Source organism: Tamandua tetradactyla, chromosome 19 (assembly GCF_023851605.1).
Source record: "Tamandua tetradactyla isolate mTamTet1 chromosome 19, mTamTet1.pri, whole genome shotgun sequence".
Taxonomy (NCBI): Eukaryota; Metazoa; Chordata; class Mammalia; order Pilosa; family Myrmecophagidae; genus Tamandua; species Tamandua tetradactyla.
Window position 1 is genome coordinate 381,985 of NC_135345.1, and position 55,765 is coordinate 437,749.

General features: G+C 53.8%; 1 protein-coding gene across 1 annotated transcript; it reads right to left on the reverse strand.

Moving 5' to 3' along the window:
• Positions 1–605: 605 nt before the first annotated feature.
• Positions 606–36,921, reverse strand: CPLX1 (complexin 1). The gene is made up of 4 exons (XM_077137103.1): positions 36,815–36,921; positions 35,133–35,240; positions 2,639–2,814; positions 606–978 (listed from the first exon to the last, which is right to left on the reverse strand). Exons 2-4 carry the CDS (start codon positions 35,161–35,163, stop codon positions 781–783), a joined length of 405 nt encoding a protein of 134 aa, XP_076993218.1. The 5' UTR covers positions 35,164–35,240; positions 36,815–36,921; the 3' UTR covers positions 606–780.
• Positions 36,922–55,765: the final 18,844 nt, after the last annotated feature.

The window sequence follows — 55,765 nt, forward strand, 5'->3', positions numbered from 1 at the left end:
CGACGGGGGTGTGGGTGGAGGGCGGAGAGGGGCGCATACAAGCGGGGAGAGGGTGGCTGGCGAGCTCCTCGGCGTGCCTGGCCCAGGCTGTCCAGGGAGGGGCGGGAGCCCGGGGGAGGCGTGGGTGATGGGGGGTGTGCGTCGGACGCTCCGCGCGCGCGGGACTCGGGGTGTGGTGTGCGGTGGGGAGGGTGTCTGTGCCAGGCCAGCGCACTCGGAGCCGGCGCTGAGGGTCCCCACCAGGCCCGTCTCTTTGTTTCCTCCCTCTTTGGAAGAAGGCAGGGCCTCGGCGCTGGTAAGGAGCAAAGTCTGCGGGAGGAGCAAGTGGGCAGGAGAGGAACAGAAGGGCAGAGAGGGCCGGCCAGACATACAGAAGGGGGGGGCTGCCGGCGGAGCGGGGTGGGGCGGGCGGCCCAGCAGTGGGAGCAGGGGCGGCCCCTCCCCTATGGCTGTGCGCGGGAGCCGGGCCGGAGCAGCGCCCACCCAGGCAGGAGGGTGCGGGGTGGTCGCCAGCGGGCCGGGCCCGGCGCAGCGGGGGCGTCCTGGCTCGCGGGAGAGGGTCTGACTCACCCCTCGGCCCGAGGCGCAGGTAGGCGGCCCTGGCCTGGTAGGGGTGGAGAAGGGGCGGTGGCTGGGGGGCTCCCGAGGCGCGAGCAGGGCACGGGCAGACCTAGGACTATGGCTTTTATCGGCGTTGGGGGATTGCGCTCTGCTCCCTTCAGGGGTCTCCGCGGAGGGGCGAGAACGGGGCGGGGAGGGGCGGGGGCTGCGGCGGCCGCGTCACTTCTTGAACATGTCCTGGAGCGGCCCGGGCAGGTACTTGATGACCGTGTCCAGGATGCTCTCCTCGTCCTCCTCGGGCTCGTCCCCGCAGCCCGGCGGGATGGCCTTCTTGGGCCGCGTCAGGCTGCCCTCTGAGTTGGCCTCCATGGCGGCCTGGGCCTCGGCCTCGCGTTCCTCCTTCTTCTTGATGCCATACTGCGGGGAGGGGGCGGTCAGGGGGGGGGGCCAGGCAGGAGCGCCGGCACCCCTGGCGGGACCCTGTGCCCCCCAAACTCCTGGATGCAGCGGGACACGTGGGGATGGGCCAAAGGGCCTCTGGGGCGCCTGAAGGGCGTGTGCAGCCCCATGCTGGACTGGCGAGTTTTCCAGAGGGCCATGTGGACCCAGGAAGAGAGTGTGTCAGGGGTTTCCTTAGAAGTGGCCCCACCCAAAAGGGTGCCTGGAAGGCTCATGACACCCCAGGGACGAGGTGGGGAAGGACGTGTGGAGCCAGGACGGCTGAAGGGGTAACTGCGCTGAGCAAAAAGGCTGGGGCTGGGAGGGGAAGCCCCCGCCCGACCGCCTGGCCCTCCTGCTGCAGCCCCGCCCCCAGGCAGTGCAGCCCCCCACCCCCACCCCGATGCAGCCCGGACTTTGAAGGAAGCTCAAGTTCTCAGGGCCCAGCCTGGCCTGAGTGTTACCCAGGGGGGCGGGAGAGGCGGGAGGGGCGGCTGGAAGTCCAGGCATTCTGGGGCTCCATGGCTGACCCATTCCCCACCCAGTCCAGCTCCCTGTCCAGGCTGGGGCCCATGTGGGAGTGTCCTAAGACCCTCCCCACCCAAGCGCGGCCCTTGGCCCAACCCATGCCGCAGCCCCTGCCCCTCCATCTCTGTCCTGACCTTGCCTCCAGCCCTTTCCTGAGTTGCCCCCTCCCCACCCCCCTCACTCATTAACACCCCCAGCGCCCCCCTGAGCCTGCCTTTGCTGCTCAGTTGGCTGAGAGCCCGGAGGACCCCCTGCTGCCCAGGGCGGGTGGGAACGGGGTGGCCTGGCCCCCGCCTGAGCCTGGGTGGTCAGTGGAGCTCAGCTGCCAGCACATGCTCGGCCCTAGCCCCGTGGGGAACGGCCCTGCACAGGGTCCCCCCCCTCTCGCTGACCCTGTCAGGACTGGGCACACAGGCACTCGGGCAGGGAGTGGGGAGGGCTAGACAACCTCACCCGGGAGGGACGCAGGGGGCTGGAGGGGGTCCCAGGGGCCATGCACAGAGCAGGGCCCAGACGGGACAGCAGGGTCGGCCATTGTGGGCCCGAACCCAGGTCAGCGGGCCCTGGGTGGGCGTGGTGGGCAGGGGCAGGGTCCCAGGAGCCTCGGGACCCACCAGCTCCTGCTGCAGCTCAGCGGGGGGCGGTGTGGTGGACGGCCCAGGGGGTGGCCCAGTGGGCGGCAGGCACGGACAACCCCAGCAACAGCTCCCAGGGAGACGCACAGCTCACGGGCCGGACAGCGGCCTGCGGAGCTTCCGGGGTCAGCACCCACCGCAGCAGCCCAGGGTCTCCGTGGCCTGGCAGGACCCACCCTACTCCCACCCACGGCCACGGTGTGGGTCACAGGAACGGACTCTGCTGCGCCCAATGGAGACTCCCAGGGATCCCACACCCGTCACCCTTCCTGTCGCCCCTTCCCATCGCCCCCACCCATCGCCCCTCCCCCATCACCCCCCACCCATCGCCCCACCCGTCGCCCCACCCATCGCCCCTCCCCCATCACCCCCACCCATCCGTCTCCCCTCCCCCATCGCCCCCACCCGTCGCCCCTCCCCATCACCCCCACCCGTCGTCCCCACCCGTCGCCCCCACCCATCGCCCGCTCACCCACCTTGTCGCGGATGCCCTGTCTCATGACCTCACGCTCTGCCTCCATCTTGGCGTACTTGGCCTTGCGCTCCTCCTCCTCCTGCCGCAGCGCCTCCTGGCGCTCCTCCTCCTTCTTGGCTGCGTCGGGGTCCTTCTCCTCATCGCCCCCCAGCATCTTCCCCATGTCCTTGGTGGCCCCTGGGGACAGGAAGGCAGCGACTCAGGGCAGCCCCCCCAGCTGGCCAGCACAGGCCACCCTGCCCTGCGGCAGGGACAGAAAGGCCCAGGTGCCGCGCCCTCTCCCCTCACCCTCCTATGCCTGCAGGGGGCTGGGCGTTTGTGCTCGTTGGGGACAGTGGGTGTGTGTGCACGGGATGGTTTGTAGGGAGTGTGGTTGCATGTGTGCAGCAGTGTGTGTCTGTGCGATTTGCGTGTGTGGCCGTGCGTGTGCAGTCTGTGTGTGTCTGGTCTGTGCGCATATGGTTGTATGTGTGCAGTTGGTATGTTTTGCATGTGTGTGGTTTGTGTGTGTGAGGTCTGTATGTGGTTGCATGTGTGTGGTTGTGTGTGAGGTTTGTGTGTATGAGGTTGTGTGTGTGCAGTTTTGTGTGTATGGTTTGCATATGTGTGGCTTTGTGCCATGTGGTGCATGTGTGTGGTTTGTATTGTGGTCTGTGTATGCATAGTTGCATGTGTGCAGTTTGTGTGTGTGGTTTGCATGTGTGTTGTGTGGGGGGGCAGTTTGTGTGGTTTGCATATGTGTGCGTGTGTGTTGTGTGTGTGCAGTGTGTGTGTGTGTGGTTTGCATGCATGTGGTTGCATGTGTGTGTTTACACGTGTGGTTGTGTGTGTGGTCACATGTGTGGCCGTGTGCATGAGCCCCCGGGGCAGAGGCTGCTGGGTGTCTCCTGTGGGCTTCTGCGAAGGTGGGCGGGAGGCAGGGGCAGGGCCTGGAGGCCCGATTGGGGCTGGCCCCAGGCCTCTCACTCCTCAGCCACATCAGCCCCTACCTTTCTCCCAAGCACCTGCTTCCCAGGTCCCGAGACGCCACCCAGTGCAGGACAGACGTGTAATTGCTGCCTCCAGGCAGGCCAGCGGGGGGGGGGGCGGGGCGCTGCCGGAGCTGAAGGGTTAGTTAGGCTGCTGGGGGTCATTTCTCTGGCCAGCAGGGTCTACCCCCGACCCCCCCCACAAGCACACTCACACACGGCCACCCCACTTCCTGGTTCACGCCTGTGGGATCCTCCTTGCGGACAGGGACAGCAACACCCCGTCCCTGTTCCTGCGTCCCCCCCGTTGAAGGCCTCGGGGGGCTCGGAGGGGGGGCTTCTTGAGGACAAATGCACACACAGCCCCCTTGGGAGTCTTCAGGCCAATGACTCAAGGGAAACTGGGTCATGAATCACTTACAGACTTCTTCTGACAGTTCCCCCAAATCTGGCAGGAATCTCTCAGCCCCCTGGTGCTGCCTCGGAGCAGGTGAGTGGGGCAGGCAGGGGCAGCACCAGGGGAGAGAGGTCCTAGCAATCCTGGGGAGTGGTGCCACCTCCCACAGAGCGCTTGACCCCCGGGAGAGCAGGCCAGTTCACATCCAAGTGAGCGTAGCCAGAGCTCTTTCTCCCTCCCGGAGTGCTCGCCTGTAAGGGAGGATGTGTGCAGGGGGCCGGTCTCCCCCTCCTGACACTGTCAGGTGAGGGGCTCTGGGGCAGGGGGAGGTTAATGTAGAAACCCAGCAACAGCCTGGGGGCACCAGAGAGACCCCCTGGCTGGCTACAAGCAGGGAAGGGGAGAGCTCCAGACAGCTGGAGGCCCCCCGGGGCAGTGCACCGGAGCCCCTCCCACCTCCAAGTCCTCCTGCCAGCCGCCCTCTAAAGGCCCCCACCCAAGCCCTGCAGAAGGGAGCGTGGTCAAGAAGACTGGACGTCTTGCCTGCAGCGGGCCTGGGAGGGCTGGGCGGTCAGCAGCTTCTGCCCTCTAAGCTCCGCCCTCTGCCCTCTGACCTCTGTGCTCTGCCCTCTGCCCTCTGTGCTGGCTGCCCCCGACCTGCAGCCCACTCACCTCCCAGACTGGGGCCCGCCTGCCCCACACCCCAATCTCCTGCCCTTGGACGGGCATCCCTGGCCCCTGAGCCACAGGAGTCTTGTAAAAATGCACTTAAAAGGAGACTTCATGTCACTAAATACAAACTATACCTCACTACAGATAATTTTTTTAAGCTTTTCATTTTGGAATAAGGTGAGATTTGCAGAAGAATTGCAAAGCCAGTGCAAATGCTCCCATGGATGCTTGACCCAGCTGCTGCGATGTGATTCTCACGGAGCCAGAGAAAACCCACAGTAGTGCCGCCTGATTGACCAAACCACAGTTTATGTCCATGTCACCACCTGACCCGCTAAGGCCTGATTTCTGTTCCAGGATCCAATCCAGGACGCCAGTGGCGTTTAAAGACAACTTTACACAGGTTAAAATAAAATCGTTTTAAAAACTTGAAATAAGTCTATGGGAAAACTTAGGAAACTTATTCCTGTAATGGCAAAGCTTGTAAATTCCGCCTAGGTCCCCTCAGGGAGCCTCTCTTGTTGCTCAGATGTGGCCACCAGGCCAACTCTGCAGGTGGGCTCGCTGCCCTCCCGCCCCTGCGTGGGGCAGGCCTCCCTGGGACTGTGGGGTGGAGAACACCTCGTCGACCTAAAGGGGGAAAAGAAATGGACCAAAGTAAAGTGTCAGTGGCTGAGAGATTTCAGATAGAGTCGAGAGGTTACCCTGGAGGTTATTCTTATGCAAGTTTCAGCCACGTGTTGCAAATGCCACAGTACACTGAGGCCCAGGCAGCCAGGCTCCTGGGGACCCTGGGGAGTGAGGCCCCATCTAAGTCTCTGTAGAAGTTTTTCTTAGTACGCTTATTTTTCCCTGAAGATTGAGAGAGAGGCCACATGAGAGGGAGGAGGTGTAACTGAGAAATGAGGATGTGACTCATTACAGAGATGATTTTTTTTAGTGTCTAGTGTTTCAGAATAGCCAAGAGGAAGTACCTGAAATTGCTGCACCATCATCCCGTGGCACTGGGCTTTGATAATGACTGTAGGATTATACAGCAAAAAGAGAAGTTGGTTGCCCGTATTTATGTGGAACTACTTTTGGCTGTTTTGTTCCATTTCACTGAATATATAAATATATATATTTCTAGAATACTGCACTGTCTTAGGTAACTTACCTCTACTGTAAGTCTTAAAATTGGGTAGAGTCCAATTCTGTGCTCAATAAGAGGGTGGGGAAAGGGGTATGGGATGTTTGGGGGGCTTCTTTTTCCTCATTTTTTTTCTGGAGTGATGCAATTGTGTTAAACATGACCACGGTGGTGAAGTCACATCTATTTGGTGACACTGTGAACCTCTGAATGCAGAGTTTGGGTGGCCTGTAGGGTGTGGCTCTGTCTCAACAAAATTACATTAAAAGGCATGCATGGGTGGCTAAGTGCTAGAACGCTCGCCTGCCATGCCGGAGACCCGGGTTCCATTCCCAACCATGCACCCGAAAAAAAAAAAAAAAAGAAAATGACATTTTTTAAAAAATTGGAAAAATTATAAAATTTATGAAAAACTAAAAAAACCTGAATAGATAACGACAACAGTCATATTCATGGATTGAGAGACTCAATGTAAAGATGTTGGTTCTCCCGAAACTGCATATACTCCAATCAAACTTCAGAAAGTCATAAGGAAAATGCTGTGAAATTTGACAAAGTAAGTTAAAAATGCGTATTGAAATGCAAGGAGCCTTTGAGGGAATGCTGAAGGAACAGGAGGGCAGGAGCCCCCAGGCACGATGGAGCGTCACGTAGCCTGGGATAAAATGCCTCATAATTAATTTACCAGGAGGGTGAAGATTGTACACTGAAAACTACAAAATGTTGCAGAAAGAAATTAAAGAAGACCTAAGTAGATGGAAAGACATCCTGTGTTCACAGACCAGAAGACGGCTAGTATGTCAGTCCAGCCTAAACGACCTACGTGTCCAGTGCTGTCTGCCTCAGCACTCCAGCAGCCTTCTGCAGGGCTGGGAGAGCTGACCCCAAGCCCCTCCGGAATTGCTGGGGTCCCGGACAGAAAACAACCTTGAGGAAGAAAATGCGGGAGGACTCACACGTCCGGATTTCAAAACTTCCCACAGAGCCACAGCAGTGGACACAGTGTGGTACTGGCTTAAGGATGGACACAGAGACCAAGGAAGGAGAACTGAGAGCCCAGAGTTAAAGCCACACACCTGTGGCCAGTTAATTTTCACAAGGGAGCCAAGTCCGTTCACTGTGAAAAGAACAGTCTCCTCGAGAAATGCTTCTGGGACAAACGGAGAACCACATGCCAAAGACCTGCCTCTCACCCTATTCAAAAATTAATTCAAAATGTATCAACGGCCTCAGTTAAAGAGCTAATACTACAAAGCTTTTACAAGAAAATATCTTCAGGACGTTGCAGTAGGCAATAGATTTTTCTATTTCACACCCAAAGCACAAGCAACAAAAGAAAAAATAAATAAAGTGGGCTTCATCAAAATTTAAAACTTTTGTGCATCAAAGAACATTAGCAACAAAATGAAAAGACAATGCACAGAATGGGAGAAAACATTTGGAAGGCAGGTCCTGTGAGGGTTTAATATACAGAATGTATGAAGAACCCTACAACGCAACAACCCAAGACAGGCAACCCAAGGATGTGACTAGACAGTTCTTCAAAGAAGATATTCAAATGACAACCAAGTATAGGAAAAGGTTCTCCACATCATTAGCCATTAGAGAAATGCAAATTAAAACTGCGAGATGCTCCTCCACACCCGCGAGGAGGTTTTCATTTTAAAAACCGAAAATACCAAGTGTTGGCAAAGGGTAGAAAAACAGGAACCTCCTAGATTTTTGGCGGGAATGTAAAATGGTGCAGACACTGTGGAAAGCAGCTTGACGGTTCTTCAGAACATTGAACACAGAATTGGCACGTAACCCAGCAATCCTCCTCCTGAGCATGTGCCCACAGGAACTGAAAGCAGAGAAACAGACAGTCACCTGCACACTGGAGCCCATCGCCACCACCCGCGTCCAGCACCGCAGTATTCACGGTGGCCAAAGTTGGAAGCAACCCCAACGTCTGCAGCAGTTAAGGGGTAAACAAAACGCTGCCCATGTGTGCAAGGGCGTGTCACACAGCTGCGGTGGAAGTGCACACGCTACCCAGGGGTGAACTTGCAGGGTCATGTGGAGTGAAACAAGCCAGACCCAAAAGGACCAATATTGTATGATTTATATAAAGTATTTAGAATAAGCAAATTCATAGGAGCATAACAGTAGTTTCGGGGCAGGGGCAATGGGGAGTCTTTGCTAAATGAGTGTGAGTTTTGGTTTGGGATGATGAAAACAGTCTGGGAATAGTAGTGAATTTCAGTACACGGAATGTCAAAGCATTGTCCATACAAAATGTTAAAATGATATGCATGTTTACTAAAATTAAAAATAAATGATTAATTGAAACCCAGCAGTGAAGGGAAGATAGAGACGAGTCTGGAGTAGCAGCGAGGATACCACGAGAGAAGGAATGCAAGGGCACCGTGGCTGGTGCTTACTAAGAAGTCCACACGCTGAGACCAGATTGGTTCTGAGCGCTGCACGCAAGCCATGCAAGGTGGGTACCTGGAGGTCAGCGGGAACCTGAGGGGTTGTATGGTGATCAGGATGGTGTGCTGGTTAGGGTCAGTTGTCCACTTGGCCAGGTGAAGGCACCTCGTTCTATTGCTGTGGACATGAGCCAATGTTCCGTGAAGCTCATCTGTTGCTGATTACATCTGCAGTCAGCTAGGAGGCGTGTCTACTGCAATGAATGATGTTCGATTTAATTGGCCGGTGCTTAAATGAGAGACTCAACGTAGCACAGCCCAAGCAGCTCAGCATACCTCATCTCAGCACTCGCAGCTCAGCCCAGGCCTTTGGAGATGTAGAAAGAAGTCACCCCAGGGAAAGTTGTTGGAACCCAGGGGCCTGGAGAGAAGGCCAGCAGAGACCATCCTGTGCCTTCCACTTAAGAAAGAACCTCAGTTGAAAGTTAGCTGCCTTTCCTCTGAAGAACTAACGAAATAAATCCCCTTTTATTAAAAGCAAATCCGTCTGTGGTGTGTTGCATTCCCGCAGCTACAAACTAGGACAGATGGGGTACGAAGGAGGGGCTCAATGCCATTTCAGGACACAGTGGATTTGCTGAGTTCTATTACAGAGTTAAGCAAATAATAAGGAATTCCACCGGCAGCGCTGAAAGGCCTTCTGTCCGTGTTGGTGGAAGATCAAGAGCTCTTAAAGGCTCGAGGGCGTCCAGGTGGAGAGGCACAGAGCTTGGCGGGGTTCACGGGTGAGGACGGTGTTGTCGTTGGCTCAGCCTGCACCCCTGTTCCTCAAAGGCGGTAACGTGAGGGCGGCTGGGCGCTACATCACACGCCCGTCGGTCCTGACCAGCTGTCTGACATCCCCGACGAGAGGAAGAACGCAGAGTGTAGGAGACGCTGCAGGGGCTGGCGAAGCCCCTCCCAGACCGGACTGAACTTCCGGGGAAGGTGCGGGCTGGGGTGGGAGAAAGCAGGTTAACGCCGCGTTTCCTGGACGGCCGAGCGACGGGGAGCCCCTGAGCACGCCGGAGCCTCTTCCCGTCCTGGGAGGAGCTGGCCTCCTGGGTCTGGACAGACTGATGCTGCACCATCCGCGGCCCTAACCCTACCCCTAACCCTAACCCTGCAGCGCGGCGGCACCTGGAGGAGGCAGCTCGGGGGCGGCTCCGCACCGCAGGGAAGTCCGTGCCGTCACTCGATCCCCCTCGATTTGCCAAGAATCCCAGGTCAAAGCGCACGAAGAGGCGCGGAGAGGAACCGAGACGCTGCCGGACCCACGCGCGCGGAGGGCCTTGGGGCGCTCCCATGGGGCCTGCCTTCTCTGATGCCCCGAAGACGCGTTGCTGGTGGTCTGTGTGTCTCGTAGAGACGGGCATGCTGGCAGGTGGCAGGGCTGAGATGGGTTTTAACTTTGTTTTATATTTTTAAAAGATTCTGTCAGAAAATAAACAAACAAATGACTGATTTGGAAAAGGGCGGGTGGAGAGCACGGCCTCAGGGCAGGACTTGGCCACGTGGCACGGACAGGGCAGGGTCTGAGGGGCTGGGGTCATCCAGCTCCTGCTGGAAAAGAAGAGAACTGGGCTCCTGAGAACACCACAGACGAACCCTCGCTGCCTGGCAATCTGCACACGAACCCTGAGTTTAAACGGGCAAAGCAGCAAACTGCCGCTCATCGCCGGTACCTCGCTGCCCAGCTTTACCCTCCACGTTACCGGGAAGGACGTGTCCGTGCGTCTGCGGGCGCCTCCTGTCATCTCTGCCAAGAGAAGGAAGCTCCGCCTTGACTAGCACCCGGCACACAGGGCATCATAACAGCTGGTGACGTGGGCACAGGCATCAAGCCGCGTGCGCCAGGCTGAGGCACACTGCGCCCCCGTGGGCACGAAGCCCGCCTCCGCCCCCCACCCCCACTCTCCCGGGGTCTGTGGGCCGAGCTAGGGTGCTAAGGCAAGAAAAAGAAATAAAAGGAGTAAAGATGCATGAGGAAAAAGTAAAAGTGTCTTTATTAGTGTGCTCCCCCATGTAGTAAATCCTAAGGAATCCACAAAATCAGCACTAAAACCATTAATGAGTGTGGCAAGGCCACAAGATGAAAGATGAATAAATAAAAAACAACTGGATTTTTATATACTAGGCAGAAGCAACTGAAAAATGCAAAATACATAAAATAAAATATCTATGCATATATTTTTGGTGTTTTTTTATTGTGAAATAAAAGCAATACATTTCCAAGTACATTATAACAAGTAGTGATAGAGCAGATTTTAAAGTTTGGTACGGGTTATAGTTCCACAGTTTTTCATTTTTTCTTCCAGCTGCTCCAAGACACTGGCGACCAACAGAAATATCAATATACTGATTCAGCAGTCATCCTCATTTGTTAAATCTTCTCTGGTATACCCCTTCTCTTTAAATAATATATGCATATATATATATATATATATATATATTTAGGCAATAAATCCCTTTTTCTTGGGGGAGGTTTGCATGGTCTGGGAATCAAACAGGGGTCTCCCGTGAGCATTCTACCGTTGAACCACCCGCGCCCCCTGAATATATTTTTTAGACATGTGCCGGACCTCTTCACCAGGACCACAGAACTTTGCTGACAGGAAGTAAGGAAGAGTTGAGTTCTGCTGGCGGGTGGGACGCCCCTGTGTGCTGAGGCGTCAGTTCTCTCCGGTTGCCCTTCCCCCCCCCCCCCCCCCCCCGAGCAGAACACAAGAAGGCTCTTCTGAACCAATTACCAGCTGATTCTGAAATGTCTACGGAAGAGACAAAGCAGTTTTGAAAAAGAGCAACGCTGGAGGATTTACTGCTGACTCCAAGACTGAGACGCGCCCACAGCACCAAGCCTGTGCGGATCGACAGAAGGGTGCCGATAACTGTGCCGTGGCGCCGAGCAGCGTGCCCAGACACGCGCGTGTGAGCGCTTGGTTTTGACAAAGCCACAAGGACAACTCACTGAGGAACAAGAGTCTTCAACAAGTGCGTTGAAACAATTCGAAATCCACATGCAAAAGAAAAAACAACTCTTCCCTTCCTTCACATCTTGCACAAAAGCTAATTCAAAATTGTTCACAGACTGAGTGTAAATAGCTGGATCAGTGACACACTCGATGTAACCCTGTAGGGAGCAATGCTTAATGCAGTCTTCATAGCTAGAAAAATGTACTTTTTATGATCACTTCACTCAGAAGCAGCCCAGAAGTTACTTTAAGGATGGAATAGTCAGCTGTCGGTCTAATCTTAAAAACTTCCTCTCGTTCCCTGAGTGCCCACCCTGCCCGTGGGAACGCAGGCGCCGGGCCCCTACGTGGACACTCCACGCCGCCTGCCCACGAGCCTTCCTGGCAAGGGTTCCTGCGTGTCTGCGGGCGGGGGCAGGCGGGGAGGGTCAGTGTCCTCCCTGGAGCAGGTCCAGGCCTGCCCACGCTGGCACTCACGTCATATCCAGAGATCCGGTCACCTAAATGGGGATGATGTTTCGCGGCCATCCTGGGCGCTTTCAGACCGAGTCCACCTCCGAGAGGATGGTGCCAGCCAACGTGCTACCTGGAAGGCACAGCGGCGTCCCGGGGGCGTCCCCGGGGGGGGCTATAGCGTCCCCCCAGGTGGGGCTGTAGCGAGGGTCCCACGGGGACCCCAGGAGCCTGGTGGCTGCGGCAGCTCGCACGGCCCGTGGTCCCCCGGGCAGCCCCGTCCCACATGGACGCGGGTGCACAGCCTTGACCGCCGCCACCTTGGGCCTGCCACCCTCTGCTGCCCGCGGAGACGCCACTCCACTCTGCACGGGCCCCTCTGCCCGGCTGTACCGCTCCGCCCGTCCTTGAGCGCCCTGCGTGGGCAGCGGTCCCGTCACCTGCGGTCGCAGCCCAGGAAGGAGCCAGGGCCTGGGGCTCCGGGGACTGCGGCCTAGGGTTCTGGGAGGGAGCGCTGAGGTGCAGAGACGCTCTCCAGATGGCTACTGAGGACGCCTCGGATCAGCCTTTATTTCCCTACCCTTTGTGCTTTTTCTCTGATAGGAGAAAAAGCAAAACCACGTTTGCAATTTGGTTTCTTGTGCCCTTACATGGGTGCATCAGAAGTTACCACAGGGCTCGGCTCAGGGCGGAGTTTGAAGTTCTCAGAAGTCAGAAATGCCCTGACTTCTGTCCCAGGTGCCGGGCACCACTTGCTGATACAGGAATGACTGGACTGTGTGTGGAAGGCACCGTGCTGGCCCGTCCTCAAAGCAGCCTGGTGACCTGGGCTGGTGCTGCAGAGGAGGCGCGGGCTTCTCAGAGCCAAGCTGGGCCTCAGGAGCTGCGGGTCCCGCCGGGAGGGGCGCGGCCTGGCCAGAGGTCACAGCCGCGTTCAGCCAGGAGCCTGCCGTGCCTCGGGGGCCGCTGCTGCCGGACCGGGCGCCTGCGGGTCGTCCACTCGCAATCCAGCCTGTGAGGCCGGAGGAGCGGTCTCAGGGCACCGGGCGGTTGCGGTGCAAGGGCGTCCGCGGAGGCTGGGGTGCAGGCCGCCGGGTCGGGACGTGGGCCCCACCCACCTCACAGCGTCTGCGGTCAGCACAGAATAGGATTTGGTGAACGCACTTTGAATGCATAAATTCCAACATAAAATGAGGTGCTGGTGGAGACTGGTTTAGGAACACATTTTTGAGTCTTTTACATCCATCAAGGCTTTGCTTAGTCTGGGGTGGCCTGTCTGACCCACAGCACGTGACGTACGGGGCGCGAGGGCGCGGGGGCCCCGCGGGCGTCCCCACGGCGGTCACTGGTCCCTCGATGAGGCCAACCTCGCATTGGCCTGTGGGCGTTAAGAGACAGCAAGACTTTTAAATATAATTTTAATGAAGTCCCCAATAGGATGATAAACACTTCTCAGCTTTCTTCAAGGAGTGCCCTGAGCACAGTTTGCTTTGCTGTTTCTTCATCGTCAGGATGTGAATGAAATCCCGGACCGCTGCGCAGACTTCAGTGTCACCTGCATGAGGCCCACCAGGCGGTTTCCCGACACCCGACCCAGGCGCCCCTACCTCCCGAAACACACTCCATTTGCCTCTCAGGACTCACGCCTTCTGGCCGCTGTCCTTGGGTCAGCCACCTGCTGCCGAGGAACCGTTCCCCCCAGAACAGCTCAGCTCAGAACAGCACGCGTCCCCCAAGCTCCTGTAGCCCAAGGGTCGGGGTGCCGCGTCGCTGGGCGGTTCTCGCGCTGGCTCCTTGGGGGGTCACCTCCTGATGTTGGCCGGGGCTGTGGTCACCTGAAAGCTGGACCGGAGCTGGGCTTCCACCTCTGGGGTGTCCGTCCACATGCACCATGCAGGCGTCTCGACAGGATGCCTGGATTTCTCAAGACGGTGCCACAGGCCCCGGGCGGCAGGCGGAGATGGCCACGTCTGCATGTCACAGTGTGGGAGCAGAGCCTGCGCCCCAGTGGGGATGGCTGCAGCCAGGGCAGGCCAGCACGGCTGGCTCTTGGGCTCTTGGCTCTGCTCTCCGCCTCGTCCTTCCTTTTCTAGGAGAGACCGCCCTGCTTTGCAGCCACGTGGTTTTCTCAGCCTGTTTCCGGCAGTGAGATGTTGGAGCCCAAGTCCCCTTTTCACTTTGTGCTGGGTCCCTTCCAGTCCAGGCTGGCAGGGTTACTGCCCAGATAATCATTAAAATAATAATAATAATAAACACTTGAGAACTGTGTGGTTAATTTCCTGGGTCAGCTGGGTTATGGTGTCCAGCCATCTGGTCAAGTGAGCACTGGCCTGATTGTTTTCTGAGGGTATTTTGTGATGAATTTACATCATAAGGCAGTTGGTTGCATCGACAGCTGATGGCAACTACATTCCACAAAGGAGATCGTGTTCAGTGATGAGGGGGTCTCCTCATCTAACTGGTTAGCATTTTATAGCGAGAGCTGAGGGTTTCAGCAGTCAAAAAGGAGACTTCCTGTCTCTCCCTCAGCCAGCCAGTCTCCCCAGGATTCCAGCGTCACCTTCACTGCAGCTTCACTGTGGCCTGCCCTGTGGATTCTGGACTGGCCAGCCCTCATGGCCGCTGAGCCAATTCCTACAACAAATCTCTTAAACCAGCAGGAATCTCTGTACATTTCCAGTGGGTTCTGTTTCTCCAGAGAACACTGGCTAATACAGGGACCAAGGCAAAGCTGATTTGGGAGGGAAAATTACAGTCTTTAACTTCAAAGAAGAAAACAGGAAGTATAGGAACTTTTTGTTCATGTTGAGAAATTTATAAGAAAATCTACAAAATAGCCCAAAATAAGACAGGAAGAGAGATGTGATAAGGATAAAAGTTGTAACTGAAAGAGAAAACAAATAGTACATATCCAGTGACACCAGAACCAGGAACATGCACAACTGCTCCCACTGCTGGCTAGACACAAGGTTTAGACATAAAAATTGAGAGCTTTGCCCCAGAATATCAGTAACAAGCTAGAAACACAAGTAGGGGCAGTGCTTCTCTCACAGGGTACTGGTTTGAAGCTGTCGCCTCCCAGAAAAGCCATGTTCCCCTAATCTGGTTGTCATGGTCAGATTCACGTGTCAACTTGGCCAGGTGGTGGTGCCTGTTTGTCTGGTTTGGCAAGTGCTGGCCTGTCTGTTGCAATGAGGACATTTCATAGAATTAGATCATGATCACATCGGCTATATCCACAGTTGGTTCCATTTGTGATCAGCCGAGGGGAGTGTTTTCTGCAATGAGTGATGCTCAGTCTAATCACTGGAAGCTTTTTAGGAAGGATTCAGAAGATACAATCTCTCTTCCTGCTTCGGCCGGTGAGCCTCTGCTTTGGAGTTCGTCCAGACCCTCCACTGGAATCGTCAGCCTCACAGCCTGCCCCGCGGATTTTGGACTCTACGTTCTCATGGTTATGTGACACACTTTAATAAATTTTAAATTTACGAATATTTCCTGTTGATACTGTTTCTCTAGAGAACCCCAACTACTACCCTGGTCTCGTGGGGCACACCTGTCATTGGGTAGGACCTTCTGATTAGGTTGTTTCCATGGAGCTGCAGCCCTGCCCACACAAGGTGGGTCTTAACCCTTTTACCGGAGTCCTTTAGGAGAGAATACAGAGAGACAGAGAGAGACAGACAGAGAGAGCAGAGAGATGAAACCAAGCGAAGGACATGGAGCGAGACACACCCCAGAGATGCTGAGGGACCCACAGGCCGGAGCTCGGGAAGGTGCCCCGGGGGAGCAAGCAAGGACACACAGACGAAAGCAATGGGACCCGGGAGCGAAGGACAAGCAGACGCCATCCCAGGTGACAGAGGAATGCTGACACCATCGGCCTTTCTTCAGGGAAGGTGTCCTCTTGTTGGTGCCTTCATTTAGATGTTTCCATGGCCTTTAATTGTAAATTGTAACTTAATAAATCCCCCATGCCAGTTTGAATCTGTTGTGTTCCCCAGAAAAGCCATGTCCTTTAATCTTCATTCAATGTTGCTGGCTGGGAGCTTTTCGATTGTCTCCATGGAGAGGTGTCTCCACCCATTCAAGGTGGGGTTGCTTACTCAGCCCTTTAAGAGGGAACCACTTTGGAAAAAGCTTTAGAACCACAAGAGCCCATGCAACCAGAGACCTTTGGAGATGAAGAAGGAAAACGCCCCTGGGGTGGCTTCATAGAACAAGAGGCCTGGATAGAAAACTAGCAGACATCGTCATGTGCCCTTCCAGCTGAGCGAGAAACTCCAAACTTCATCATCCTTTCTTGAGTTAAGGTAACTTCTTGTTGGTGCATTAATTTGGACATTTCTATAGACTTGCTTTAATTGGGACATTTTCTCGGCTTTAGAACTGTAAACTTGCAACTTATAAAAACTGTTCTGTTTTTGGTATATTGCATTCTGGCAGCTTGCAGGCTAGAACAATCCCCATTGTTAAAAGCCAGCACATTTCTAGTATATTGCATTTTGGCAGTTTTAGCAAACCAAAACAGACAGTAATGATAAAAATACTCAGGAATAAATTTAACAAGGGAAGTCCAGAACATAATGAAGAAAATATATCTTTTAAAATTGCTATGCACTTGGAAAGACATACCAGTTACTTGATATCATAATATCAAGCTTAATATCATAAAGCTGTCAGTTACACCAAAATTAACATGTAATTGTGTGTGATCTGGACTGCACTTCTAGTTCAAACTCCAACAGTTTTTTCTCTTCCTTATTTTTAATTTTTTGGATTTAGATACAATTAAACTTCATAGAGCAAAATAAATGTCAAAGAAGGGCCTTGCCAGGCATCCCACAGAAGTGTTAAAAGAGACTGCTAGAAATGCCAAAGGAAGAGCAGACAGCACCCAAGGTCTCCAGACAGCACCCAAGGTTACCAGGCACCACCCAAGGTCTCCAGACAGCACCCAAGGTGGCCAGGCAGCACCCAAGATCTCCAGACAGCACCCAAGGTCACGAGGCAGCACCCAAGGTCACCAAATAGCACTCAATGTCGCTAGGCAGCACCCAAGGTCGCCAGGCAGCACCCAAGGTCGTTGGAGCAGACCAGTATGAATGAGCTGTGGCGTGGCAGCTTGTGGAAGGTCACTCTCGAGGGAGAGAGAAGGGGTGCCACGTGTGGAACCTGCCCCGGCGCCCTCACAAGCATCCGTGATGGCCGTCCCCCAGTGAGGCTCGCCCCGGCTGCGGCCTCCTGGTTGCCAGGCACCAGGTGACAGGCCTGGAAGCCATGATAGGTCTGCATGCGCATGAGCGCCGAAGGCCACCAAGGCGGCGGCGGGGACGGGGTTCTGGGAGACCGGGGGAGAAAGCCCTGCTCGGACCCGCCGTGTTTTCTGTTATTACATGAATATAGAAAATACAGAATAAGCATTGCAGAGAGACACCCAAGTTAGCGCTAAACTTCCACCCTGGAAAGGCAGCACATCGTCCTCTGCAGCACTCATGGAATATTTGCAAAGGTCAACCACCTGCTAGCTTCAGAAAGAGCTGCAAAATGCTTTTCAAGGTAGAAATAAGGTCATGTGCTCTGACTAGGTACACAAATAACACAAGTAGGATCAATAATAATGTAAAAAAAATTCTCCAGGCCCTTGTAAATGTAAAATCTCTCTAATAATGAGCTAAAAATATCACTAAAACCTCAGTTAGCACTTTTCTAGACTACAGATGAGACCAGATCTAGCAAAATCTAAAGGGAAGCTGATGCTGTAAATGACCTCAAGCAGTCACATTCCTAAGCAAGCCAGAATGCACCAAAGGAAACACCTCCACTTCCAGCCTCCAGTGAACGAATCACAGGAAAAGGAGGAGAGCTGGAGGGGGGAATGCGTGGTGCTGAAAGCAGAATCAGTATGTTAAGAAAGAAAATAATGTCAAGAGAATGGACAATCCAAGACGCGTCTTCAACACCCAGAAAATAAGCACCTGCCTACCTGCTCAAAGCAAAGCAAGTAAGCTTAAAAACAAACAATGAGGGCAAACAATGGAGAAATCACCCAGATTGAAAGGAAATGAAAATGGTCAAATAATGTATTGTACACTCCAGCTGAACACATTTGAAAACGTGTATAAAATAGATTTGAAAAAATGTTGTAAGAACCTGAGAAAGACATCAAAGAATTCACAGATGGATTCTTTCAAGCTTTGAGGAAACGTAATTCCAGTGATACTTAGACTATTTCCGGGATGGGAAAAGAAGAAATCCATGTGTCATGGTCAGGTTCATGCGTCAACTTGGCCAGGTAGTGCTACCAGTTTGTCTGGTTGGGCGAGTGCTGGCCTGTCTGTTGCGATGAGGACATTTCATAGGATTAGATCATGATCACGTCAGCTTCATCCACAGCTGATTCCATTTGTGATCAGCCAAGGGGAGTGTCTTCTGCAATGAGTGATGCTCAGTCTAATCACTGGAGGATTCAGAGGAGACAGTCTCTATTCCTGCTTTGGCCGGTGAGCCTCTCCTGTGGAGTTCGTCCAGACCCTCCACTGGAATCCTCAGCTTCACAACCTGCCCTGCGGATTTTGGACTCTGCCTTCCCACGGTCACGTGAGACACTTTTATAAATCTTATATTTGCGAGTGTTCCCTGTTGATTCTGTTTCTCTAGAGAACCCTAGCTAATACACCATCCTTCCGGGTTATTTTGCAAAGTCAGCTTAAGAGTGGCCACACTTCACTGTGACATGAAGAGGAGGAAGGCGTTTGGCATTTCCTATGGAATTTTATAAGAAAACGTGCATCAATGGGGTTCACTTCAGGAGGGAAAGACGTTCACCAGTAGGAGAAAACGAGGGTCCTGGCACGGGCTGCTGGGACGCCCGTCCGGGCAGTGTGGCCCCGTGGGCTGCCTCCCTCTCCCGGGCAGGGGCCCTGCGCCTCTCAGCCGCCTGAAGCCCACCGGGAGGCGTGACGGGGCCCCTGGGCGGGGCGGGGCGGGGCAGGGCTGCATGGGGTGGAGCTGGGGGGGCTGGTGGGGCGGGGCTGGGCAGGGTGGGGTGGAGCTGGGGGGGCTGGTGGGGCGGGGCTGGGCAGGGCAGGGCGGGGCAGGGCTGCGTGGGGTGGAGCTGGGGGGGGCTGGTGGGACGGGGCTGGGCAGGGTGGGGCGGGGCTGGGCTGCGTGGGGTGGAGCTGGGGGGGCTGCGTGGGGCGGGGCTGGGCAGGGTGGGGCGGGGCTGGCGGGGCTGCGTGGGGTGGAGCTGGGGGGGCTGGTGGGGCGGGGCTGCGCGCGCCTCCCTGCCCTGGCTGTGGATGAGTGGCAGGTGGGGGCCGGCCCCCCAGGCTGATCTGCCCTGAGGACCCAGACCACCCCTGCTCCCTGGAATTTACCTCTATCAATTATGGTCAGAGCAGGGCTGGACTGTCCACCTAAAACTGTGAATTTCCCTTTTTCTCTATTTCTCTTTAGTTCTACTGCTTTTTGCTTATGCTTTTTGAGTCTTGGTTATTAGTGGTAGGATTATATCCTCTTAATTGACCCCTTCATCATGAAACGACTCCCTTTATCCTTGATAGCTTTCTTTCTCTGAAATCTGCCTTGTCTGATATTATCTTTTGATTATTATTAGCGTTGTTTATCTTTTTCCATCCCTTCACTTTTTTTTTTTTGCACAAAGATTTATTAAGTGTGGACTGTTGAAAATCAGTAAACAAATGTTTCTGTCCCCGCATGGGGGCGGGGACAGCATCAACAAAATAAAGAGAGTCATATAGTATATCAGAGGGTTTATGGCTGGGAATAAAATGAAGCTGAAAGGGGGATAAGGTGGGGGAGGTGCAGCAATACTTTTTATTTTGAGATACTATCAAACTTACAGGACAATCACGAAAAATAATACAAATCCCATATAGAGAACGCCAGTGTCCCTCTTTCCCTCAGATCCAGCCATTTCAACCTTCTGCCATGTTTGCTGTGTTATTTCTTCTATCATTTATATATCCATCGGCCCGTCTGTCTGCCAGTCTGTTATCTGAACACCTGAGGGTAGGTTGTGTGCGTCGTGCTCTTTGCACACTTTATACTGCCAAGTGCATTTCCAAAGAACAAGGACCATGTGCTGCCTTTGATTGTCTCCTAAGTTGCTCTTTCTTTCTTATTTTTAAAATGATTTTAAATTGTGGCACCGTACATACCACAAAGCTTCCCCATCCCAACCACCCAAGCACACCCTTCAGTGGGATTAATCACATCCACAACACCGCAGCACCTTTACTGCCTTCTGTCGTTAAACCTTCCCACCTCCTCAGGGGGAAACCCTGCACCCGGTATACATCAACCACCCTTCCCCGTTCTCCGCACCCTTGGCAGCCTGTGCCCAATCTCTCTCTCTGCGAGCCTGCATACTCCCCAGCTGGGGCTTAATGCTGGCGCTCTAAACTATACCAGTCTTATTTGCTCTGATATGAACTTAACTTCAATAGGACACACGAATCGTGTTCCTGTAACCCTCCGCCCCCATCTTCACACAGCTCCTGTCACAAAGTGCGTGTTTATGCATTATGAGTCCAAAGCCACTGACTTATCCTTCCATTTTATGCATCTGCATTTTAGATCCGAAAGGAAGTAAAAAGTGGAGTTATGAACCCAAAATACAGTGGTCTTGGCATTTATAGTTACCCATGCCGGTCCCTTCGGCAGAGATCTTATTATGTCTGTGCGATCCGACCTAGCGTCCTTTCCTTTCAGCCTGAAGCTCCCGTTTTAGCATCTCTTGTAGGCAGGACTAGGGGTGACAAGGTGCCTCAGCGTTTGTTTATCTGGGAATGTCTTCATCTCTCCCTCATTTCTGAGAGGAAGTTCTGACTGATAGAGCCTTGTTGGTTGGCAGTCTTTTGCTCTCAGCACTTTGTGTCATCCCACTGCCCTCTGGCTCGCATGGTTTCCTAAGAGAAATCGGCACTTATGTGTTTTGGGGCCCCCTTGTCTGTGACACACTCTTTCCTCCTGCGACTTTCAGAATTCTCCCTTTCTCTTTGGCATTCGACAGTCTGGTTATAATATAGTATGGGTGTGGAGCTGTTTGGGTTTACCCCGTTTGGAGTTCATTGAGTGGGCATCTTGGATGTGTAAATTCACATCTTCCATTACATTTGGGAAGTTTTCAGTCATTGTTTCTTTGAACATTCTCTCTGCCCCTTTCTCTCCTTGCGGGCTTCCCACAATGTGTACACGGGAACACTGATGGCGTCCCACCAGCCTTTTACTTTAAAGCTGTTTGCGCCTTTTTAATTTAAGTGGGTTTTTTGTACTCAACAGAGTTGAGTCTTGATTTTTTTTATCCAATCTGATGTTCCCTGTCTTTTAATTAGAGTATTCCTCACAGCCAGAGTAGAAAAACTCATAAATTGTGGGTCCTTGGTTAAAGCACCAAGCGGGTTATGGCTTCAGGATGGTGGAGAATTAATCTCAACTAAACTCTGCGCTGAGCCACTGAGCTGAGCCTAAAACAAGATATGAGAGACCCAAACTGTTTCTAAGGAATGGCCACATCAAAACAAAGCTCAAGAATATATGTAGGAAAACAAAACATTCATTGCTTTAACAAGGTAAAATTCACAATGCATGGCATTCAGCCAAAAATTACCAGGCATGCAAAGAAACGGGAAAACACAACCCGTTCAGGTGAGGCAACTAGCAGTTTTGTTGCCCGTGCCTGACCGTGTGTGCTCGTCTCACGGAGGGAGAGGCCAGAACCCCACCGTGCCGTGCTGGAGGCACACAGGACGCGCCACAGGTCACCTTAGAGACCATTTTAGAAGCAAACCTGGGTGGTCAGCTTCATTTTTAAACTGAAGACATGAGTTCAGAATGCAATATTACACAAATGAGGCAAATTCCCCCTACACACACTGTTTTTATCTAATGAAAATTTCACCGATTATTTATAATTGGCTGTATTTCTTCCAGAAAAAGGTAGTGCAAGAATGGCACTTGTCCTAAAGTACATTAATAAAATCACGTTTTGGAATTATCATTGGCCTTCCCTATTTATATGCTGGATTCTAATTCATAGTTAGTCTTTTGCTAGAATGAACTGTGTTCACCAGGCCCCTGCTCCTTCTTTCCTGCACACAGTCAGCCCTCCTGAGCGCCATACTCCCTCCTGAGAGGTGTACCCAGCACACTAATGCTCTGTCCAAAATGTATCATTATTAACTATGATAACTAACAGGTAGTAAATTTAAAGCATCCAACCCATAATGAAGAAGCTGTATTGCCTGATAGATCTGACCATATAAATATACACGACAAAAACGTCATAGAACATCATAATGTAAAATGACAAAATGTTAGAAAGGTATTAGGAAATAAGAGAAAACTCACCCAAAATTAATTAATCACAAACATAAATAGTAAGTACTAGATATCTGAAAATCCTGTTCAGTGAATGAAGGATGTCGGGTCACAGGATGCTCTAAAAACGAGGTCAACTCCAACTGTCAGGTCATCGCGAGTCTCACTCAACCCGGGGTGGGGTCGTGGCCCCTGTGTGGGCGGGCTGGAAGGGCATGTCACAACCCCTGTCCCAGGCAAGACGCAGGCTTGCAGCGTGTCCTGTGCCATGGCCACGGCCCTGAGGGCTTCCTAGAAGCCACCGGCCTCCTCCGTCCCGGCAGCCAGCCCCCGCAGGAGAGTGCAGCTGCCGCCCCGCCTGCCCCCGCACGGCTGCCACCTCACCAGCTGTCTGCCTGTTGCCCGCACGAGGACGAAAGCGTCACCCGGGCAGCACCGCCTGTGTCTGGCTCATAAGACAAATACCAGCTACCGACTAAAGGACAGGATGTGAGCGCAGGCCGTCCACGCCACACTGTTTATCACAGCAAATTCCTGGACGTGGGACACAGGCCAGGCCGCCGGAGGTTGTGCACACGAGCCGAGCTCCAGACCCAGTACAGGGTATCTCAACAGGCGGGACCCTAACCCGAGGCGTCCTTGTCAGGGCACTCTGGGTGCTGGCTAAAGAGGGGGGCTGAGCCCGGGAGTACTCACACCAACACCCCGAAAATGAGAGCAAACCAGTGAGCAAACACTTTCACCAGGATGGATGGGATGGGACAGGAGAGGACAGTACAGCTGAGATATCAAAACTGGGAAGATGGAAAGCAGATACGAGTGTGGCAAGGAGGAAGAGGCAAGCTGATGACGCAGAGCGGGGCACTGCGGGGAAGCTGATTCACCCCTGAGGCCCCGGGACGGCGGGCGCGGGTGGCAGCGGGCTGGGGTGCAGCTTGCACGACAGGCTCTCGGAGGGGCCACCTTCGTTCAGGCAGGGAAGGGACAAAACAGAGAACAGCAGAAGACGTTTTAGAAGTAGGAAAATACAAGCGAGCTTTTAGAAATTAAAAATATAAATGCAGAAATTAAAAGTTCTGTTAAAAGACTAAAAGAAAACAAAGGATATATCACAGATGGCAGCAAAAAAAAAAAAAAAAAAAGATAGAGAAGGGCAACAGGAGAGAAAGTGTGAGAAAATAGAGACTCAGCAGGGCCCTGGGAGCCGGACGCTGGGTGCAAGGGGGAGAACTGGGGAGCAGGGCGGGGCAGGCGGGATCCCCAACCACAACACAAGCAGGTTTCGTGGAGCTGAACGGCCCACCTCTCCGGTGGATGAAAGAAATCCCCCAGAAGATCTTAAAATCTTAAAACTTGTGAATTCCAGGGTCCAAGAGGAAAACTTAAATCTTCCAGAGAGGAAAAACGATGGTGCATAGAAGTTCGGAACTGAGAATGGCATTTGGCTTTTCAACAACCACATTAGAGCCTGGGAGGCAACAGAGAAATGACCTAAAATTTTGAGGGGAAACTCTTAAAAGCGTGGTACTCTAAATCACGCGCGAGGGTAGGACGGGCCCCGACGGCACTGGAAGCCTGCGGCCCCCGCGAGAGGCTGCTGGAGGATGTGGGAAGAAGCAGAGATAGAAATTCAGGTGGAGGGAAAATGGGATGTATGCAACCTACAGGAAAGCAAAGTTCTGTAAGAAAGAAATGTAATCATAGGACACTTCTCAGCTCATCATAGAACACATGTGCATGGCCGTGGAGACGCAGCCCCAAATCCTGAGGAAACCCCAGGGGGCACAGGGAGGGCTGCACCCCCCACCCCGCAGGTCACCTGCGGCCGCAGACATGGCCTGGCCAGTGGGGGAGGGACAGGTGCCCACGGTCCAGCAACAGGGAAACATGTTATTTTAAGGTTCATGTTATTTTATTCAGTACTGGTTAAATCAAAACTGATTTCATGGCTCAGAAATCTTGGCGACATTTCAGTAAAATAGCAAGAGGCTGTTGACACAAGTGCTTCGCAAAGCCCTGGCTAGTCCCCAGGCTGGCCAGGGGGTCAGGCTGGGGACTAGGCAAGATGTGCCGACATCCTGGAGACTTGGTCAGGCTACGTTTGCTCTGTGTCTTACTTCCAAAAAGTTGGGCTTCTGTCTAAATAGGTGTGCAAAACAGACTGAAACAGTGACCGTCCAAGGATCTGTGACTTCTGACCTTTAGACTTGACACCTGGTAATGGAAACTGCATTTGTTACAGCGTTTGTGGTTGAAAAGCTATTTTAGAGGCACGTGCCCTCGGTTCCTTCCCCAGCCTTGTGACACTGAGTGTGGCTGCACCAGGCCAGCCCAGCACACAGCACCAGAGACTGCAGGGCCCCTTAAAACACCCCTCCCTGAGAAACAGAATTTAAAAATACAACACTAGTGATCCTAGCAAAAACTTTAAAAAATACAATGTTTAGATTTTCCGTATCTCTCCTTTCTATTTCTCGGTATCACTTCAATCCCCTATAGTGAACATCTAGTATTTTAATGACAAGAAAAATAAAATTCCACTTCGTGTTAAAAATTATAATTATAAATATTGCTTAAAAACTGAATGCAGGGCAGGCCACAGTGGCACGGTGGCAGAGTTCTCACCTGCCCTGCTGGAGACCCGATCCATTCCCAGTGCCTGTCCATGCAAAAAAAAAGGAATACAAACACCACATTTTAAAAATATATTAAGAAGCAGATCAACTAGGTCTAAATTTAAAAAATGAAGGAGATTATAAAAGTGCATAGAACTCCTTGAATTAACAAGGACTCAAAATATACTTTAGTCAGCTCTGACAGTTAGAGCTACAGAAACTAAATGACGTTCTTAAAGGGTATTTAGTTTCCAAAACATTGCAGAAGTTTTTAAAAAGAAAATGTAGGCCAAAAAAAAAAAAAAAAGAAAGAAAATTGTAGGAGCCAAGGGTTAAAACAAGACCTGCAGAATTTGTTGGGAGCAGCTGGCATTAAAATGGTGGCAAGAAATTGAGGAGACAGTTATTTGCTTAATGGAGAACAGTCTGGGAGAGGGAGAATGTTTGTTTTGTCTTAGCCCCAGGTTCTCTGTGGTCATCTTAAGTAAGCACTCTGTATTCTCACCAGGTGCATGCGTACTCTTTGTCACGTGAACCCTGCAGTATATAAGCAGGAACCAGTTAAAAAATAAAGTTGTCTGATGTCTCTGGCCTGTTATCGCTGAGCTTCAGACCCCCTGAACCCATCTGTGTCTGTCTTTCATTCTTTCTTTCTCATCATTCCTTAGTATCCTTTGAGCTCCATTTCATAGGAAGCAACATTTGGCGCCCAACGTGGGGCTCGAAGAAGACTCCAAAACAATATTAAGGAACCAAGGAAAAGTCTCCATTCAAGGGACGTGTGTCCAGCCGACAGAAGAGGACTCGAGGCATATTGGTAAAGTAAGCATTTTCCTTGGAGCATCAGGGTAATGGGTAGTCACAATAGGCGGCTGGAGGAGTATGTGTGTGTGCTGAAAACACTGTTAGAGTGCCATTACAAAAAATAAGGCTTTGATAAAGCTTAAGAGTTATTTGTATTTTGAAGAAAAAGACTGTGGATAAAGCAGAGAAGAGCCTAAAGCAGACTCCCCGTGGTGAGATGGGAGACGTTGAGGGAAAAGGAGTGAAGAAAGTTCTGAGCTGAAAACATTTTTCCATGACAATACAGTGAGGCCACATGGAGCAATAACAGAAGGGAGTTTAGGAAAAATAAAGAAACTAGGTTCTTGTGGTTACGAAGAAAACAGTTAAGGGAAATAGTAACATAAGGATGACACAACCAGGAAATATGTTTATATTCCTGACCCACCTCTGCTGTGGGCCCTAACATGGGCCAATCCGACTTGATCAAAATATCTGAATATGGTTTAGGATTCCCGGGTCCAGTAGAGTCTAGGCTCCCTATTCTAGGCCCCTTAAAACACCCTCCTTGAGAAATAGGATTTAAGAATATAACACTAGTGATCCTAGCAAGAATTTTAAAACAACATAATAGAATTCCTTGAATTAACAAGAACTCAAAATATACTTTATCATAGTCAGCTGACAGAACTACAGAGACTAAATGACGTCCTTAAAGGGTGTTTAGTTTCCAAAACATTGCAGAAGTTTTTAAAAAGAAAATGTAGGCCAAAAAAAAAAATGTAGGCCATATATTGATATAAAATTAATATGACAGCAAGGAATAATTTAACAAGGCAAACAAATACGATAAAGTTCGATAAAGTATAGGAACTATAATAATAGCTGTTAAATGGGCTTGATGAAACCAACACGTCCGACTGAATGAAAAGGAAACTCAGCAGCGTGTGCCCCGAATGACGGCCCAGCAAGGGTGGGGCAGCAGGGAAGTGTGGGCCGGGGCGTGTGGGGTAAATGTAGGGAAAAAAATTTTAAAAACAGCGAGTTCCTAATATTACTTCTGGTCAGACGAGACTTCTAGGGGACAACGAACAAAAGTCCCACACATGGTGGGGGCGCCTGTGGGGGGAGGGACTGGGTGGCGGCGTGGAAACTGGCTCCTCCCCGCTCCGTGTCCCCCGAGCTCCTGGCCAGCCTGAGCTGCGCAGGTCTGGGACCCTTGGCCCTCTGGGGACAGCCTCGGCCCAGCCTGTCCACGTGGCCGATGCAGCCGCTGGGTCAGCTGCGCCCCTCTGCCTCGGGTCGGCCCCAAGCCAGCGCCGTGCCCTGCTGCCCCGTGGGGGTCCCGCAGCGGCCTGCCCGGGGCCGGACCTGGGTGCCTGTGGGTGCAGCGCGTTGGCTCTCTGGTCCTTCCCGCGGTGGGCACGGAGCCCACCCTGGGGGCAGCGGAGGGGCCCCGCCTGTGCACACCCCCAGGGCTGGCAGCCGAGTCAGCCCCCTGCTGCCTCCACAGCGGCCCTCCCTGCCCCTCGCAGCCCCCGCCTGGCGGCCTTTGGCTCTGGGCCCAGCCTCACTGTGGAGCACCCCCAGATTTTCTGCAATGCTTTTCCTGCTTTTGTACCCACCCTTCAGTGCCAAAAACACCTCTTCTCGCCCAGCAAACCCTTTTGTGATTTGTGCAAACCTTCATTAGGTCATCTGGGAATTTTCCTTCTGCACAACAAAGCCCATTTCCCTCCTCTCAGCCAGGATCGGATGCTGACGCCCGCTGGGCTGCTTCCAAGGGATGCAAGCAGGGGCGGGGCCTGGGGGTGGGCCTGGGGGGCAGCAGCCACCCCTGGGAGGCCACCGCCTCCCGTGCCTGTGGGAGCTGAGGGGCAGGCAGAGTGTCTGCTCTCGGCTTTCGGGAAAGGACAAACAGAGACAGAGGCGAGATGAAAATGCCAATTAAGGAGCCTGAGCAGAGCCACACAGGGTGACAGATGGCACGGCGGCGCCGCCTGGGGTGGCAGGGACTCGGCGTCTCCGTCCCCCCATTCAGCCGCCAGGCCATTCACAGTGCCTCTGCACCGGCCCGGGGAAGTGGGCTCAGCGCCAGGGCCCCGGGCATGGGGGACCCCAGCACACCCCAGGGGGAAGACCCCTGGGTGCCAGTGGGCAAAGACGGGGTTGATGGCTCATCAGATGTCCCCACCACCAGCCAGAGCCCAGTGGGCCCAGCAGACCTTTAATGCGGGGCTGATCCCCGGTGCTGCCCTGGATCCAACCCACCCACTGCGGCCAAGAAGCCAGGAAAGGAGCGAGGGCTCCGAGCCCTCTGGCTAGCTACTCCCGTGATGGGAGTGTGGGCCGTGGGCACCTCCGTCCATCTTTGGCAGCAAAGGCCGTGGGGCTGGCACACAGGGGGGCGGCACATAGGGGGGCCGTCACACAGGGGGGCCGTCACACAAGGGGGCCGTCACACAGGGGGCCGGCACACAGGGGGGCGGCACACAGGAGGGCAGTACACAGTGGGGCCGGCACACAGGGGGGCCATCACACAGGGGGGCCGTCACACAGTGGGGCCGTCACACAGTGGGGCCAGCACACAGGGGGGCAGTACACAGTGGGGCCGTCACACAGGGGGGCCATCACACAGGGGGGCCGTCACACAGTGGGGCCGGCACACAGGGGGGCGGCATATAGGGGGGCCGTCACACAGGGGGGCCGGCACACAGGGGGGCTGTCACACAGGGGGGCCGGCACACAGGGGGGCGGCACATAGGGGGGCCGGCACACAGGGGGGCCGGCACACAGGGGGGCTGTCACACAGGGGGGCCGTCACACAGTGGGGCGGCACATAGAGGGGCCATCACACAGGGGGGCCGTCACATAGTGGGGCCGGAACACAGGGGGGCTGTCACACAGGGGGGCCGTCACACAGGGGGGCCGTCACACAGTGGGGCGGCACATAGGGGCGCCATCACACAGGGGGGCCGTCACACAGTGGGGCCGTCACACAGTGGGGCCTGCACACAGGGGGGCGGCACATAGGGGGGCCGTCACACAGGGGGGCCGTCACACAAGGGGGCCGCCACACAGGGGGGCCGGCACACAGGGGGGCCGGCACACAGGGGGGCCGTCACACAGTGGGGCCGGCACACAGGGAGGCCGGCACACAGTGGGGCCGGCACACAGGGAGGCCGGCACACAGTGGGGCCGGCACACAGGGGGGCCGGCACACAGGAAGGCCGGCACACAGTGGGGCCGGCACACAGGGGGGCTGTCACACAGTGGGGCCGGCACACAGGGGGGTAGCACACAGTGGGGCCGGCACACAGGGGGGCCGTCACACAGTGGGGCCGGCACACAGGGGGGCCGGCACACAGGGAGGCCGTCACACAGTGGGGCCGGCACACAGTGGGGCCGGCACACAGTGGGGCCGGCACACAGGGGGGCCGTCACACAGGGGGGTGGCACACAGGGGGGCCGGCACACAGGGGGGCCGCCACACAGTGGGGCCGGCAAACAGGGGGGTGGCACACAGTGGGGCCGTCACACAGTGGGGCCGGCACACAGGGGGGCTGTCACACAGTGGGGCCGGCACACAGTGGGGCCGGCACACAGTGGGGCCGGCACACAGGAGGGCCGGCACACAGTGGGGCCGGCACACAGGGGGGTGGCACACAGGGGGGTGGCACACAGGGGGGCCGCCACACAGTGGGGCCGGCAAACAGGGGGGTGGCACACAGTGGGGCCGTCACACAGTGGGGCCGGCACACAGGGGGGCCGGCACACAGTGGGGCCGGCACACAGTGGGGCCGGCACACCGGGAACACTGTACACAGCGGGTCAGCACTCCCTGGGGACGGCAGACTCCAGGGGTCCACGTTCACTCGCAGCGCACGTCCGAGACCTGGAGGGTTCACGTGTCGGGTCCCAGTGCTCTCCCCGACCTGCTGGGCAGGAAGCCGTCTGCCCCTGAGCAGCCGTGTCCTGCTGCTCTCCCAGCTCATGGCTAAAGGAGGGGACACGAAGCCCTGTGGGGTGGGGGTGGCGAAGCGGGGTTGTGTGGGTGGGGTCTCAGGCTACGGGTGCCAGTGGGCAAAGCAGGGGGTAAGCTCGAAACTATGGGAGAGGATGGGACGGCGAAGTTGGGGGCTGGACGCTTAGCAGGGGGAACGGGGATGCTAAGGCGGGGGCAGTGATGGCACATGGTGTAGGGGGGCGGTGCTGGGGGGCGGCCGTGGAGTGGGGGACGGTGATGCCTGGCGGTCTCAGACGGGAGGCAGTGGCGGGGTGTCCACCTGCCCAGCCTGGGCCGGTCCCTGCCAGGTCACACCCTGCAGCTCTTGGTACTCCCCCGGCCTCCAGGCGCCTTAGGGCCCCGGTATAGCCATCCCCCTTGACTTGGGGCATCCCAGGCCAGGCTTCCCCACGTTGGCCTGACTGACGGAGGGAAGGACAGTGGTTTCTGCCCCCGGAGGGCTCTGCAAGGACTGGCTTGAAGCCAAGGGCATTTGTCTGCATTTCCAGAACCCTCTGCCGCCAGCTCCAGAAGCAAAGCCAAGCGAGTGCGGGGCCCGTGTCCCCCGGGAGCCCTCAGGCCACAGGGGCAGGTCCAGAAGCACACAGGACCCTCCGGGCAGGTGACAGCGGGCCTAGGCCGCGTGTGTCCCAGTCCTGGCCCTGGCCTCCCGCTCCCCTGTCCCCCTGCCCCTGCGCCTGCACGGCCTCGGTGGAGGGCGAGAACCCAGGAGTCCTGCACCCTTGGCGTTGCCCTCCCAGAGCCCAAGTGCGCTGTCGGCGGCTGAGCCCTGGAAGGGCCTCGGAGCCCTCACTCCCTGTCCACCCGCGCAGCCGCCGCCGGCCACCAGGGAGCTCCAGGAGTGGCGCTTCAATCCCAACCATAATTTCTTGCCAACGAGCAAGGCAAAAAATAAATGCCTGTATGCGTGGCGCACATTACACCGTTTTACTCCCAGCTGGGGCTAACGCATCTCTAATTGAGTCACAATTGATCAACAAGAGGACGTGCCCGGCCCCCAGCTCTTCAGAGGCGTGTTTCCCCGACAAGCCCGGCTGGGGCCTGGGAACTTGGAGTAAAAGGAGCATGTCCCGAGCCCAGGGCAACCCCGAGGGCACCCTCCAGCCAGCTGGGCACCACGCCGCGCGTCTCGCCCTGCCGGCACCGGACGTCCATCTCGATGTCACCTCTCCATGAAGCTCCTTCCCCCGCCCCGCCTCCTTTCCAAGGTCCTGACCACCGCAGCGCATGGGGACACGTCTCACCGAGGGGCGACAGCGAGCGGATGGTGGGCGGGACCAAAGCAGTCGCTTGGCGCTGGCCCAGCCTGGTGCTGCCCCCAAGGTGGCCCGTTAATCCCCGCATGGCCCTGACAGTGTGAGGAGGCACCACGTCCACCTGCCACTTCCTGGCCCTGGGAAAACAGACGCCAAACTATACCCGCGGAGGCCTGGCCCCAGGACCCACAGGTGTGGCCAGAGTGGCCGGAGCTGGTGTGGAGGCCGCACAGCGCATGCGCATTGGCACCAACGCGTCCTTCCTCTGGCCGCTGAGCTTGCTCCCCTGCCGCTGTCTAATTTAGATCCGGCCATCTGGAAGGTCCTGGACTGGCCAGGGCCAGGAGGGCCTTTCCTTGGGGCAAGAAGAGCTAGTTCTCCAACAGCCGGACACCGTCCTCACTGACCTGGCCCCAGGCGTTCTGGATCACTAGGTCAGTGCCTCCAGCCTCAGGTGCCCACGGCCCACTGGCCTCAGAGAGACCCCGGTAGAGGGTGCCCTGGGGAACCCTGACTCCTGGTGAATTGAAGAAGCTGCATTGCACCATTGTCAGCTGAAGAGGCCACCCACAGTCAGCCGAGACCACCCTCAGAGGACACAAAGCCCCCAGACGGGAGAGCACCCTGGCCCAGCCTGACCCTTAGGGAGGCTCTGAAGAGGAGGCAGCCACCCAAACTCCCGCCCCTCGCCAGCTCTCCCTGTCCCCCCCGGTTCTCAAGCCGGGGTAGACCCTGGCAGTGGAGGAAAGGAACGGCCTGGGGGCCTGTTCCCTCCACCTACTTGCTCACTGCGGGATGCTGGGGTCTGGGTGAAGCTGTGGTCAGGGGCCTTGGCCCTGAGGCTGCAGGTTAGAGACACAGCGGAGACATGCTGGGAAGGACAGTCCAGGAGACGGTGCCCATGTCCACTGCTCACCCTTGGGTACGGTCCACCCACTTCCTCGGGGGTGCAGCAGACCACATGGCCCCTTCTAGTCTGCCGTCCCCTCATCCAAGCCCATGGTGCCCACCCAGGTCATCTGCACCGTCCAGGCCACCTGCACCGTCCAGGCCACCTGCACTGTCCAGGCCACCTGCACCGTCCAGGCCACCTGCACCGTCTAGGTCACCTGCACTGTCCAGGCCACCTGCACTGTCCAGGCCACCTGCCCACCCAGGCCACCTGTCCAACCAGGTCATCTACACCGTCCAGGCCACCTGCCCTGTCAGGCATCTAAACCATGGTGCCGAGGAGCAGCTGTGTACAGGCCTGTGGGCTGCCTGGATTTCAGAAATGACAGGACCGGGGGTCCTAGGAGCATCATGAGGGCACAGACATTTCCTGTAACAGGAAGTGGGCCCGGAGAGGCTGGAGAAGGTCCCGATTCCCACCACCGGGTTGTGGCTGGGCTGCCCCATTTCCAGCCCTTAAACAGGCTCCCTCCCCCACCCCCGAGTGTCTGACCCAGCCAGGGCCTGGCCTCACAGCCCCTTGTGCGGCTCAGAATGTGCTGCCCCTGCAGGCCGGTGCCCAGCACGCAGTCCACGGGCAGAGGTGGAAGGGGGCGTGGGCTGCCAGACCCCTGGGCTGGCTGCTGGGTCACCTCATGGCCTTCCCCTGCCTCCTCAGCCTCACGCAGCTCCTGCCGCAGCTTTTCCCTGGTGCCCCTTCCCCAGGGCTGTGCTCCCGGCCCCGCTGAGAAACCCTCTCCTCAAGGACCTCGAGGCCAGCTGGGCTCAGGGTGCAACCAGCCAGGCTGGTGGAGGGGAGGGCACACCGTGGGGCCCTGTGGCAGCCTGCCAGCCGCAGAGCAGAGCCCGGAAGTGCTGGCCTGGAGGTCAGGGGCTGCAGGAGAGGCCAGGGAACCCTGCAGTTTCACACTCTTCTCTGCTGGCCCCTCTGAATGTCACTGTCTGCTGGACCCTACAGCTGAGTTGGAGATACAGAGGGGTGGCTAAATGATTTAAGAGTGAACACGGAGATACCAAGGAGATGCCCATAGAGATGCCCATGAAAGTGCCCTGGCTCAGCCCCTCCCAGGGAAAATGCTTCCCAATCTTCCCACAGTCTGAAAATGCTGCCCTGACTCACAGCAGCCCAGTGCCTGGGCAGCCCCACACATGGAGTGTGCACCGGCACCCTGAGTGTGCATCAGCACGGTGAGCATGCACGGCACTGAGCATGCTTCAGCACGGTGAGCGTGCACCAACACTGAGTGTGCATCAGCATGGTGAGCGTGCTTCAGCATGGTGAGTGTGCACCAACACTGAGCATGCATCAGCACGGTGAGTGTGCACTAGCACCCTCATGTGCACTGGTGTGTGTAAGGCAGTGAGCTGAGTGCTCTGCTCCCTGAGGCGGAGCCGGAGGTCCAGCCCCAATGTCCTCTCCTGTTCTAGGGCTCCTGACATGCTAGGCTTCCGTGGCGTGTCCCCAGAATGCACAAAGCCAAATCTTCAGCTTCTACTGTCCCTGCGGAAAAAACCATGCCCTTGGGAGCCTGTGTCTGTCTGTCTAGTTCGGGATCCCGACCAGGCAGTCCCGAGGCCTTGCCGAGAGCATCGGGGACAGGAGAGAAAGGTGCCCAGAGGTTGCCCCCTTGGCCACACCCGGGCCTGACCTCAGGGCTGTCTGCAGAGGGCTGGGGGGCTCCCGCTGTGCTCCCTGACCCCTCCCTCCCTTTGGGGATGTGCACGGGGCTGGCCCCGACTCTTCCCCCAGTCCGTTCTTTCCCTCTCATTCTCTCTTTCTCCGTCTCTGGCTGTCTGTCACTTCCTTCTCTACTTTCTCTTTGTCACTCGGTCTCTACCACACCGTTTGCACCCCCAGCTCTCTCACACCCTCCTCCCTCTGCAACGCCCTGGAGCCCTGGAAGCCGTGTCCCCGCTTCCCGTGACTCCTCTGGACGGATGCCTGGTCCCTCGCCCCCATGTGGGGCTCTGGAACTGCTTCTCCCAGAGCCTCGGTCTCGGGGCTCTGACGCTTGCGGCCCCCCTCCCGCTGCGCACTAGGGGGCAGGTGGCCGCCCCCACGCGGGGCCCCCAGCGCTCAGCACAGCCGCCCCGACGCTGCTGCAGGAAAAACTTTGGGCTGACACGGCACAATGAGGGAAGCCAGACTGGCAATTACCCAGCTAATTTCAGCCATGTAGACAGCCAAATCAGATATTTCAGTTTTCTTAAAAACCCACCTCAGGGTCTGAATTAGCCACCTAATTAATTATCTGTAACAGCCTGGGAACCACTAGGTGGAACTCGTCCCCCCCACCCCCCCCCACCCCCGCGCCAGGGTGCCACCCGGCCTGCAGCCATCCCGCTGACGTAATCATTATAATTAGACCGGCCCTGTCTGCCCTTGACCAGGGACCTCTGGAAAGGCCCTGGGCCCTCGAATCTCGTGATTCAATTTGGGGAGAGCGGAAATGGAGCCGTTCTCCACAAGACAAATCCATGGTGGTAGCTCCTTCCCCGGGTGATAGGAGGATGGAGGGGGGAGGCGGGGGTAACAGTGGCTCCTGCCAACCTAGCCTGTCCCTTCCCCTCAGCTCTGGCACGACAGCCCCAGCCGGGTCCCTTTCTCTGACGAAGAATCCCAGACCCCTCCCACTGAAGGCAGCACCACGAGAGGCCTTGAGCCCATGTCACCTAATTCTCACTAGAGCATGAATGACACCAGTTTCAGGAGGGAGCTGTACCGAGGAAGGCACCTTTAACATAGCATCGAGCACTGGCCGGGCACCTCGGGCTGCAGCAGCGGGGTGGGCAGAATGCAGAATGGGTTGTTCTGCACGGACCTTCCACCCACTCAGGACAGCCTCAAGCCACTGGGGGGCCTGGGCTGACTGCACTGCTCTGCCAGGGCACATCTGTGCCAGCCCCTCAACCCGCGTTCCTGCTCATCTCCATGCCCCCAGTACTTCCAGTATTGAGACAGGGTCTCCGGCCATGATGACAGCCTGGCACCAAGCAGGGACAGGAGCCCCTCCAGAAAAGGAGGCAGCATGTTCGGACCTGCCCCCTACCCCCAAACATCCGAAAGAAGCTGCACAACTCCTCAGCAGGGGCCGGGGTCACCCTGGCCTCTCCCGTGGCCTCTGGGCTCGGGCCCCCACCTTTGCCGAGCAGCCAGCAGCACCTCCCACCCATGGCATGGTTCAGGAGGAGTGGAGCCCCTGCCCACCAGTTAGGGTTGGGCCCTGGTGCCCCAAGCGCACTCCGAGGAGCCCTTGGCACACCGAGTAGGTTGTTGCTGCTCAAGCAGGACGGGCTGCCTGCTGCGTGCCCCTGCCCCGCCTCCTGGTCCTCCCACACACACCCCATGGTGGCAAAGGACACTCAGAAGGCACCGGGTGCCAGCGCCAGCCTTGGGGCCCCTCCCTTTGGCTCTGTCCAGAGGGCAGCGTGGGTGTAAGGGGTCCCCTGGCCCCCTGCTGCCCCCACTCCCTACCTCCCAGGGCCTGCTTCATCACGAACTCCATGACGATGGCTTTGAGTCCTCAGCGGCTCCTCCAAGGGTCAGAATTCACATGCGAGTGTGGACGGAGGACCTTTGAGCCTGTGGGAGAGCACAGTGGTCACAGGTGACCCCACCAAGCTTAGGGGTCTCTGTGTGGGATGCACAGTGCCTCCTCTTATCTGCAAAGGCTTCTCCTGAGTGGGGGTCTGGGGATCAGAGAGAACACTGTTTGCTCCCCACCCCAAGTAGGGGGGGTCCCCTGCACTGGAGGGAGCCCCTGTGAGTCTCTCGAGAGTTCCTGTGGGTCTGTCCCTACACACTGACCAAGGCAGGCAGTCCCAGGTCCCCCGCTGGCCCTGCAAAGGGGTCTTCCAGCCACAGGGGCTTCTGGGGTCAGCTCTGGGCGGCGGCTGAGGGGAAGGAGCAGCACTCACAGCTTGGGGGGGGGTGGCTCGGACCTGTGCCAGCTGCAGAACCAGGGTGGAGCCCCGGGGCATGTGAAGGTGACTCAGTATCCCGCCACTGCGGTAGTCTGGGCGGGTGAGGGGCCAAGGGGGCTGGGGTACGACCATGGGAGGGTGGAAGGGTTAGGGTGGGTGGGCTGAGGGGGGATGCTCCTTAGGGGGCCCCTGTGGCTTCTACAGGGCTCTAACCCGGGAGAGACTCCAGAGCCCACTCCAACCGCAGTGGCCAGGACTGGTGTGGAGAGGAGGAGGGGCCGCAGGGGCCCACCCTACCGGGAGGGGGAGGACCAACCCCACCTCTGCATGGGGTGGGGCGCGCCAGGGTGCCCTCCTGGAGCCAAGGCCAGCTGGAACTCCAGCGGGGTTACACTTCCTGTAAAATCTCAGCAGCTGCAGCCTCCCCCACCCCCACCCCCTGCCTTGTGGGGTCTCTCAGGGCAGGAAATTTCGGACCCCTGGAGATCCACTGTTTTGTTGCTTTTCCCTCTGCAGACGGAGACCCGTCTGCGCGGGCTTCGGGAGCGAGGCCCGGCCAGCGAGTGGGGCTCCGCAAGGCGCAACGCCCAGGGGCGCCTTTGCCGCAAAGCAGGTTCTCTCCCAAACTTCTCCCCCGGCTCCCAGGGAGGGAAGGAGGGAGCCGCAGAGCCCAGCCGCGGAGAGCCCCGGGGTGCTGCAGACCTCCCCGCAGGAACCCGAGACACCCCTAGTGACCCAACTCCCGCCCCACGCGGGGACGGGGCTCCTTTCACCGCATCTCTTGGCCCTGCGGGTTAGTTGCCGGGGTCTGCCCAGCGACCCTCAGGCGGGAGCGCGGCTGGAAAGAGAAAGAGAAAGAGAGAGCAAGAGAGGGGAGGGGATCGCAGAGAAGAAGCTGAAGAGAAGGAGCAACAAAGACCCGAAGGAGGGCGCGGGCGGGCTCGGACCCGGCGGGCCGCTTCAGCACCGCCGCGGCGGACAGCGCCCGAGTCCGAGCCTCCGAGGTGCGGGAAGCCGGGGTGCGGGGAGCCGGGGTGGGGGAGCCCGGGTGGGGGAGACGGGGTGCGGGGAGCCGGGGTGGGGGAGCCCGGGTGCGGGGAGCCGGGCCTGGAGCGCGGCCGGGGCCGGGTGCGGGGAGCCGGGGCAGGAGCGCGGCCGGGGCCGGGGTGGAGAAGAGGTCGGTGGGGGGGGGAAGCCGAGGACGGGTGCGGGCAGGACGGTGAACGCGGTTACCTGCCCGGGGCCCGGCGGTCAGCGGCGGAGCGCGCTCAGCCCGGCGGGGTCCATGTGGCGCCGCGGGAATTGCGGCTGCGGTTGAAGGGCACCGCGAGGAGGGCGCGTCACTCCGAGGCGCTCCCCGCCCCCCGCCCGCGGCCGAGCATGACGAGGAGGGGAGGGGCTCCGGCGGGGCGGGGCGGGAGCGGGGGAGCCGCGGTCCCTCCCCTCGGCCGGCAGCCGTCGCGCGATCCGGGGCGGAGCTTTCGGACCCGCCCCCCCGCCCCCAGTCAAGACCCTCCTCACGGATCGGCCCCCACCCCGGCCCTCCCCGCGTGCGAGCTACTTCGAGAGCGCGCGTGGTGCCAGAGTCCTTGCGTGTCCGGCCAGAACGGGAGGGCCCTGGGGGCCACTGCGCGCGCCCACCCCCCCAGTTTCCTCGACCCCGGCCCGCCGGGACGGCTTTTCCCGGCGCGGGCGGTGACCGTGGTGTCCCCTGTCCCCGGCTCCGCCGCGACCCCGGCCCTCCTCGCACTGCGGCCTGGGGGAGGGAAGCCCAGACTCGCCAACCCGCCCGCACCCTCTTGCGGGGAGAGGCGCTGCGGAGTTGCCCCGGTCTGTTTCTCAGTGGAACAGGGTCGCAGAAAGCACGCGAGTTTCATTTTAGCGGGACAGAGGCCGAGAGACCCCCGAGAAAGCCCGCGGGAGACCCCACAGCTCCCGCGCGCGCCGGGGGTGTGGGGGGCGGAGCAGCGGCCGGGGCCGGGATGCGCAGGGCTGGCGGCCCCAACGCGGGCGGGGACGTGTGAAGGTCACTGCGGACCCGGGCGCTCAGTGCGGGACCCGAGCCCCTTCCGGGCCAGGCCGGGGTCCGCTCCGCAGAGGGGGCCGCACTGCTGACCCGCACCTCCGCGGCGGCCGCCCCCTTCGCGAAGTCCCAGGATTGCCTCTGCACTGCGGGGAGGGGGGCGGCCTCTCCCGCCTCCTGTGCAGCCAGACGTGCCCGCCCCGCGCACTGCTCCAGCTTCCGCGCGGCCGGGAGCCTCTGGGGGTGGCCTCCAGCGGCCACGGCTCAAAGCGGTCAGTGGCCCTTTCCGGCTGAGTCATGGACCCTGCAGCTGCAGCCCCTCGCCCTGCCTGGGAAGAACACCCCTCACTCTCCTAGATGCCCCTCCCCTCAGCCCCATCCATCAGGGTGCCCCAGGGGTCCTGGGCAGCAGAACCCACCCCACACCTACCTCCACTCCCACCCGGACATCCCCAAGCCTGGGGTCAGCTATGGCAGGCAGGGGACCGTCTGCAGAGAAAGGATGGCCCTACTCTGGGAAATCGTGAATGTTTCAAGGTCAACGCCCCACAGCCTCAGCTGCCCCTGGGCTGGGTGGGCCCCAGGGACAGGGCTCTGGGGTCTCCCTGAAACCCACAGGCTGGGCTGGACTGAGTGCTGCCCCCTCCTCCCGCCAATGGCACCCGTCACCAGGGTCGGACCCCAGGCCCCCTGCCCTGCTCCCTGTCAACCTCTGTGTCTGTCTCTCTGTCATCATCCTCTCCACAGCCGTCCACCCCCAGGGCTTCTCCAGCACTGACAGCATTCCAGGCCCTGAGAGCGCTGGGCCTCAGCCAGGGCACTGACGCTCCCCGGGGAGCCAGACAAGGTGAGAGCCAGGCCTGGGGCAGCCAAGGAGGCAGCAGTCTGAGGTGTGGGCAGGGGAGTGGGGAGTGTCCGGAAGAGAGCAGGGCAGGGGGCAGCCTCAGGAGAGTGGAGGGTGCAGAGCGGCTGGGCTCCTGTGGGGGTGCTGGGGCTGGGAGGGAGACAACTGGGGGTCAGCAAGGCCACGATGGGGGTTGGGGTCTGCCAGGCACGGCTGGGAGACCCTCACTCGGCATCACCTTGGGCACAGCTGCTCCAGGGGCTCAGGGGGCCAGCTTTGAAGCCCCACCCCCCAAGTCCCCACTACAGCCCACACAGGGGCACCCCCACGGCAGGAGGGGACTGCTGCTCAGCACCTCTCATCCGTGGGGATGGATCTGCCCTCCTGCTGGGGGTGGACGGTGCCCATGGGCGAGGGGACAGACCTGGACCCGTCATGCCTGGGAGTGCGTCCCTGTGGTGAGTGGGGCAGGGCTGCAGGGCAGCTCCTCTGGGACCCCTGCCTGCTCCCAGAGGCCCCAGGCCCTGCCGCGTCCACACGCCCAAGGGGCCAGGTGGCCGTGACCCCATGCTGCATCGCTGGCCCTGACCAAGCCTGGCTTCCAGCTGCAGGCATCCCCCCTCTGCTCCCCACCAAGTAGAGGCTGCCAGCACACTCTCTCAGGCCACGGGGTCTGTCCCCAGAGCCAGGAGAGCTGGAGGGTGGGCAGAACCGGGTCCTCGTGCCCTGTCAGGGACCAGGGTGCACGCAGACGCCCCCGAACTTCTCAGTAGATGCTGAGACTGTTGCTTTTTGGGGTGACTCAGCGCATGGCAAGGCCCAAATCCCCACCCGCCAAGGACCACACCTCGGGCAGCAGCAGAGTGCGGCCCACTGGCCCCGTGGCCCCGGTGGGTCCCTGCCAGGCTCTGCCGCCCCGCACCGTGGATCTGAGGGAACCAGCCCCGGCCTCCCCTGTGCCCCTGAGCCCATGCCTGGGCTCTGGGGCCCCTCATCTCCCCAAAGGGGTGCTCCTGGAGGTGGCCCACCTCATAGCAACCCCAGACCCTGCAAACCAGTGACCGCCTGCCCCTCCTCCTCCCCCACGGGACGCCCCATGGACATGGTGCCCAGGCCCTGCTCCTGCCTGCACCCCTCCAGGTCCAGGGTCGGGGGTCCCACTTGTCACCCCGACTCTCTGAGGACCCCCCAGCCCACTGTGGCCCCACGTCCCCCGGGCCCACTTGCCCTGACCCCACAGTACCCTCAGGTGCCCTCCACCCCCAGCCTTTTCTAACCTCAGAGCCTGCAGTTGGGGTGCGGCCCTTCAGAGCTGCTCGAGGTGGGGGACAGCCGTGAGGCTCCCCCTGCGCTCCGGAGGCAAAAACAGCAGGGGTTGCAGGGACTGAGGGCGGGGTTCTGTGCCTCCACCCGGTGAGGAGGGGGCGGGGGTCCTGGGGAGGGAGCTACAGGGATCTGGGGGCTGGGGCAGGCATGGGGACACACTGGGACAGCCTGCACGCCCCTGGACGGGTGGAGGCGGCCGGAGCAGGATGGAGGGAGGGCGGGTGGGTAGTGGGAGGCTGTCCCGGAGGCATCAGGACTTGGGGGTACCGAGCCAGCCCTATGCAGGCCGTGCTTCAGCTGCAGGCCTGAGGGACTCCTGGGGGCATCTCTGGCATCTGGGCAGCGTCCGTGCCTGGGGGCCAGCGGTCAGGGCCGCCCCTGACTCCTAGCTGCCCCACCCCCCCCAGCTGCACCCTCTCTGGCCTGGTCTCACGCTGGGGAAACTTTCCCCTAGAGGAAGCCAGGCAGGACTGCCCCTTCCACGCTGGAGCAAACACGTCTGCCGGTGGCCGCGCCCACCACAGGGCCCTCATCCCCAGAAGGTGAGCGCATGCACAGCGTGACGTGTCCAGGCAATGCACATGCCCTCATGCCAGGCCTGGCGGCGTGTCTCAGGACTCGCTGAGCGGCCCGAGGACCTGGATACCTGGGGTGGGAAGCAGCTGCCTGCTGTCCCCCATGCCCCCGACGCGTCCCCAGGGCTCCTTAGGTCGCCAGGGCTCAGCTCCTGGTCTCCTGCCCCGAGGCCAGGGCCCTCCAGCTGTGAGGTCCAGAGTGGCCCCTGGTGTCCTGCAGCCGGGCCTGGCGGCTCCTGGCAGGGACAGTGCACCAGGGGTGCTGGCTGGGGGGGCGGGGACGGCTCTCCCACACGCAAGCGCAGAAGCCATGGACCACTGAGATTCCCCCCGGCCCAAGAAGCACAGCTGCAGACTGGGGAGATGGATGTTATGGGGAGGGGTCCCTGGCAGAGGGGCAGGGGTCCCGGATAGAGAGAGTGGGAGGAGGTGCTGGTTTGTCCTCAGGACACGTGGGGCACCGTTGGGAAGCCGTGGGGTATCGGGAAAGGGGCCATAGCCCAGCCAGGCTGGGGCCCCCAGGATCCTCGGGTCCGGACCTCCGTCTGCTCTCGGCGTGGTGGCCAGAGTGACTGCGGACTGGGTCGGGGTGAAGGGTCACAGTGGCGGGATTAGGTCCCCGCAGCATGTTCTTGGATGGCCAAGGATGAGGGGTGCAGGGGGACGGGGCAGATGGCTGAGTGAAGCGTGCACGGGGCCAGCAGCAGTTCGGTGCAGTGCAGGACTGTGCCCCCCAGGAAGCGGAGCCCACCCCCATTGGGGTGCAAGCATGGGGAGGGGACCCGCCAAGGAGCGGCTTCGCAGCAGCTGTGCACTCAGCCTCTTCTGCCGCCTCCTGACACGATCGATCCCCGGCCCAGGCACTTCCCAAAACACAAATAAGCAAAACAAACAAAAAATCAACCAAACAAAAATTCAACAAATGGTGTGCCAATAATCGGATACTTATGGAAAAAGAATGAAATGTGGCCCCGCCATACAGCATACAAAAAAAAAAAAATTAAATCCTGCCATCTTACAAGCAAATAAGTATATCCAAAGAAAAGGAAGTAGGACTGCAGGAAGACGGCAGAATACGAAGCTCCAGGTATCAGTCCCTCAGCTGAAACCACTGTCGACCTGGCAGGAGCACCCGAGGCCCCCCAGGGAAGCGCTGGAGGAAGAGGCTGCTGTGAGGGCAGGTCCACGGGTCAGCGCGGCCGGGTCATGGCACCCAGCTGTCCCGTTCTGAGGGCATTTCGTGGACTTAAACCATCGGTAAATTGGGTGCTCCATGGCCAATGACATCTGCAGTTGGCTAAGGTGGGTGCCCTCAGCAATGAGACCCACTTCGCCCAACCAGTAGAGGGCATGTGGAGGAGAGCAGAGGACTTAAGTCAGAAGAGAGAATTTGCACCTCTACCTCAGCCAGCAGCCTCTCCTGGGAATTCATCAAAACTGTCTTCAGAGCTGCCAGCTTGCAGCCTGCCCTAAGGAATTTGGATTTGTGCATCCCCACGGTTGCGTAGGGCACTTATAAAATCTCATAATATTTACAGATATCTCCTGTTGGTTCTGTTACTCTGGAGAACGCTGACCTGGCTTTAAGTCGTGGCAAATAGTGAGTTTTGCCCTCCCTGTAGTAGCCCCAGCCCCCGCCCTAGCCCCAGCACCCGTCCCAGCCCCCAGACTCTAGCCCCAGCCCCCAGCCCCCAGACTCCAGCCCCAGCCCCCAGCCCCCAGCCCCAGCCCCCAGACTCCAGCCCCAGCCCCCGCCCCAGCCTCAGCCCCAGCCCCCAGGCCCCAGCCCCAGTCCCCGCCCCAGCCCCAGCCCCCAGCCCCAGCCCCCAGACTCCAGCCCCAGCCCCCACCCCAGCCTCAGCCCCCACCCCAGCCCCAGCCCCAGCCCCCAGACTCCAGCCCCAGCCCCCAGACTCTAGCCCCAGCCCCCAGACTCCAGCCCCAGCCCCCAGCCCCAGCCCCCAGGCCCCAGCCCCAGCCCCCAGACTCCAGCCCCAGCCCCCAGACTCCAGCCCCAGCCCCCAGCCCCAGCCCCCAGACTCCAGCCCCCACCCCAGCCTCAGCCCCAGCCCCCAGGCCCCAGCCCCAGCCCCCAGACTCCAGCCCCAGCCCCCAGACTCCAGCCCCAGCCCCCAGACTCTAGCCCCAGCCCCCGCCCCAGCCTCAGCCCCAGCCCCCAGGCCCCAGCCCCAGCCCCCAGACTCCAGCCCCAGCCCCCAGACTCCAGCCCCAGCCCTCAGACTCCAGCCCCCTGGCAGGCAGTGATGGGGGCTGCCGCAGGCCTGGGGCAGCTGCTGGAGCTGGGTGAACTCAAAGGACTTGGCCCTCTTGACGCAGGCTGTGTGGTCTGATGGCCGATGACTGGTTTTTCTTTTTAATTGTGAAAAATAGCATATATGCAAAAAAGCAATACATTAACAAGTACATTTTAACAAGTAGTTATACAACAGATTTCAAAGTTTGGTATGGGCTACAGTTCCACAGTTTTTCATCTTTTCTTATAGCTGCTCCAAGACATCGGAAACGAAAGGGAACATCACGGTGACTCAGTTGTCACGTTCATCTGTCAAATCCTGTCTTCCGGGAGCACGGGGGGCTCGGCGGTAGAATGCTCGCCTTCCATGCGGGAGACCCGGGTCCGACTCCCAGATCATGCACACCCAAAAAAATCCTACCTCCTCTGTTACATTCTTCGTTATCTTTTTTCTCTTTTTTTTGTGAAAAATAACATATATACAAAAAAACCCAATAATTTTCAAAGTACATTGGAACAACTGTAGAACAGATTTCAGAGTCTAGTGTGGGTTTCAATGCCACAATTTTAGGTTTTTATCTCTAGCTGCTCCAAGACACTGGAGACTAAAAGAAATATCAGTGTAATGATTCAGCAGTCATACTCTTTTGTTAAATCCTGTTTTCTCTGTATAACTCCAGCTTCTCCTATGATCTTTCTCACACTCTATAGGGTATCTGCGTTATGCTCATTCTAATTTTTTCCTGTTGGAAGGGGCTGTCAGTAATAAGAGGTAGGGAGATGGAACTAGCTGATGTTCTGGAGAGGCTGGGCCCTCTAGGTTTCAGGACTTATCTGGACCAGGGACCCATCTGGAGGTCGTACGTTTCTGAAAACTCACCCTGGTGCATGGAACCTTTGTGGAATCTTATGTATTGCCCTAAGTGTTGTTTAGGATTGGCTGGAATGGTCCTGATTGGGAGTTGGCAGGTGATGATAGTAGCAGTAGATGGCTGCTTTTTTTTTCAGTCTACTCAATTTATTTTAACCTTTGTTCCCCCATTATTGGTTTATTTCTTTTTTTTATTAACTTTATTAATTTTAAAAAATTAACAAACAAAACATTTAGATATCATTCCATTCTACATATACAATCAGTAATTCTTAATATCATCACATACTTGCATGTTCATCATTTCTTAGTACATTTGCATCGATTTAGAAAAAGAAATAAAAAGACAACCCTGAAATAAAATGATAATAGAGAAAAAAAACTATACGTACCGTACCCCTTACCCCTCGCTTTCATTTACCACTATTTCAAACTGAATTTATTTTAACATTTCTTCCCCCTATTATTTATTTTTATTCCATATGTTCTACTCTTCTGTTGATATAGTAGTTGAAGGGAGCATCAGATATAAGGTTTTCACATTCACAGAGTCTCACTGTGAAAGCTATATCATTGTTCAGTCATCATCAAGAAACATGGCTACTGGAACACAGCTCTACATTTTCAGGCAGTTCCCTCCAGCCTCTCCATTACATCTTGAACAACAAGGTGATATCTACTTAATGCGTAAGAATAACCTCCAGGATAACCTCTCGACTCTGTTTGGAATCTCTCAGCCATTGACACTCTGTCTCATTTTACTCTTCCCCCTTTTGGTCGAGAAGGTTCTCTCAATCCCTTGATGTTCATTCTCAGCTCATTCTAGGGTTTTTCTCAGTCTTTTGATGCTGAATCTCAGCTCATTCCAGGATCTCTGTCCCACGTTTCCAGGCAGGTCCACACCCCTGGGAGTCATGTCCCACGCAGAGAGGGGGAGGGTGGTGAGACTGCTCATCATATTGGCTGGAGAGAGAGGCCACATCTGAGCAACAAAAGAGGCTCTCTTGGGGGTGACTCTTAGGCCTAAATTTTAAGTAGACTTGACCTATCCTTTGTGGGGTTAAGTTTCATGTGAACAAACCCCAAGACTGGGGGCTCAGCCAATAGCTTTGGTTGTCCACACTGCTTGTGAGAATATCAAGAATTCAACTTGGGGAAGTTGAATTTCTCCCCACTCTCACCATTCCCTGAAGGGGGCTTGCAAATACTTTTCCAGTCACTGATCAAATCATTCTGGGATTCATCGGGGCATCACTCTGGACAAACCAACAAAATCTCATGTGCTACCTGAGATTCCAAGTACTTATGACATTCAATCAAACTATCTACATGAGTTATATTAGGAAATGCTCTAGTCAAAATCTAAATTTTGTAACAAACTTTTTTTGCTTTAGTCTCACACATAAGGTGACATTTTAAAGTATTAATTATCATCTATTTTCAGCACCCTGCAATAATGACATTTCTTTGTTCTTCCTCATGCCAAAACATTTTTAAAATTTGTACATTGTACATTTCACTATTATTATACACTCTAGGCATTCCTAGATTATACCATCTCGATCTTTAACATCTATCTTTCTTTCTGATTTCATTTATGTCCCCAGCCCTCCTCCCTCTATCATTCTCAGATGCAGCTTCATTCAGTGTTTTAACACAATTACATTAAAATTAGGTAGTATTGTGCTGTCCATTTTTGAGTTTTTGTATCCAGTCCTGTTGCACAGTCTGTATCCCTTTAGTTCTAATTACCCACTATCTTACCCTATTTCTATCTCCTGATGGTCTCTGTTACCAACGACATATTCCAAGTTTATTCACTAATGTCGGTTCATATTAGTGAGCCCATACAGTATTTGTCCTTTAGTTTTTGGCTAGTCTCACTCAGCATAATGTTCTCTAGGTCCATCCATGTTGTTACATACTTCATATGTTTATTCTGTCTTAGAGCTGCATAATATTCCATCGTATGTATATACCACAGTTTGTTTAGCCACTCGTCTGTTGATAGACATTTTGGCTGTTTCCATCTCCTTGCAATTGTAAATAATGCTGCTATAAACATTGGTGTGCAAATGTCCGTTTGTGTCTTTGCCCTTAAGTCCTCTGAGTAGATACCTAGCAATGGTATTGCTGGGTCATATGGCAATTCTATATTCAGCTTTTTGAGGAACCGCCAAACTGCCTTCCACAGTGGTTGCACCCTTTGACATTCCCACCAACAGTGGATAAGTGTGCCTCTTTCTCCACATTCTCTCCAGCACTTGTCATTTTCTGTTTTGTTGATAATGGCTATTCTGGTGGGTATGAGATGATGTCTCATTGTGGTTTGGGTTTGCATTTCTCTAATGGCCAGGGACATTGAGCATCTCTTCATGTGCCTTTTGGCCATTTGTATTTCCTCTTCTGAGAGGTGTCTGTTCAAGTCTTTTTCCCATTTTGTAATTGGATTGGCTGTCTTTTTGTTGTTGAGTTGAACAATCTCTTTATAAATTCTGGATATTAGACCTTTATCTGATATGTCGTTTCCAAATATTGTCTCCCATTGTGTAGGCTGTCTTTTTACTTTCTTGATGAAGTTCTTTGATGCACAAAAGTGTTTAATTTTGAGGAGCTCCCATTTATTTATTTCTTTCTTCAGTGCTCTTGCTTTAGGTGTAAGGTCCATAAAACTGCCTCCAATTATAAGATTCATAAGATATATCCCTACATTTTCCTCTAACTGTTTTATGGTCTTAGACCTAATGTTTAGATCTTTGATCCATTTTGAGTTAACTTTTGTATAGGGTGTGAGAGATGGGTCCTCTTTCATTCTTTTGCATATAGATAACTTGTTCTCTAGGCACCATTTATTGAAGAGACTATCCTGTCCCAAATGAGTTGGCTTGACTGCCTTATCAAAGATCAAATGTCCATAGATGAGAGGGTCTATATCTGAGCACTCTATTCGATTCCATTGGCCAATATATCTATCTTTATGCCAGTACCATGCTGTTTTGACCACTGTGGCTTCATAATATGCCTTAAAGTCAGGCAGCGCGAGACCTCCAGCTTCGTTTTTTTTCCTGAAGATACTTTTAGCAATTCGGGGCACCCTGCCCTTCCAGATAAATTTGCTTATTGGTTTTTCTATTTCTGAAAAGTAAGTTGTTGGGATTTTGATTGGTATTGCGTTGAATCTGTAAATCAATTTAGGTAGAATTGACATCTTAAGTATATTTAGTCTTCCAATCCATGAACACGGTATGCCCTTCCATCTATTTAGGTCTTCTGTGATTTCTTTTAACAGTTTCTTGTAGTTTTCTTTGTACAGGTCTTTTGTCTCCTTAGTTAAATTTATCCCTAAGTATTTTATTCTTTTAGTTGCAATTGTAAATGGAATTCGTTTCTTGATTTCCCCCTCAGATTGTTCATTACTAGTGTATAGAAACACTACAGATTTTTGAATGTTGATCTTGTAAACTGCCACTTTGCTGTACTCGTTTATTAGCTCTAGTAGTTTTGCTGTGGATTTTTCAGGGTTTTCGATGTATAGTATCATATCATCTGCAAACAGTGATAGTTTTACTTCTTCCTTTCCAATTTTGAAGCCTTGTAATTCTTTTTCTTGCCTAATTGCTCTGGCTAGAACTTCCAACATGATGTTGAATAACAGTGGTGATAGTGGACATCCTTGTCTTGTTCCTGATCTTAGGGGGAAAGTTTTCAATTTTTCCCCATTGAGGATGATATTAGCTGTGGGTTTTTCATATATTCCCTTTATCATTTTAAGGAAGTTCCCTTGTATTCCGATCCTTTGAAGTGCTTTCAACAGGAAAGGATGTTGAATCTTGTCAAATGCCTTCTCTGCATCAATTGAGATGATCATGTGATTTTTCTGGTTTGATTTGTTGATATGGTGTATTACATTAATTGATTTTCTTATGTTGAACCATCCTTGCATACCCAGGATGAATCCTACTTGGTCATGATGTATAATTCTTTTAATGTGTTGCTGGATTCGATTTGCTAGAATTTTGTTGAGGATTTTTGCATCTATATTCATTACAGAGATTGGTCTGTAGCTTTCTTTTTTTGCAATGTCTTTGCCTGGTTTTGATATGAGGGTGATGTTGGCTTCATAGAATGAATTAGGTAGCTTTCCCTCCACTTCAATTTTTTTGAAGAGTTTGAGCAGGGTTGGTACAAAATCTTTCTTGAATGTTTGGTAGAATTCACATGTGAAGCCGTCTGGTCCTGGACTTTTCTTTTTAGGAAGCTTTTGAATGACTGATTCAATTTCTTTACTTGTGATTAGTTTGTTGAGGTCATCTATTCCTTCTTGAGTCAAAGTTGGTTGTTCATGCCTTTCTAGGAACTTGTCCATTTCATCTACATTGTCATATTTATTAGCGTAAAGTTGTTCATAGTATCCTGTTATTACCTCCTTTATTTCTGTGAGGTCAGTGATTATGTCTCCTCTTCCATTTCTGATCTTATTTATTTGCGTCCTCTCTCTTCTTCTTTTTGTCAATCTTGCTAAGGGCCCATCAATCTTATTGATTTTCTCATAGAACCAACTTCTGGTCTTATTGATTTTCTCTATTGTTTTCATGTTCTCAATTTCATTTATTTCTGCTCTAATCTTTGTTATTTCTTTCCTTTTGCTTGCTTTGGGGTTAGTTTGCTGTTCTTTCTCCAGTTCTTCTAAGTGGACAGTTAATTCCCGAATTTTTGCCCTTTCTTCTTTATTGATATAGGCATTTAGGGCAATAAATTTCCCTCTTAGCACTGCCTTTGCTGCGTCTCATAATTTTTGATATGTTGTGCTTTCATTTTCATTCGCCTCGAGATATTTACTGCTTTCTCTTGTAATTTATTCCTTGACCCACTGGTTGTTTAAGAGTGTGTTGTTGAGCCTCCATGTATTTGTGAATTTTCTGGCACTCTGCCTATTATTGATTTCCAACTTCATTCCTTTATGATCTGAGAAAGTGTTGTGTATGATTTCAATCTTTTTAAATTTGTTGAGACTTGCTTTGTGACCCAGCATATGGTCTATCTTTGAGAATGATCCATGAGCACTTGAGAAAAAGGTGTATCCTGCTGTTGTGGGGTGTAATTCCTATAAATGTCTGTTAAGTTTAGCTCATTTATTGTAATATTCAAGTTCTCTGTTTCTTTATTGATCCTCTGTCTAGATGTTCTGTTCCTTGATGAGAGTGGGGAATTGAAGTCTCCAACTATTATGGTAGATGTGTCTATTTCCCTTTTCAGTATTTGCAGTGTATGCCTCACGTATTTTGGGGCATTCTGGTTCGGTGCATAAATATTTATGATTGTTATGTCTTCTTGTTTAATTGTTCCTTTTATTAGTAGATAGTATCCTTCTTTGTCTCTTTTAACTGTTTTACATTTGAAGTCTAATTTGTTGGATATTAGTATAGCTACTCCTGCTCTTTTCTGGTTGTTATTTGCATGAAATATCTTTTCCCAACCTTTCACTTTCAACCTATGTTTATCTTTGGGTCTAAGATGTGTTTCTTGTAGACATCATATAGAAGGATCCTGTTTTTTAATCCATTCTGCCAGTCTATGTCTTTTGATTGGGGAGTTCAGTCCATTAACATTTAGTGTTATTACTGTTTGGGTAGTACTTTCCTCTACCATTTTGCCTTTTGTATTATGTACATCATATCTAATTTTCCTTCTTTCTACACTCTTCTTCACAGCTCTCTCTTCTGTCTTTTCGTATCTGTCTCTAGTGCTCCCTTTAGTATTTCTTGCAGAGCTGGTCTCTTGGTCACAAATTCTCTCAGTGACTTTTTGTCTGAAAATGTTTTAATTTCTCCCTCATTTTTGAAGGACAATTTTGCTGGATATAGAAGTCTTGGTTGGCAGTTTTTCTCTTTTAGTAATTTAAATATATCATCCCACTGTCTTCTTGCCTCCATGGTTTCTGCTGAGAAATCTACACATAGTCTTATTGGGTTTCCCTTGTATGTGATGGATTGCTTTTCTCTTGCTGCTTTCAAGATCCTCTCTTTCTCTTTGACCTCTGACATTCTGGCTAGTAAGTGTCTTGGAGAACGTCTATTTGGATCTATTCTCTTTGGGGTGCGTTGCACTTCTTGGATCTGTAATTTTAGGTCTTTCATAAGAGTTGGGAAATTTTCAGTGATAATTTCTTCCATTAGTTTTTCTCCTCCTTTTCCCTTTTCTTCTCCTTCCGGGACACCCATAACATGTATATTTGTGCGCTTCATATTATCATTCAATTCCCTGAGCCCCTGCTCAAATTTTTCCATTCTTTTCCCTATAGTTTCTGTTTCCTTTTGGATGTTCCATCCTCCAGTTCACTAATCCTAACCTCTGTCTCTTGAAATCTACCATTGTAGGTTTCCATTGTTTTTTTCATCTCTTCTACTGTATCTTTCATTCCCATAAGTTCTGTGATTTGTTTTTCCAGACTTTCCATTTCTTCTTTTTGTTCATTCCTTGCCTTCTTCATGTCCTCCCTCAATTCATTGATTTGGTTTTTGATGAGGTTTTCCATTTCTGTTCATATATTCAGAATTAGTTGTTTCAGCTCCTGTATCTCATTTGAACTATTGGTTTGTTCCTTTGACTGGGCCATATCTTCAATTTTCCTGGTGTGATTTGTTATTTTTTTGCTGGCATCTGGACATTTAATTACCTTAATTAGTTTATTCTGGAGATTGCTTTCACTTATCTTACCTAGGGTTTTCTTGCTAGATGAGTTTGTTGTCTATCTGTTCTTTGATCTTCAGTTCAGCTTTTTCTGGGCCTCTAGTTTAAGTTTTGTTTAACAGAGGGCAATTTTTCAGTTCTTGTTTTCTTGTTTCTTGTCCTGCTTGTAAGGTGCCTTTTCCCTCCCCACCCTTAGGAGGGTCTGCATAGGTATTACAGACTCCAGCTGGGTTTTCCCTGGACTAAACTGGCCTCCTTTGGGGTGGGGGGGGAGGAGTCACCTGCATCAGTTTTCCCTGAGGGTGAGACCCAGCAGGTTGAAAGACTTTCCTGTGAAGTCTCTGGGCTCTGTTTTTCTTATCCTGCCCAGTATGTGGTGCTTGTCTGTCTGTGGGTCCCACCAGCAAAAGATTTTGTAGCTCCTTTAACTTTGGAAGGCTCTCCCTGCTGGGGGCGTGGTGGAGACAGAGGAAAGGTTGTAGGCTGGTTTTAATGGCTTCAAATTGCCAAGCCCTGGGGTCTGAATTCCTTGAGAGAGGGATTCCACCTGAATTGTGTTTCACACCTCCCCTGGGGAAGGCTCAGGTGGGAGACAGCCCTGAAAGCAGTCTGTTTCTGTGTATGCCTGGGGCAGTTGCAGCCTGTGTAATCCTGCCGCTGAATCCAGAGGCAGCCAAGCCTCCGCACAAAAGCCTCCGTTTCGTCCCCTTTCTTCTTTTTCAGTTAGCTCAATAGGCGACCTCTGCCTTGACCAGTTTCGCCTGAGCTGGGGGCCTATTTTTAGTAGTCAGAATTTGTTTATTAATGCCACAATTGGTGTTTGGTTGGACTCAGTCCCTGCTACTGTTAGAGTCTCTTTCCTTTCCCTCTGGGAAGCTGCCTGTGGGGGAGGGGTGCCGGGTGCCGGCCGCCACAGCTTAGGGAACTGCCGCGGCTTTGGGGAACTCACTGTTCCGGAGACTTGCAGCCGGTCCAGCTGGTCCAGACTGGGGTACGCTGTGTGTCCGGTCACTATTGTGGCTCCAGGAGCTGTTCTGTACTGTTTCTGGTTATTTAGTAGTTGCTCTGAAGGACGAACTAAAATGCGCACATTACTAAGCCACCATCTTGGCCCCTCCCAGCTCGGAACCTGGTTTATTTCTTACCCATATTTTTTACTCATCTGTCCATACTGTAGATAAAAGGAGTATCAGACACAAGGTTTTCACAATCACACAGTCACACTGCGAAAGTTGTATCATTATACAATCATCTTCAAGAAACATGGCTACTGGAACACAGTTCTACATTTTTAGGCAATTCTCTCTAGCCCACTCCAGTACACCATAAACTAAAAAAGGGATAGCTATTTAATGCATAAGAATAACCTCCAAGATAACCTCTTGACTCTGTTTGAAATCTCTCAGCCACTAACACTTTTTTGTCTCATTTCTCCCTTCCCCCTTTTGGTTGAGGTTTTCTCAATCCCTTGGTGCTGAGTCCCAGCTCATCCTAGAATTTCTGTCCCACGTTGCCAGGAATGTCCACACCCTTGGGAGTCATGTCCCGCGTAGACAGGGGGAGGGCAGTGAGTTTGCTTGTCATGTTGGCTGGAGAGAGAGGCCACATCTGAGCAACAAAAGAGGTTCTCTTGGGGGTAACTCTTAGGCCTAATCTTAAGTAGGCTTAGCCTATCCTTTGTGGGGTAAGTCTCATAGGGACAAACCCCAAAATTGAGGGCTCAGCTTATTGATTTGGTTGTCCTCACTGCTTGCAAGAATATCAGGAATTCTCTAAATGGAGAAGTTGAATTTTTCCCCTTTCTCCCTGTGCTGGTTTGAAAGGAAGTATGCCCCCTAAGAAAAGCCATGTTTTGATATAAATCCCATTTCTTAAAGGTAGAATAATCCCTATTCAATACTGTATATTCGAAACTGTAATGAGATCATCTCCCTGGTTGATGTGATTTAGTCAAGAATGGTTGTTAAACTGGATTAGGGGATGACATGTCTCCACCCATTTGAGTGGGTCTTGATTGGTTTACTGGAGTCCTATAAAAGAGGAAATATTTTGGAGAATGAGAGATTCAGAGAGAGCAGAACGATGTAGCCATGAGATACAGAGAGTCCACAAGCCAGCAACCTTTGGAGATGAAGAAGGAAAATGCCTCCCAGGGAGCTTCATGAAACAGGAAGCCAGGAGAATAAACTAGCAGATGACGCCGTGTTCGCCACGTGCCCTTCCAGCTGAGAGAGAAGCCCTGACTGTGTTCACCATGTGCCTTCTCACTTGAGAGAGAAACCCTGAACTTCATCGGCCTTCTTGAACCAAGGTATCTTTCCCTGGATGCCTTTGATTGGACATTTCTTTAGACTTGTTTTAATTGGGACATTTCCTCGGCCTTAGAACTGTAAACTAGCAACTCATTAAATTCCCCCTTTTAAAAGCCATTCTGATTCTGGTATATTGCATTCTAGCAGCTAGCAAACCAGAACACTCCCCATTCCCCTAAGGGGACTTTGCAAATACTTCTTTATTCATTTTCCAAATCACTCTGGGATTTATCAGGGCATCACACTAACCTTGACAAACCAACAAAATCGCATGCCCTGTTCAAGGTCCCATGTACTTATGCGGTTCAGTCAAACTGAGATGATTATTTTTTATCAGCTGCTTCAACCCCAGGGGAGGCAGCTTGCAGGGGCCATGGCCCCACCCCCTCCGGGAAGAACAGTGCAGGAATCTTAAAGAGGCAGTACCTATTTTTTTCTCCTCTTGACCCTTTCCATTCCATATTTGGAAGCAAAAATACTTTAGAAAACTGCAAGTTGATGGCTCCGGCTCTCAACAACAAAACGACAACAAAAACCTTGCAATCCAAGAGGAATGTGAGAACACAATTACAACCACGTAATATTCAAAATGTCCATTTCACAATGAAAAATGATTCCCCCCCCCAAAAAAAAACCCACAAGGAAAAAAGTCTGGCCCATTTACAGGAAAAAAATAATTTGTAGAAACCATTTTTGAGGAAGCTCATACAATGGAAATATTAGTCAAAGACTTAAAATCAACTGTCTTTAAATATGTTCAATCAGTTAAAAGAGTCCATACACACAAAAATAAACAACTGTAGGAAATTAGAAAAATACTGTCTGAACAAAATAAAGAGATGGAAATGATAAAAAGGAAATAAAAAGAAATTTTGGAGCTGCGAAGTATAGAAATTGAAAGTCTTGTGACTTGAGGGAACTGTAAGCCAAGAATTCTATATTCAGCAAAATTATCTTTCAAAAATGAAGGAGAAATTAGTTCATTTACAGATAAACAAGAGCTGAAAGGGCTCATAACCAGAAGACCAGTCCAATGAGAAATGCTGAAAAAGAGACTTCAGGTTGGAATAAAAGGACACTAGAATAAGCAGAAGCTGCAAGAAAAATTAAGAGCATTAGTGAGGGTGACTGCAATGTAAAATCCTATATTATGGTACCTTTAGTTTGTTACTGCTTTCTCCCCTCTACATGACTAAACCATCAAATGTAAAAATGAATGTAAGTCTGTGTTAATGGGCAATACAATGTACAAATATGGAATCGGACACAATGACCACATAATGGGAAGGACAGAGAAATTCAGGAATAGAGAGTTTACATACTACTGAATCGAGGTGGGTAGTAGTTGAACTAGGTTATTAAACATGGTCATCGTATCTACATAGGTAGCCACTAAGGAAATAACTTAAAAATACAAGGAAAAGGAAATAAAGGAATCCAAATGGTGCCCTACGAAGCGCAACTTAATACCAAAAGGGCAGTGGTGGAATAACTGAGGAACAGAGCACACACCAGACATACAGGAAACAATGAGCTGAATGGCAGAAGTAAACACTGCCTTTTCAATTATTATTTTATATGTCAATGGATTAAACTCCCCTATTAAAAGCAGAAATTAGCATATCAGATGAAAAAAGAATGACCCATCTATATGCTGTCTACAAGAGACTCACTTGAGGTACAAAGACACAAAGAAGTTGAAAAGTAAAAGGGTGGAGAAACATTTTTCGTGCAAAGAGTAATCAAAAGAGAGCTGGCATGGCTATAGTATTGTCAGAGAAAATAGATTTTGAGTAAAAGAAGATTATAAGAGACAAAGAAGGATATTCTGTACTGATAAAATGTTCAATCCAACAAGCCATGATGACTGCAAACATATATGCACCACACAACAGAGTCCAAAAATTTATTAAACGAACCACTGACAGAATGAAAGAGAGAAATAGGTAGTTCTATAGTCACTGGAGACTTCAGTAATTGATAGAGTATCTAAACAGAAAAATTGATAAGGAAACAGAGGACTTGAACAACTAGACCTGATGGACATATATAGAAGTCTCCACTGACAGCAAAATACACAGTCTTCTCAAGTTCATGAGGAACATTTTCCAGGACAGACCCCATGTTAGCCCACAAACCAAACAAAGTATCTTCTTAGACCACAAAGGAATAAAGCTAAAAATCAATAACTGGATAGTTCACAAGTAAGTGGAAATTAAACAACACACTATTAGGCAACCAATGGCTCAATCAAATAAGAAATCACAAGGGAAATTAGGAAATAACTTTGAGATGAACAACAACCAAAATTAAACATACAAAAACTTATGGGATGCGAGTGACATCATCAACATGGTGACGTAAACAGCTACTGAAAATCTCTCCCCAGAGATTCAACATAGAAAAAGGGATAATTCTGAACTGTTTCAGTACTTTGGTGGAAGATACAGATTGGAGAAGGGCCCTACAAAAGCCGAATTGAAGAAAGCAAAAGTTATCTGGTAGGAGACCTCCGTTCTGGACAGGTGGGTTCTCCCCGTCCCTCACCTGGGCTTACAGGGCCTGGGAAGTGGACAGAGGCAGCAGCCGGGACTCCTACCACTGAGCACCCAGATTATAAATACTCTCACGTCAATGAGACAGGCCCCCACAGTTTAGAAACCCAGTGGACAGGGGAGGACATTCCAAGGCCCAGGTCAGTGAGCGATGAAGAATCTGAGAAAATGTGGACAGACTGTTTCCAGCCCTGGGTCCTCGTGCTCCTTCCCCACCCTTGAGGGAAATAGCAGTGGGCAGCCTGATTCCTGCCTGTGGGAGGGGGACAGCTGCACTGGGAAGCTGGGGGTGTCCTCTGCCGCAAGTAAAGTGGGGGACACAGCCCCACATTGAGCCAAGTGAGGACACAGGAACCCACACTTTCAGCAATGCTCTGCGAGACACAGCCTGGGCTCCATGAGGAGTTCAGCCCCACCTGGTCAGACACAGCCTGGGCTCCAGGAGGTGGTTCAGCCTCACCTGGTCTGCACTGTCCAGGCTCCACAAGGTGGCTCAGCCCCACCTGGTCCCGCACTGTCCAGGCTCTGGGAGGTGGCTCAGCCCCACCTGGTCCCGCACTGTCCAGGCTCTGGGAGGTGGCTCAGCTTCACCTGGTCTGCACTGTCTGGGCTCTGGGAGGTGGGTCAGCCTCACCTGGTCCCGCACTGTCCAGGCTCCACGAGGTGGCTCAGCCCCACCTGGTCCCACACTGTCTGGGCTCCAGGAGGTAGCTCAGTCCCACCTGGTCCTGCAC

Bases quoted from the DNA above. Each gene is read 5' to 3' on its own strand.
- CPLX1 (XM_077137103.1), bottom strand. From the start codon at position 35,163: ATGGAGTTCGTGATGAAGCAGGCCCTGGGAG. The intron at 2,815-35,132 runs GTAGGGAGTGGG...TCCTGTCCCCAG, and splicing joins GATGAAGCAGGCCCTGGGAG to GGGCCACCAAGGACATGGGG. The intron at 979-2,638 runs GTGGGTGAGCGG...CCCTCCCCGCAG, and splicing joins GACAGGGCATCCGCGACAAG to TATGGCATCAAGAAGAAGGA.